The 60,948-nt window shown below is 40.7% G+C and overlaps 1 protein-coding gene across 6 annotated transcripts; it reads left to right on the top strand.

The window, feature by feature from the left end:
- The first annotated feature begins 5,267 nt into the window (after positions 1–5,267).
- ehbp1l1a (EH domain binding protein 1-like 1a) lies at positions 5,268–52,056 on the top strand. Of its 6 annotated transcripts, XM_039609242.1 has the most exons (30): positions 5,268–5,647; positions 13,189–13,246; positions 13,545–13,640; positions 13,742–13,795; positions 15,196–15,374; positions 15,698–15,843; positions 19,988–20,056; positions 22,191–22,436; positions 24,518–24,580; positions 26,671–26,880; positions 26,997–27,140; positions 27,267–27,440; positions 27,565–27,624; positions 27,706–27,811; positions 30,337–33,428; positions 33,515–33,569; positions 33,774–33,980; positions 36,121–36,447; positions 36,748–38,319; positions 38,560–38,707; positions 43,212–43,378; positions 44,398–44,446; positions 44,551–45,057; positions 45,156–45,183; positions 45,277–45,320; positions 45,440–45,551; positions 45,653–45,752; positions 48,849–48,922; positions 49,945–50,059; positions 50,609–52,056. In XM_039609242.1, the coding sequence occupies exons 1-30, from the start codon at positions 5,544–5,546 to the stop codon at positions 50,700–50,702; spliced, it is 8,400 nt and encodes a 2,799-aa protein (XP_039465176.1). In that variant the 5' UTR covers positions 5,268–5,543; the 3' UTR covers positions 50,703–52,056. The 6 variants fall into 6 exon arrangements, with proteins under 6 accessions (XP_039465176.1, XP_039465177.1, XP_039465178.1 ...); XM_039609243.1 differs by lacking the exon at positions 19,988–20,056; XM_039609244.1 differs by lacking the exon at positions 36,121–36,447 and having other exon boundaries at positions 5,269–5,647.
- The last annotated feature ends 8,892 nt before the right edge of the window (positions 52,057–60,948 follow it).

Raw genomic sequence — 60,948 nt, 5'->3', positions numbered from 1 at the left:
GGATACTCCCACTGGGTTTAAATCTGGGACTCTCGGCCATTTGACCTTAGAACTGAAGAAGCTTCTCGGATGAGAGGTGAAACGTCTTCAAGCAACTCAAAGAAGTCCAGACGCTTTTCTTTGCAAACTCCTTTGACTATACAGACAGAAATATAATCACTAGAGAAAATCCCTTCTACGTGTTATTACATGTTAGTTTCCCCACTTTCTTCCCTGTGTTAGCACCTTATAATCTCTTTCACAGGCAGTAGTAAAAGGAGCTATAGCCTCTTTGTTTCCCAGCGGTGGAACTAAGGATATAATTATCAAATGATCAGTCACACTATGATACCCTGCAGTCAGGGGTGCTGCCATGGGTGTGGGACCTATGAAACCTTCGATACCCAACAGCTAGACTCAAAACAACTAGTAGCTCAGTGTTTCAAAATTTAAAAGAGACAACGGCTATCACAACTGGAGATCGATGACGTTCAACACAAATGCTACGACAAGGGAGAGCCAGGACATCAGGTCAGGAGGAAGATATCTTCACCCCCACCTGAGATTGGGTACCAAGTACGAGAACAGCCGACCTGAAAAACAGGATCACGGAGAAGCAGGAAACCTGGACCATCCGTGGCCGATTACCAAGACTACGTGAAGAACCCTCTGAAGGTCTGCTAGAAGAAGTGAAGGCAGCATTACGGACAATTCCTACTGTGACCATCACTGAAACCAACCAGTTGATCTACACTATGGAGACGCTTGGCTATAAGATGAACTACCAACTATGAACTATGCTACCAAGATCAAGGTAGCATAGAGGGACATTAGCCAACTATTAGAGCTGCAGAAAGATGTGATGAAGATTTGGTGTCTAAGAAGTACAGCAAGCTGTACTGAGCTGAGGCTTTGGAAACTGCCAAGCAAAGACTCACAGCATTGGCCAACTGCTTGAAGAGGGACACCAGAGAGATAGAAGGCAGGAGAATAAACCAGCTGTACTCCACTGAACCATCCAGGATGGTTACTTTTATTGGCAGGGTAGCAATACGAGAACATCTGTGCGGAGTACGGCCGTAGCAATAGCTGTAGCTGTATCGAATGAAAGCAGCATCAGGAAAAAGGAACACGAAAAGCTAGAGAAGTGCCACGGGCTGAGAGAGGATTTCGAGAAGATTTGGATGGTGAAGGCAACAGTGGTACTAGTGGCAATCGGAACAGTTGGTGCAGTGACGCCCAAGCTGGGCGAGTGGCTCCAGGAGATCCCAGGAACAACACCTCCGTCCAGAAGAGCGCAGTCGTAGGAACAGCTAAGATGGACCCTCAAGCTCCCCGTCTGTGGTAGAGGACCCGAGCCTGAAGGATAGACCGCCCGCAGTGCCCACTACGGTACTTTAATTTTACAAATCTTGCCAACCCTAAAAACACAACATTCTTAAAAAAATGAATCAATAAATTTCTTATAGAATTTAGGAATTTTTTTTTAATTATTATTATTATTTTTAACATTGATTGGTACCTTACACCAAATACAAATTCAACCCTCTTTACATGTTTACATGCTGTAGTGCCATATTTTGGGAGCATTTCAAGTTGCTATGCAATAAAATACAACCATTATATCCCACATTTTAATAATATGTATGTATTAAGTCCATAGTAACTACATAAAGTGCTAAAATGTGCAAAAAAATACAAAGAAATTGAAAATCGTTTTTGTTTTTTGTTTTTGTTTTTTACTCATTATTCCAGTTAAAGAAATGTCAAAGATCCCTCAAAACTGTAAATGCAAATGTAAATTCACAGTAAACAGCAATAACAGCTGTGGGACTTTACAGGTTATTATTCTCTTGCTTATAGCAGCAAGCCTCTGTAACACAACACATGCAGACGGATTATATTGACTCGCTGTTCATTTCCTATTCATTACTGTAACACAGCGGTCCCCAACCCCCGGGCCTCGGACCGGTACCGGTCCGTGAGTCGTTTGGTACCGGGCCGCGAGAGTTGAGGCTCAGGTGTGAAATGTATGGTTTTCAGGGTTTTTATCGGTTTTCAACGTTATTTTGTTATCGTTTTTATCGTTAACTCGGTTTTCCTGGGTCTTTTCACGTGTGTTATGAATAAATCTTCTTTTTTTCGGTACCGGCACTAGTTTTATTTTGTTGTATTCATCCGCGACACCTCATTGCCGGTCCGTGAAAATATTGTCGGGCATAAACCGGTCCGTGGCGCAAAAAAGGTTGGGGACCGCTGCTGTAACACACTTTAGGCAGAAGAGCATTTTTAAATATTATCCGCATATATTTGGATAGTGTTTCTATAATTTACCTCTACAAAGCTTTATGGTGTATTTAGTTTGTGTTTAGCTCATCAGATTAAGAAAACATACTCCTCTGTTTGACCTGGGACCTGCAGGGTGACGTGCTCTAAAACTCCTGTGGTACAGCTGTGTACTGTGGGTGTGGAAAAGAATGATCATTGTACTGTCTGATAATATCTACATGTAGTGAGAAAAGCAGGGGTTCCAGCCAGTTTCCTCATGCAACTCTGAAACAAAGGTCAAACTAAGACTATTCACATGTAACACATTCCTCTCTGTAATGTGTTACATGTTTGGATCTAGATAAGAGCACATTTAGAAACCAACCTATTATCAAGATGGGTTAAATGGATACCATGGTCAGCTGTGTCAACTCAAACTGTGCAGTCAGCTTTTGCCTGATCTTAAAGCTTTGGTGTTATTATTGTTCTGTTTACAGTAAAAAGCGGTAAAAAGCCACTGCACAGACCCAGAAACCAGTGGAGCATTTGTACAGTAATCTATTTTCTGGCGCTTACCCTTGTCCAGATTGTGGGAACAGTGGTCTAAGCAGAGATTCTCAGACATCACTCTCTGCAGCCATGTTTTCCAGCTCTTCTGGTGGGACCCTGAGACATTTTTAAGGTGGGCAACATAATCTGTCCACCGTGTCCTGGGTCTAGTGTCTCCTCCCAGTTGCACATGCCCAAAACACCTAACCTAGACGGCATCCAAGAGGCATCCTGATCAGATATTTTTTTGTTGTGGAACATAAGGATAAGTGGAAAAGAAAGGATGGATGGATGGATGGATGGATGGATGGATGGATGGATGGATGGAAGTGCAGTGGCTCTAGTCTGAGACTCTCCTAAATGGCCAAGCTCTTCACCCTATCTGAGGTTACTGGAGGCCTTACTGGTCCGATCCATGATTGCCACTAAAGTGGGGCCTTACTCTCCCAGTGTAGTGATTTGGGTCTCGTGGATTTGGAAAACAGGAAGTCATGATACATTTGACATGAAAATATAAAAATATAAAAATATAATAAGGTGAAAATCCCCTAGTCGAAGTTTTTCTTCAAATGTTTTAACAAATGAGAAAGTATGTTACTTTCAGCTCTCAAATGTATTTTCTTTTTAATAATTTACAAATATTATCATTCTTTAGACTCTGCATGTAAAAATATAAAAGGCTAATGCCTCTGTGTGTGTCTCAGAAGCTGCATTACATCCTTCATGTGCTAGCAACAGATTATAAATAGACTGACACCTAAAGTGGAAAAGTCCCCCCAGCTGAGGGGGGCTCATGACAGAGGGAAAGGTTTCCTGCCAGACTCACAGTTAGTTTCTGTTTTACATTTACTCCTTGATAAAGTCTCTCAACACAGATCATGCAGACTTACTAATCATCGTTTGGCTCCACTAATTGCTGCTTGAGTATAGGCCTGCATCGGTATTTTCACAGGTCTTATTATATTAGATAAGAAACCTACAGCAGTCTGTCATCTAAGTAACCTCCAGTGACATCGTTCTGTTTACTTCTACAGCAGAAATACTGTCATCTCTTTCATGCTTTGTCAATTAAAGCTAAAACATCTGAACAACAGCAACAATGTTATTATCATCAGATTATCCTCCAGGATATGAAGCTACTGCATGTGTGACATGTTAAATTAATCCGAGCTATGTCAAGGCACCCATAGTTATAACTGTAGTGAAACAGGAAGTTTAATAGGGTTAGAAACAGCTTTCATTAAATAACACATCTCCAAATTATATAAGTTACACTACCAGCCAAAGGTTTGGACACACCTTCTCATTTAATGGTTTTTCTTTATTTAAGATACTTACGATAGATAGTAGATACAAACTGAAGAACTCAAATATATGAAGCAAGATATTATGTAGCAAAACAGATTAATAAATATCTCTAAATATGTTTTATATTTTAGATTCCACCCTTTGCTTTGTTGACAGTGCTGCAAACCCTCGGCCTTCTCTCAGTGAGCTTCATGATGTACTCACCTGACATGTTTCACCTCACAGGTGGGCCTGTCAGGGTTCATCTGTGGAGTTTCTTTCCTTCTTAATGGTGTTGGGACCATCAGCTGTGTTGTGCTTTGAATGTGTCCCCATGTGCAGACACAAAAACCATCAAGCCCTACGATGAAACTGTCTCACATGAGGACGCCCCAGGAAAGACCAAGAGTCCCCTCTGCTGCTGAGGACACAATCATCAGAACCATCATGGCTACCACAGCATCCTGCAGCATCATCCCATCCAGTTTGTGTTTAGTTGGACCATCATTTATTTTCCAACAGCACAATGACCCCAAACGCACCTCCAGGCTGTGTGAGGGCTGTTTGACCAAGAAGGAGAGTGATGGAGTGCTGACCTGATGGCCTGGCCTCCACAGTCACCTGACCTAAACCCAGTGGAGATGGTTTGGGATGAGATGGAGCGCAGAGTGAAGGCAAAGGACCAACAAGTGCTCAGCATCTCTGGGAACTCCTTCAAGACTGTTGGAAACCATTTCAGGTGACGACCTCATGAAGCTCATGGAGAGAAGGCCAAGAGTGAGCAAAGCAGGAATCAAAGCAAAGGATCTGAAATATAAAACATGTTTTGAGTTATTTCACACTTTTTTGTTTACTACAGAATTTCATGTGTCCATTCATAGTTTTGATGCCTTCAGTGAGAATCTACAATGCAAACATTCATGAAAATAAAGAAAAAACATTAAATAAAAAGGTGTGTCCAAACTTTTTACTGGCAGTGTGATTAGGAGTGAAACCACAGTGTAAATACTGGGTGGGGCTTTTCTGTGTGGTTTGGCTGCTCTCCCTGTGACGGTCTCCTTTGACTTCCTCTTACTTATTTATTAATTTGTGCCAAAATATCGGCATTCTAATGGAAAATGCATGATTATTTTTGTTAAAACTTTTGTTTTAAATACTCACGATGAGATTTAAACTGTAAACTTCCTCCTTTTTGGAGGATGGGTGGAAGTTGGAAGAGACATTTGATTTTATTTTGAAAGTCCCAATCACGAGCGTTCCGGTTTGTCCGCGTTAACTTTACGATATGTGACGGGAGTATTTGTTTTGTACCGTGTCTACGGAGCGAGCACTGGTGAGGATCAGTCATCGAGGCAGGTGGAGTCTCCCATCCACTCCCCGGTGAAGGAACACGGAAGAGGGGACACACCTTCCCTCCGTGTAATTTAGCTTTAGCGTGCGTGACTGGATCGAGCCCGACCATGACTTCGGTTTGGAAACGGCTCCAGCGGGTAGGAAAGAAAGCGTCTAAATTCCAGTTTGCGGCTTCGTTTCAAGAGCTGATTATAGAATGTACAAATAAATGGTGAGTGATTTAATACTTATATTTGTCAATATTTGATAAGTGTATATTTGTTGTGCACCCCGGCACTCCTCCGTGGCGTGTTGTCTGAACGTTAAAGAGACTGACAGAGAAAGTGATGCCAAACTCCGGTCAGACGTGAACTTCTCTTTTCAGCGAGTAAAACTTGTGAAACTAAGTGTATCATTCACACTCAGGTCACACGAGCTGCTGTATTTATCAGTGCGCGTTAACGTCTTATTGACAGACTTAATACAATTACTCCATGTAATTACAGGTCGTCGGTACAATTCTTCAAGTTTTAATGTTCAGAAAAAATAAATGCTGAAAGCTTTGTTTTGCTGCAGAGAGAGCCCGCCCCATTACTTCCGTGTTTGTTTTCTTGTTATACTGTAAGAGAACTGTAATTGTTACCATGTGGCATCCTAATAACCATGGCAACGGGTCAAGCTGACTCCAAAAAACTGTCGTGGCTGTGGGAGTGAGTGGTGGTGCAGTTGAGTGTCACCGCTGGTGTCACGTGTGCAGGTGGCAGGATGAAGCATCTACGCCATCATCATTGGCTGAAAGTAGATTTTAGGACACTGAGGTCATGGATAAAAACTTCTTATAAGAAGTTTGAGGCCAGGCCCAGGTCTGCAATAACTGTTGGGAGGAGTTAAAAATATGAGGAAACCTTTTTATGAAGTCAAACAGTCATTTGTGCCTATTTCTGCATTTTAGCTAGTTCCAGTATAGCAGCGCTCCAGATTCAAACTTTCCCTGTGTTTTTGTGGCACGCTCATAATGTGATCCTGAGTGAGTGCTGGGCCACCACCAGCTGACTTTACACTAACTGGTCACTTTTTGTGAGGCTGGGTTCTAAAATAAATCAGCCACTTTAATCACACTGGATCTCTGACATGTGGCATACAAAGTGCACATTTAAGAGTATTTTGTCTGTTTATTTCTTGATAAAATTTAAATTTACAATAAAGATTAGACAGCCTGGGGAATACATTTCATTACAGTATCTTTTGGAAGCTGCTGTAACATAATTCCTCATTGCTACTCTCTCCAATACGCCCCTCCCTGAGCCTGGTTCTGCTGGAGGTTTCTTCCTGTTAAAAGGGAGTTTTTCCTTCCCACTGTCGCCAAAGTGCTTGCTCATAGGGGGTCATATGATTGTTGTGTACTGTGGTCCCTCTGTGAAAGAAAGCCTCCAATCAGAAGCAGTTTACTCCATGCTATAACTCTCAAACGTGCACCTTGAGATGAAGTGGCATCTCACTAATTTAGAAGACCTTCATTTACCCAGGAAAAATAGTTTGTTGCTCTATTAAAAAGTCCTCTGTAAAACTGTGACATCTCACTATCATCATTGATTGAAGAAAATAAGAACAACCCCAGGGTTACTCTTCAGCACTGGTTGACAAAAGAGTCAGTGCTTTGTTGAACAGAGTATTCCTTTTACCTTAACTAGTATTGAATTCACTAATTTCTTTACTAATAACATTTTAACAATTAGAGAAAAAAATAACTTAGCACCAGATATATAATATCTACAGCTACTTTCAATACTATTTATATTAATTTAGTCTTTGTCTCTGATTGATCCTACTGCATCAACCTCAGTAATCACTTCCTCCAAATCATCATGTGTCTATTAAAACCAACCAGTAAGTAGTGCAGAGCTTAGATGGAGCTACTGGGTGTGGGGATTAGCCCAGTACTAACTGCCTGAAAAGCCCCCGAATGTCTACCCTTGTTCCTCTGACAGAGCCGGTACAGGCCCAGCTGTCATCAGCCCCGTTTGCTAACAGATTGGTGCACTTGGTAACTAACTGGGTTAAATGTAGTGTCCTGGAAGACTGAGCCCCAAGGGCTGGATTAACCTGTAAGAGTTATTCATGCTAATGTAGATTAATACTCAGGTTTTTACAGTTCCCTTTATAAAGGCCATGCCCACAATTTAAACCATTTAATGAAGGATATTTTATTAAAGCAATATATTAGGAGCAAAACAAAAGCAGAACCAAATAATACTAATCAGAAAATAACAATCAAATCACCTCAGTTATATGTGTCTGATTAACCCACTGTAAGCTAATGCTGAGCTTGTTCTGATCCTTGTGAAGAAGGAGGTTAGAGAGAATGGCCACACCCAGTTTCATACCTGCTCATCCTTTCTTCCCCCTTTTTACGTCACATCTTCTAAGATAACGTCTGGTCTCACCTCTGGAATCACCCACCGCCCACCCATACCTCATCATCCTCTCTGTCTGTCCGACTTTTCACAATACAGGATTTAAAACAAACTTTAAACGTTAAAATTGCTTCATTACAGTTTCCTCTTTTCTATGTTATTCTTATGGAATGCCAGGGCGGACATAATGAATTAATTAAATACACCATTAAATAATTAATTAAATGTGTCATAAATATTTATTTAATTATTATTTCCAATTTTAATCAATTATTTAATGGTGTATTTAATTCATTCATTATGTCAGTCCTGGTATTCCATATATTCTTACCATAGAAAGTTTCATTACATGAACATTCAGTCGCATATTTGTCCTTATGTTCCATTAGTTTATACAATCTCTCTATCATGATCTTATTCTTACATGAACATCCATTTTAGCTTAATCCATTTTAATCCAGTTACAGGAATACTTTCTTTTACTGGTTTTCTTTAAAACTGATCACAATATACTCAATACAATTTCTTTTATTCAGTCATACATTTATAAAGTCAGACATTCACTTAGATTAGTGGCTCCTTGGTCACACACACACACACACACACACACACACACACACACACACACACACACACACACACACACACACACACACACACACACACACACACACTCACTGATTATCTCTCTCTCTCTCTCTCTCTCTCTCTCTCTATATATATATATATATATATACAGGCAATTAAGAATTAAGCAAAAACAAATATGAATTATGGTTGTGTATCCTTAAAAAAACATTTTAAAGGCTTTTTAAAAAGTTCTTAAAAAGCCTTCACTTGATCCAAAAATGAGAGTCCTGACAGGGACTAGACAGAGAGAGCAGATTTCTCCTGTTTTGGCTTCACTTCATTGGCTTCCTGTTAAATCCAGGATTCAAAATCCTGCTCCTCACATACAAGGTCTTAAATAATCAGGCCCCATCATATCTTAATGACCTTGTAGTACCATATCACCCTATTAGAGCACTTCGCTCTCGCACTGCAGGCCTACTTGTTGTTCCTAGAGTATTTAAAAGTAGAATGGGAGGCAGAGCCTTCAGTTTTCAGGCCCCTCTTCTGTGGAACCAGCTTCCAGTTTGGATTCAGGAGACAGACACTATCTCTACTTTCAAGATTAGGCTTAAAACTTTCCTTTTTGCTAAAGCATATAGTTAGGGCTGGACCAGGTGACCCTGAATCCTCCCTTAGTTACACTGGAATAGGCCTAGGCTGCAAGGGCTGGCTTGCTTTTGTCCTGTCTCCTTCCTTTCACCTCCAACTAGTCCTGGCAGAGAGCTGTCCCTCCCTGAGCCTGGTTCTGCTGAAGGGTTCTTCCTGTTAAAAGGGAGTTTGTTTCCTTCCCACTGTTGCTATTTAGTGTCATCTAACTTAATTATAGGATGTTGTAGGGTCTTTACCTTACAATATAAAGTTCCTGGCCACTGTTGTTGTGCTTTGGCGCTTAAAAATAATGATTGAATTGTAACATCAGCATGTAGTGGTGCACAAATCCAAATAATAGAATCTTTGAGTGAGTCTACCAGTGAGAGATGGGGCCTTAAATGAACCCAAAAAGCCAACTGGCTCAGTCACTAAAAGTTTTCTTTTCTTTTGTTACATAGCTGGATAAGGACGCTTCTCTCATTATTCCATGACAAATTAATCCGATCAGATATTTGGATCTGATCCCAGATGTTGAACTTGAGTTTGGTATCTTTGAACCAGAATTCTCAGTATGAGAATAAAGGAATATAAAGGAATACGTTATTAGGATGATGATTGCCAAATTCTTTAAGAAAAACTACAATATTTTGCCAAGTGAAGAAAATTCTTTAGGAGGTCGATTTATAATTGACTCTACGAGCCAGAGACATCTTCATGAATGAACCATCAGTCCCAATTAGCCTCTTCCAGAAAACATCTAAAAGCTTGGTATTTGCTCTGTATTTCTCTCCTCTTCAACAGATTGAATGATTAGTCTGGTTTTCAGTGTTCAGGACAAACTTGTTCCTCTTGACCATTTCCAGTTTATGTATACAGAGGAAATTGTCCTTAGCTTTAGAGCTGCTGTCTTAGTTTTGGCATGTAGGAGTTCCTTTAATTCCACTGGCATTAGTCATTGTTCAGTTAGCGTCAACATGTGTTTTCACTCCTCTGGCCCCAGCTTGTATTTTGGCCTGCCTTCCTTTCACACTATTTATGCTTTGTGGTATTTTAGAGAGATTTGTCACATGTTGCATGCTCTGTACTGGGGTCAGTGGTGTCTGTTAAGGCAGTGTTACTGGATATCCTATGACAGTACACTGTAAAAGGTAATTATCATGTAATCTCGTCCTTTGTTTTTGGGCTCTGAAGGAATCTCTGAGGTGTGAGTGCCTGAGGTGCTTTTAAGCATCTTTATTTTGACCCATGGGATTTTCTTTTCTGGATTTCATGCCAAGAGAATTAGCTCAAAGCCCATATTCATGGTGAACAATAAAAACACACACAAATCAAGTTTATTACTGAAGTAAATTAAATGCCAAAACTAACACGGTGACACACCAACTCAAATTAGGATTCCTAACTACTATCACAGTTACAGTATAAACCAGTGTGACTAGTTGTGTTGTGAGTTTTAAAGTAATGAACCATAACTTTGATTTGAAATGTTACAATGTTTATTTTCATCACATAATTTCAGCGTTCTGTAAACACACATAAGTGACAGAAATGAGCTTCTGCATGATTTCAGCCACAGTCGGGCCAAAGGTTTTGACACCACGACTAAAACGAAACTTTTATTTCTTTGCCAGCAAAAAGTTTTTGAAACTTTTGAATTATAATAAATTATAATAATTCTATAATAATACATTTCTTCTTCTTCTTCTTCTTCTTCTTCTTCTTCTTCTTCTTCTTCTTCTTCTTTTCATTATTATTATTATTGTTATTATTGTTATTATCATTGTTATTATTTACATTAAAAACTGAAGCAGCAAAGTGTAAAAAAACAACTTTGTGTCACTGCTAAAATGTTTGCTCATGTCTGTAGGATATAGGACAAAGATGCAGCCAGTTCACACTGTCACACTGCCTAATTTGCAACAAGAGGCTGTTAACAACATACTTCACTTTGACCTCCAACTAAAATGATCTCAATAAATGGAATAAACTGCTGTTTTTTATAGCCAGATTCATCATATAAACGCCCACATTTCTGCACTGATTCGGCTTTGACGAAAACTATTTTGATCATAACTAATAGAAAAGATTCCCAGAACTACAAATTGAAGTAGAAAGTTGTCATAAAGCATAACCAAATTGCTCTAAATCAAATAAAAAATACAATGAATAAATGGAGCATAAAACTGTTGAACAGTTGCCCAAATTATCAACTAACAGCTGCTTTTGGTACGAGACTGTGAGCAATGAGTGAGAATGAAAGCAACGGACAGAGAACAGAAATGGACAACACGCTTTACAGAGCTTAGAGCAGCACCTGCTGCACTATTTATAACAGACATGTTTCTGTGCTGACCTATAAATGTACAGGCCTGTGGTGGTTAGTAACTCAGTGTAGAGACACAAACATGCCTGAAACAAAACATTTACAGGTACCAGCAATGATGTATAAAATGCGGTGTTACAATGTAACCATATTAGAGGATGCTTTACAGTTTGAGGAGCATTTTATCACACAGTCTAGCTGATCCATATTTAAAACATTCTTCTGATAGACTTGTACAATGATTGTGATGCCACAGAAATGACAAGCTTAAATGCTTCCCCCACACCTACGCATGTGTCTTACCCCAGGCTGTAGAAACGATGGGCCAGCATGAAAACTGAAAGGAACATGGAAGTGCCTTAAACCTAAAAACATCCTTTTAAAGTATACCAAACCCACCTAACCGTAACCCATAGATGTGAACCTGAACCTTGACCTTGTGAACTCTTTTCTGATGAGTTTACAGGCTTAGTCACTCACTGAGGGGTGAGGGGGGTAGCTCAGGTGGTAGAGCAGGTCACTTACTAACTGGAAGGTTGATGGTTCAATGCTGCTCCAGTCTGCATGCCAAATCCTTGGGCAAGATATTAACCCCATGTTACTCTGTGATGCATGAATGTTAGGTAGGAAACAGCGTAGAAAAAAGTCCTTGTGTGAATGAGTGAGTCTGCAGGTTGTTTAAAGTGCTCTGTAAGAACCAGTCCACTCAAAGGAGACACTCTCCCACACCATGCCTGTTCAACTTTGGGAACGGGTGGTATTCATTGGGTGTGAAGTCCAGACTGTAGGCTGGGTGATGAAGTTTCAACCAAAGTTTTGTGACAGTTTGACGGGCGACGTGTGGATGGACGATGTGTGGACGCGCGGTGTCGTGGACAGTGCTTATGCACAGTGTGGAGCTGTGATTTGGGACCGAAAGGGGGTTTTGTTGGTTGACTTTCTGCCTGTTGGGACCACAATAAATGCTGACAGGTGCTGTGACACACTGGAAAAACTCAGAAGGGCATTTCAGAACTGGAGAAGAGGAATGCTGAGCAAGGGCGTAAGCATGCTTCACGACACCGCGCGTCCACACGTCGCTCTGTTCCAAGACTTTGGTTGAAACTTCATCACCCACCCAGCCTGCAGTCCGGACTTCACCTGTTCCCAAAGTTGAAAGAACATTTGTCCAGAAGGTGATTCTGCGGTGGCGGCGGTGAGAAGCTATGACATGGGCACAGCATCTACAACAATGCATCGATCGAAATGGCGATTATGTAGAAAAATAAACAAGTCTTCAAGCTCTAAAATGATGTAAATATTATGGAAAATAAACTGTTGTTTGTATTTCTAATAGGAGTCCTTACTTTTGGGATTGCCCTCGTATGTTTCCGTTTCTTGTCCATTTAGGTTCCCCTTTTGTCTTTGTCCTCTGTGTTGCTCTGTGTGTTTGGCATGTATGTGTGTGTGTCTTTGTGTGTTTTACACAAGGTCTGACCAAATCGTAGATGCCATCATCATCGTTGCCACACAGATTGCAATGAAACGGGCAAAACATGTCAGTGTTTCTGCTCACAACAGAGTCAGTGTCTACTGTAAAAACATAGATTTCACATACAGCCTGGGACTTGTTACCCACATGAAACTGAAGAGACATTTACACTAAAAATCTGCAGTCTGGCTGAAGTGAAAGTAAAACTTCATAAACTGGTGAACTTGTTTATCTGTGTGTATGATATTGATGCACAGTCTGTGTTGAAAAAGGATGTTAATTGTTACTGTAATGTACTCACTGTATGCTGCTAGAAACAGTAAAATACAGTATATTACAATATACGCTCTGCTGTTATTCAGGCAACCGGACAAACTGAGAGTGGTGTGGATCAGAAGGAGCAGACGTCACAGCACAAAGGTAATAAAAGGAGAAACAAACGAGCGTCTTTACAAAGCAGTCAAAGGAGCTGGTTGTGCCAGCGGTACATGAGAGCAAAATCTGACCTGTCATAATATACAACCAGTGTTTCTAAGGGAGCATCTGACAAATAGTGTAGTTTTTACATTGGGATTAGTCATTACTAAATATTTCAACCTATCACATTAAAGCTAGCAATGAAAACATACCACATTTTCCACTTTGGACTGATATAATCCACTTTAGTAATTTGCAGCCTTTTCTTGATGCTTCTTGTTTCTGTTCTGCGTTCTGTCAGCTGCACAGCTGGCAGCCAGGAATTCAGAACCCCTACAGAGGCTTGGTGATCTGGCAGGTTCCAGAGAGTCTAGATATCACGGTCACACTCTTCAAGGTATGGAGACTGTGCAGCTGCAGCTGATTAATTATATGGATTATAGATGGGGAATATAATATGTCATTTAGTCATTCAGCTAATTATTTATGTATTGACAGGAACCAACTGCAGAGGAGTTTGAAGACAAAGAATGGACTTTTGTCATTGAGAATGTAAGTCTGATCTATTTGTGCCAGCCTTCATATTGTGGTATGATCATAAACACTTGAAACTTGACTACCTGGCTAATAGGACATAGAGGCGTTCTGTGGCAATGACACGGGACGGCACGGCACATCTTTAAAACCTCGAATTTGCACATGTAGCTGTGGTCAGACTGTGTCCAGCACAGCCCTGTACTTTCTGACACAATGGAGCAACAACAAACTACGCCAAATTAGAAGATGCTCTCACCATTATGAGTACCATACACCATACCACCATACACCGTTATGAGTAGCAATGGCAAGATGATTATGTGACTATCTAGTACCGAAATGATGGGACGAGAAAAGTAGGAAGTAGAAACAGAACAGTTTAGGATCCAAAGCACACCGAATCACCTATGAACGATGGCGGGGGCAGAGGGAGTTGGGCGTATCTATGTCAGATGACGTCTGGGATTCAGTCCTTACTTTGGCAAACTCCACGTCGCTCTGCGCCCGCTACTCGTTATTGCAATTCAAAGTAGTGCACAGGGCCCACTTCTCTAAATCCAAATTAGCTACAGTCTATCCTAGCTTAGACCCTCGCTGTAACAGGTGCAGGTCTGATGATGCCAGCCTTACCCACATGTTTTGGACCTGCCCTGGCAAATTTTTGCGAGGAGGTTTTCTTCACTCTGAACAAGACTACGGGCCTGAAACTGGCTCTCAACCCCCTACTTGCTCTCTTTGGTACAGTGGGTGAGGATGATAAGTATATTACCGGGGCGATATACTTATTAACATACTGATGAGGTGGAAGGCCGCTGCCCCACCCACCCATGTTCAGTGGCTGATCTCATGTCGTGTCTCAGTCTCAGGTCCACGGCTCCATCCAGAACCAAAAGGGCACATCTGGTCAAATCTGGAGTCTTTTTTCAGACAAACTTCTCTAACCTTCAGTTTCAGGATGTTCCTGCTGACTAACTGGTTTGCTTATTCCATAGAGGTCTGATGTGTGTCTGTGTTAATGGGAATGTGAAGCTCAGTGGTGTTGCAGCTAACTTCTGTGGGGTTTGTAAGGAAAGGGTTTGTTAGTGTTAATCGGCCCTCCTGGGTTGTGGTTTTTTGTTAATTTTTTGTTTGTTTTCTTTTTTTTCTTCCCCTTATTTTCTAACATGAGAAGCTCTGTTTTATATTCAATGTAACCAGTTTTTGTGTTTCCCTTTTTTCTTTTCTTTTTTTCGTAAACTGTATCCATAATCACTCAAAAAAATATTTAGAGTAAAAAGATGGCGGGGGCACTGTTACGGCATGTCATACTGTATGTGGTTAGCCCTCGAGATCTGTTGTTGTTGAGTGGGGACTAATTATCTTTGTGATTAATGAATGTGTGTGTATTCAAACTTGAACTCTATTTTTTTTATCAGGAGACAAAAGGATGTAAAAAAGTGCTGGCGTCAGCTGATGTCAATATGAAGAAGTATGCAAGTGCCACACCAGCCCAGTACGATTTAACACTGACGCTCAAACCACTCTCTGTGAAAGTGGTGGAAGCCACACTGAAACTCAACCTGTCTTGCATCTTTCTCAGGGAAGGCAAGGCCACGTAAGTCAACTCAAGAAGCATTTTTATTTATTATTTTTTATGACGTTCCAGGAGCAGTGAAAAGTACTTTTCTCTGTAGATTTCCAACCAAATCTCCAAGTTTTACTGGGTGGATTATGGCCATATGTGGTCTGTAAAAATCTCTTTGGTTAAATTTGTATCAGGACATTTGAGCACAGCACGCTCAGATCAGCAATTTGTGTAACATCTAGTGTGACATCAGCACCTTTGCATTGAATCTAAAACTTTCTGTTAGGTATGTGACAATATTAGTGGAGCTGGATAAAGGTAGTGATGTCTGCTGATTTGTTCTTTTATCACAGGGACGAGGACATGCAGAGTTTGGCCAGTCTTATGAGCATAAAACAGAACGATATCGGTAATCTGGATGACTTTAATGACAGCGATGATGAAGTCAGCGAAGAGAGAAGGTCAAACTTTGGAACAGGACAAATGACTTATGTTACAGGTAAGACTTGTGGGGATACCTGTGCACTGATTCAACCAGGCTAAAAATGACAGAAGACAAAATACTCAACTTTTAGGTAAAAGCAAAGCCTGGAAGACACACAATGTCTTTTTGTTTATCTGTATCACACTTTTAGTAGGTGATTACAAGTAGTAAATGTAATGATGAGGCCCAGATATGACGGCTAGATAACAGGGTTATATCATCTCCAAAAGTTCAGGTTCTGTGTTTGCTGCATATGGGACTGCATGGATATGTACTGGTCAGAGTGCTGGTACATGTTCACCACCAGAAGTACCTTCGAAAGGCTTGACAGCATCAGAACTAGATGATGAGACAATGAAATAGGGTGGTCTGGTCTGATGAATTAGGATAAATACCTGAGGCAATCTTAGATAGGTCTACAAGTGCTTTTAGTTTTTGTAATTATTTCAGCTGCAAGAGTCAATGCATGCCTGCACTTTTTAGGTTTTAAAATTTGCAGCAAGAAATATTGGATTTAAAGTGCAAATATCTATCTAAAAAGACAAAGATAACCTGAATAAATATAAAATTCAGTTTTTAAATGATGAATCATTTATTAACAGAAGAAAACTATGGAGATCTACCTGCCCTGTGTGAACAAGTAGTTACTCCAATTTAGGTCTGGGCGATATGGCCTAAAATCCATATCGCGGTATAATTTGAAACATGTGCGGTAACGATATATATGGCGATATTTTCTTTTCTTCTGTATACCATATTTTCCGCACTTCAAAATGCTTTAATTTTCTCAAAAATCAACAGTGCGCCTTATAGTCCGGTGCGCCTTATGTATGAATCCTTGTTGTGCTTACTGACCTCAAACTGATTTTATGTGGTACACAGCGCTCAAAAATCTGTCAAAAATGTACGACTTTGGTAAGCTACGAAGCCGCACCGCTTGATGGATTGTCGGAGCATTACGGCTACTGTAGTCAGGAGCCTCGCGGAGTAATCTGGGTCCTAAACTTCGTCTTCTTCACGTCCCAAAGTCAAATGATCACTGCGGGATCACTGAGAGTTAAAAACTGTCTGAATTCTTTCATCTGTAATAAAATGATCAGCGTTGCTGCTTTACCAGGTGTAACAATTAAGTTTAACATCCAGGCATCCATGAAAACAGAATTTATTACATTTAATGGAGTTAGAAGTTAGCAGGAAGTTAGCTCGCTAGTTTCCACCTAAATATGATATAGCATGTTCAGACTGAGAGATTTCTGAAACATTCAAACGTACAGCTCTGCTATCACTTCCAACATAAATGAAGACAGAAAACTAAACAGCAGTGACGTTTGTAGGTTACTGAAGTTGGGCTAGCTCAGAGGTTCCCAAAGTGTGGGGCCCGCCCCCTAGGGGGGGCGCAGAGCCATTGCAGGGGGGGCGCGGTATGAAAAGAAAAAAAAAGAAGAGCGCTTGGACACTGTGGACAGGTTTTTGACGAGGCTCCCACATAAACGCAAAGCAGGAGATGAAGCATCGCCAAATATGTTTCCAAACCAACTTCCTTCCAAGCCAAAGACAGGAAAATATGGTGAAGCATATCTTCCCTTTGGCTTCACCTGCACAAGTGCCAAGGTAGGTCTCCCCTGCAAAATTAGTTTCCCTTTGTCGGGAGCAGCGCTGGGCTCTCCAAATCACGGACAGAGAGGCACTTTTTGAAAAATGTATTGATAGCAATGTTGAAAATTATTACACAGGAAAAAAAAAAACTACACGTAAAATAATTACACCGTGACGCCTCTGGCTTTCTAAATGGAGGGACAGTAACTGCGTGTGTATATGTAAGCGTGTAAAACCTGAAGATACTCAGATTAACAGTAACAGGATTTTGTCTCTATCTGCCATTCTGCAATTCACCTCATGTAAACAATAACGTGGCGCACAGCGTGACATGAAAAGAGGCACATACCTTTGACGTTGCGTGACGAACTCTGTATTCCTCGTACACACGTAAACGCAAAAAAGGAGTTTTAAATAATCTCCGTTTTCGGTGAATCGCAACGCCGTTTACGTGTTGACGAAAAGCCCAAACGCATAGAAACAGCTGAGTTTTCAAAAATACCCGTGTAGGTGCGGACGTAGCGTATAAGAGTTAGTAGTATATTTTATTACTACCTGTAATTTGTTGCAGATTACTTGTATTTGCGTAATTGTTTACTAAATGTTTGAGGTGTGAAATAAACCGCAATGGAGTTTGTAAACAAAATATGGGTGTGTGTGTGGGGGGCCTGGCAAAAAAAGTTTGGGAACCACTGGGCTAGCTGGTATGTAATGATGTGCTATGTGATCACTAGCTACACAGCTATGTTAGCATAGCATAAACACAGTGAAGCTGGAGGATGAACGCTAACTTATTTCCACTCGATAAAAGTTAACGTGAGGGTTCCCGATGGTTAGGGACAAATGCAATCGCCTGGCAGGATGCTGTAAATGGACCAAACTTCAGTCAGGAGAACAACTGAGATAATCCATCCACAATACGAGGTTAGTCATTAATATACTGCAACAACATGGGAATAGAGCAGCTGCCAGAGGATTCCGCATTAATGAATCAATGGTAGGGAAGTCGAGGAAGCGCAGATTTTGGCTTTCTTCATATTCCAAAACGTGCTTTGTCTCTTCGCTGTTACTGCCACCCGGCATAATTTGCAGATGATATTGCATGTAGCCGCTGTGATGCTTTCGGCCAAAACAGGCGCAGCTTGATGACACCATCAACATGCGCTATCGCAGTAGAGCAGTACTCCCTACTCACATTATTAAATGTTGAATTCAATGTGATTGACAAGATATCGTGGCACTCGGGCCTAATTACTGTCAGACCTACGAATCAAGAAATCACTTGACTAGAACCTGCGTGACAAAGTGATGCTGACTAAATAAAAGCAGGATTTCATGCCACGATTGAAAGAAACTGGAAAACAGCTGAGCAACGTAGTCATTGACTTCTATCAGTCTGGAAAGTGTTTGGGACTCCAGCCAACCAACAGAGGTGATCCTTCTCTGGAGTGGCCGGCCTATAACAACAATATTACTCTAAGTGCACAATCACGGCTCATTCAGGTGGCCTTAAAAGATCCAGAACAGCATCTAAAGAACTGCAGGCCTCACCTGCATCAGGAGAACTCAAGAACTCAAAGGCTCGTCTCGCATTAGCCAACAAACTACTTGATGACCTCCAAGACTTTTAAGAAAATATTCTCTGACCTGATGACACAAAAGATTAACTTTTTGGAAGGTTTGACTACAAAAACTAACACTATATTTAATAAAAAGAACATGATACCAACAACAGACATGGAGGTGGTGCTGGGATGGTCTGGAGCTGCTTTCCTGCTTCAGGACCAGCAGAGATTACTATGATTGATGGAACCATGAATCCAGAAAATCAGAGAATCTCCAGCCAGCAGTTCAGGGCAGGAAACTCCAGCACACTGGGATTATGCAGCAGGACTATGATCTGAAAAACACACCAGCAAGTCCACCTCTGAATGACTAAAACAATCTGCTAAAAGTCTGAACTCTGCAAGGAAGTGAGCCAAAATTCCTCCACAGCGATGTGAAAGACTCATTTCCAGTTATTGCAAACACTTGATTGTAGTTCTTGCTGCCAAGGGTGGCACAACCAGTTATTAGGTTTGGAGGCAGTTAGTCACAGTTAATTCAAGATTTAATTAGGCAGCAATTACTTTTTAACAGAAGGCCAGGTAGATTTGGATGGCTTTGTTCCAATAATGAAATCGTAACTTTGTTGTATTGCACTGTATTTTGTATTTATTCTCCTTATCTTTGGCTGATATTAAAATTTGCTTGATTTGTAACAACAAATCTGAAAAAACTAAGAGATCTGGAAAAGGGCACATATTTTTTCATGGCACTTCCAAACAGATTTGTTCTGTTTCTGGTAGATATGGAATCAAGGCCACATGAATGAAGCGTTTTAGAAACTGTTTGTAGCTTAGACTCGTGTTGCAGGGAGGAAATTATGCCCCTTCTCTCTATTCTGTTTCTATTTGAACTTATTTTCCTTAAATGTTGCTGCTTCCTTTTTGGTTTCCTATATAAAATGTGCTTTCCATTCTTTTAATCTCTCTGCCTGCTGTTTTCTTTCTTCATAAAAAAGCCTCTGCTTCCTCCACTGAAAGAGTTCATGATCTGGCCTGGAGGCCTGTAGTTGAATCAGGCCCCACAGGTAATTCTAACTTCTGTGAATTTATTACAATTTCTCTTCCTCCTTTCAGTTCCTCTCTTCCATTTTCCACACTCACATATGTTTTCTTAAAAATAACACAAAAACCCACTTTCATATCTGCATCTGTGACTTTCCTTTAACCCTCTAAACCAGGGTGTCAAACTCCAGTCCTCGAGGGCGGGTGTCCTGAAACTTTTTCATGTGTCCCTGCTGCAACACACCTGAGTACGGTTAGTAGGTCATTAGCAAGACTCTCTATTCAATTCAGTTTTATTTATACAGCGCCAAATCACAACAACAGCCACCTCAGACGCTTTATACTGACTGTAAGGTAGACCCTACAATAATACATACAGAGAAAAACCCAACAATCATATGACCCCTTATGAGCAAGCACTTTGGCGACAGTGGGAAGGACAAACTCCCTTTTAACAGGAAGAAACCTCCGGCAGAACCAGGCTCAGGGAGGGGCGGGGCCATCTGCTGCCACCGGTTGGGGTGAGAGAAGGAAGACAGGATAAAGACATGCTGTGGAAGAGAGACAGAGATTAATAACAGGTGTGATTCAATGCAGAGAGGTCTATTAACACATAGTGAATGAAGAAGAAACACCCAGTGCATCATGGGAATCCCCCAGCAGCCTACACCTATTGCAGCATAACTAAGGGAGGATTCAGGGTCACCTGGTCCAGCCCTAACTATATGCTTTAGCAAAAAGGAAAGTTTGAAGCCTAATCTTGAAAGTAGAGATAGTGTCTGTCTCCCGAATCCAAACTGGAAGCTGGTTCCACAGAAGAGGGGCCTGAAAACTGAAGGCTCTGCCTCCCATTCTACTTTTAAATACTCTAGGAACAACAAGTAGGCCTGCAGTGTGAGAGCGAAGTGCTCTAATAGGGTGATATGGTACTACAAGGTCATTAAGATAAGATGGGGCCTGATTATTTAAGACCTTGTATGTGAGGAGCAGGATTTTGAATTCTGGATTTAACAGGAAGCCAATGAAGGGAAGCCAATACAGGAGAAATATGCTCTCTCTTTCTAGTCCCTGTCAGGACTCTTGCTGCAGCAATTTGGAGTAACTGAAGGCTTTTCAGGGAGTTTTTGGGACATCCTGATAATAATGAATTACAGTAGTCCAGCCTGGAAGTAATAAATGCATGAACTAGTTTTTCACTCTGAGACAGGATATTTCTAATTTTAGAGATGTTACTCGAGAACTTGACTGCATGCTGAGGTGGCGACCCCTAACCCTACTCAATTAAATTTAAATAAATGTAAGTTTTTGAAAAAATGTACAACTAAAAGTACTTTTATTGCACCATGTTCATTCACTCATGAGCTGCTGTAAAATGAATCAAATGGCTGAACTGTCACCTCAGCATGCAGCCAAGTTCTGCAGAGTCTTGCAAATGACCTAATAATTTTATTCCGATGTGTTGCAGCAGGGACACATGGAAAAGTTTCAGGACAGCGGCCCTCGAGGACTGGAGTTTGACACCCCTGATCTAAAGCCTAACCTGTCGCCGTGCATTTTCCAATGTTTTTTTCTAAACATATGTAACTCCTGAAGCATTTGCTGAAATGAAAAAATTCATTTGCTTCCTAAAAGCAGTGACTTTGTGCTTTTCAGTTTTATTAGGTACATTACGGTAATCCCAGGCACGGTGTTGCATTAAAGTTTGGTTGAGAGAAGAGAGAGAGAGTGAGTGTGATGGAGCTCTGCAGAAAACAGACATTTTATTGGCATTTGGTTCTTTTTTTGTGTTTTTTTAAAACATTGTTTTGTTTTTGTTGTTTTCTGTGTTATTTGACAAGATCTGGATGTGGCGCCTTGCCTGGGAGGACCATAGTGACCCTAATATCACTGAAAAGCACAGAGTTGCTGCTTTTAGAAACCATTACAATTTTTTGATTGGGCCACTGGAACAAGAGTTATATTAGTTTGACCTAAAGGTTTGGCCTAAAACTGATTTGATGGGTTAAAATCAGTGTCCAACATGACCTTTTTATTTGTTAGAGCCAGTCATTATTTTTTTTTTATTTCTGCTTGTTCTCTGTTTCCTTCTGACCTTTATTTCATTTCTTTATTTTCCGTCTTCTCCCTTATCCCTGTGCATTCGTATCTTTCACTCAGTGACCCCAGAGACTGATTGGAAAAGGTCTTCTGGCATTTCTTCCACCTTTTCAGCACCATCGTATCCTCTCCTGTCACTGCCAGTCCCTGATCCATCTGCTCCATCGTTCTTATTGCAAACCCACGCACAACCGCCAAGCACTACCCAGCCAGCTCGGCCCTCTCCCGATGCCTACTCATTGCCAGCCTTTACACACTCTCACCTTCCTGTACTCCCCAAAATCTTCCAGCACACTGTTGGATCAGGTACTCGTCAACAGATGTTACTAATTTTGTGTGCTTGCCTTTCTTCTCTTTGACCCTGAGAGCCCATTTTTAAAGAGATTATCTGCATTTGATTTAATGCATCAATGCATCTGTTGCATCAGTTGCAGAGCTGAAGCACTTTCTGTTAAAGGAGTGTATTTTCATGGATTTACACCTATTCTTAGTAAAGTTAGGATGAAACTACAACTCGCCATATCAAGTTGATATTTCTTTCTCATTATATCCTGTTGTGATGCTGGAAGTCATTGTTATAGCTACAGGGAGTGCAGAATTATTAGGCAAATGAATATTTTGTCCACATCATCCTCTTCATGCATGTTGTCTTACTCCAAGCTGTATAGGCTCGAAAGCCTACTACCAATTAAGCATATTAGGTGATGTGCATCTCTGTAATGAGAAGGGGTGTGGTCTAATGACATCAACACCCTATATCAGGTGTGCATAATTATTAGGCAACTTCCTTTCCTTTGGCAAAATGGGTCAAAAGAAGGACTTGACAGGCTCAGAAAAGTCAAAAATAGTGAGATATCTTGCAGAGGGATGCAGCAGTCTTAAAATTGCAAAGCTTCTGAAGCGTGATCATCGAACAATCAAGCGTTTCATTCAAAATAGTCAACAGGGTGGCAAGAAGCGTGTGGAAAACCAAGGCGCAAAATAACTGCCCATGAACTGAGAAAAGTCAAGCGTGCAGCTGCCAAGATGCCACTTGCCACCAGTTTGGCCATATTTCAGAGCTGCAACATCACTGGTGTGCAATACTCAGAGACATGGCCAAGGTAAGAAAGGCTGAAAGACGACCACCACTGAACAAGACACAAGCTGAAACGTCAAGACTGGGCCAAGAAATATCTCAAGACTGATTTTTCTAAGGTTTTATGGACTGATGAAATGAGAGTGAGTCTTGATGGGCCAGATGGATGGGCCCGTGGCTGGATTGGTAAAGGGCAGAGAGCTCCAGTCCGACTCAGACGCCAGCAAGGTGGAGGTGGAGTACTGGTTTGGGCTGGTATCATCAAAGATGAGCTTGTGGGGCCTTTTCGGGTTGAGGATGGAGTCAAGCTCAACTCCCAGTCCTACTGCCAGTTTCTGGAAGACACCTTCTTCAAGCAGTGGTACAGGAAGAAGTCTGCATCCTTCAAGAAAAACATGATTTTCATGCAGGACAATGCTCCATCACACGCGTCCAAGTACTCCACAGCGTGGCTGGCAAGAAAGGGTATAAAAGAAGAAAAACTAATGACATGGCCTCCTTGTTCACCTGATCTGAACCCCATTGAGAACCTGTGGTCCATCATCAAATGTGAGATTTACAAGGAGGGAAAACAGTACACCTCTCTGAACAGTGTCTGGGAGGCTGTGGTTGCTGCTGCACGCAATGTTGATGGTGAACAGATCAAAACACTGACAGAATCCATGGATGGCAGGCTTTTGAGTGTCCTTGCAAAGAAAGGTGGCTATATTGGTCGCTGATTTGTTTTTGTTTTGTTTTTGAATGTCAGAAATGTATATTTGTGAATGTGGAGATGTTATATTGGTTTCACTGGTAAAATAAATAATTGAAATGGGTATATATTTGTTTTTGTTGTTGCCTAATAATTATGCACAGTAATAGTCACCTGCACACACAGATATCCCCCTAAAATAGCTAAAACTAAAAACTACTTCCAAAAACATTCAGCTGTGATATTAATGAGTTTTTTGGGTTTATTGAGAACATGGTTGTTGTTCAGTAATAAAATTATTCCTCAAAAATACAACTTGCCTAATAATTCTGCACTCCCTGTAATGTTGCAATAACTGAAGCTGAAAACTCCCAACTTTAGGCTACTCCTGCCATCAAACTCATCTCCACTGCACGCTCTCCTTCACCTCTCATGTGCATTTTCATAAACGCAGATTCAGTCAGTATTTAATCCTGTCTTCTGGTTGTAGTGCAGTTAACAGTCTGCATATTCTCACTTGCTCTCATTATTTGTCTTTTGTCTTCACACTGCTTTCTTTGCTCTTCTGATTCTGGCGCTTCCTGGACATGTTCTGCTGGCGTCTCGTGGACATTTCAGCTCCTCAAAGGCCCCAAAGCTTCCATTTTGGCTCCTCTTCAACTGAAGGCTTGAAGGCCCAAGGTTTCCTCTCTTTAATTTCTTCACAATTCCCCTTTAACCTCTGATCCATCTTTCTATCTCCCTCAATCCTCGAATTCCTTGGAAACACGTTTGTTTTTTACAAAACAAACCTCTTTGCAAGGAATCCCATTCTACTCTGTTCTTATTGACATTAGAGCAGATGCATCATGTATAATGGTATTTATATATTTAGGCTAATGCTGCACTTCAGGGAAAAACATCCATTTAAGCAAACATACCATAAAATGTATAAAGGAAATAAAATCTGATAAAACCAGGTAAACTAAAGGTGGGCCCACACAGGAAGTGATACTTTGCTCTGTCGCTTTAGTTGGTGGCTAGCAGCTGATGTTCCTGTCTTAGGTTGCCTGGGTAACCATTTCATGGATGTGCTGTCCTATCCAACCAATGCTATCCTGGAAATCTTGGTAGTTGCTTCTTGTCTTGGAATTGAGAAAGGTTTAACTCAGGACCTCCTGCTCCTCCCCACGCCCACTATTAGACACTTACATGGAGAAACCTTCTGAATACAAGCTCTCTCACACACACACACACACACACACACACACACACTATTGTGGTTGACTGATGCCTCTAAACATATGCATTATTAGCTCTGTATGCTGCTCGGTAACATTCGATATTTATTGCTCACTGTAACTGATGCTCATGTTGGTTGATGCTGTGGTTTCCCTGCTGTGTTGATTCTTTTTTCAGCAGGTGATCGAGCAGATTTTCAGTTTCTTTCTATCTTTTCTCCCTTGTCTTTCTCTTTCCTGTCGCCCGGTCCTGTACGTTCTGATTGTAATAAAAAATATAAATAATAAAAATTGAACAAACTATGACAGTCAAGTGGACCAGTATAGCAAAAGCCGTAGTGGTCCACTTGGGAAAATAAATTTGTTGGGCATTTTTCTTGGCTGGACGGGACAGGCAGGAGTGTTTTAAATATCTCCGTCCAGAATTTACCGAGACGAGGACGAGATCTATAGCCTACACATGGGATTTAAATCAGGATAGATCTCAGCAGTTTCTCTTTGCACACAGGGATGATGAACGAACTCTTCTCAGAACTGATTCCCATGTGTCATCCTTCAGTCGCCATCCAAGGTCCTCTGTTATATTGTTGAGCAGAGTCTTTGGTGTTTGATGTGAGAAATCGATCAGGTTAGATCGAGCAAAATGTCTAATCTGAAGATACTTAAAATCTGGTTACCTGTGAGACCGTACCGTTGTTCCAGCCGGGTAAATGAAGCAAAGACTGAAGGGAACAAAATAGGGGGATTTATCTTTGTTAGTTTGCCAAAGGAGATGAGTATAATGGTTTTATAGATGATAGAAAGCATTCACTAAACCTACATCTAGAAAGGCTGTAATGTAAATAATCCCATTCTCCCTGGTGGAAAGCTTTCTATGCATTGAGAGACAGGATAATCTGTCTGAGAGAGGGAGGCCTGCACAATATTCCAAATAAAGAGTCCATGTCTTCCTATGATAAAACCAGTTTGGTCCTGAGATGTGATAGAGGGAAGCCGAGCATGTTGGTAGGTGGTTAAAGTGCTTTATAAATAAAGTTGACCCATCGCTTCACACGCTGTTCCTGTCTCAGTGGCCTCTGACCCCACGGCACTGCTGGTCACTTCCTGTGTGGACCCATCATTACAAGCATAGTTTACATATTGAGAATGAGCTAAATTATTATTTTGACTCTCATTCAGCATTTGGGTACAAGACTTACTGATCTGAATGTATTTTGATAACAGATCAATAAATTAAGCATTGACAGAGCTCTGATGTCATAGCTTTGAAAACAACAGTAGAATAAATACTTTCATATGTTAAATACAAAAACTAAATCTAACCTGGAAAAGTTGTAAAACTGCTGCCAAATGTAGTGTTTTACACAAAGTAGTGTGTCATGCAGCAGATGTTATATGTAGTATTCTGCATGCACAGGTAAGCTTACCTGGTTTCCTTAGTATATTTTCACATGTGAAAAGTTTGCTGTCTTGATTATCACAATGATGCAGCGATAACTGTCTTTTCTTTTCTTTTCTTTTCTTTTCTTTTCTTTTCTTTTCTTTCCTCAGCCTGTCCTAGTGCACGTACAGAGCAGAGTGGTCCTTCTTTTTCCTCTGTTTCCTCCTCATCATCCTCAGCTCTACTCAGCTCTTTCCCTATACCTCCACCACGTCTCAAAGCCTGCTCCACCTCTGAAAAGCTTGCCCCACCTCTGCTAGAGTCTGATATGGGGTCTGCCCATATCAGACCTACAAGTCTCCCGTTTTCCCCAGAGTCAGGTAAAGGCACAGAGATGAAAGTGTAGACCAAGCAGATATTTTCCACGCCCTTTACTTTGCCTTTACCTGTGGTTTTTCCTTACTCTGTCCTCCCATGTTTTCCCCTTTGTTTCCAGCTTCCTGGCAGACTGAATGGAGGCCTCCTAAATCTCAGGTCCCTCTAGCACAGCTTGCCCACTCTCCCACGTCTCTGCATCCCTTTGTCAGTGATCCTGGACAAGCTGCACTTCTGCAGAAAAAGCAGAGACTAGAGATGCCATGTAATTCTGCTCTACTTTAAACCCAGCTCCAGTACTCTGCCATGTTGATCAGAGGCTGCTTGCTGTACTTCTGTCTCTTTCATTCATTTGTCTCGGTTTTTCCCTTCTTGTTTTCTTTCCTATCAGCTTCATCTTCTCCGCCCACTGCTCAGCCTTTAGATGAGAAACCCAGCGGAGGGTCTGGATATGTTTCTTTTTGGAAACCTCAGGTCACATCTGCATTAGAGACCCCCTCACCTTCTCTGCATCTTTCCTCTGCTCATGTGTTTCCTTCTCTTTCAGTCTGTGAACATGATGCAGGTACATGCACATGGTTAGGTTCAGCACAGACAAGAGTGTAGCCACTATGCTAGCGTGATGGCACATGAACCTCGTTTTTTAGCTTGATTTGTAAAATCGTATCTTTGCTTTTCCTTCTTATTAGAGTTCAAAAGACAGCTGAGCACTCTGAATGAAGAGGATAACCAGTGCACGGCACCCACAGGTAAGCATCAAGTCAGCATTCAGTGGGGTAAGGCCTACAGCACTGACTGCATGGCTAACTTTCTGAACTGTATGTTATTAGCCTCTAACCCTGGAGGCCGAGCCAGCCAAAGGTCAGAGCAGGTCAGAGCTTCAGAGAGGAAAAGAGATACAGCGTTTGGACTGGACACTGCCAAAGCATTAGCGGGGTAAGTTGGCCCTGCAGGCTGCTTGAGTTTGGCACTTCTAAACATTTGCTGTGTTTTCATGATTGTTTAGCAATAATCCACTTTCCCATATCGCAACATTTTTGCTTATGGTTCTATCAAACTGTAGTTTCGAGAGTACTTCATTCGTGTAGTTATCTTTTTTTAATTGGCCTATAAAAATGAAAAGCCTTTACACTTTATTCCCTCTTTAAGGTTATATTCTCTTGCAATTCTGAGCCACTTTATTTGAAGCTGCTGTGTTTAGAACATTGTCTGGAAGTTATGTTCTCTCTGTTTGTGCTTTGTCAGAACTTTTAATTGGATTTGCATTTTTTAACAAAGTCAAAGTGAAACAAATCTGAGTAGTGAGGTGGGCAAAGATTGTGTTTGTGTGACCAACAAATCCCCAAGTTTTCACTGTAACAAAATGACATGCTAGCATGCTACGCAACAGTTTCACTGCTGTCCATGTGAGACAAATTTAGGAAACACAAAAAGTGAATTTTGAAAAAACAACGATCATGCTCGTGGTCTCACCGCACAACTGAGATTTGGCTTTTTGGCTTGGAGACGATGTATTCGTCAAATAAACCTGCTGAAAGCTACTCAGAGACTCAGCTCACATGAGCAGCGATCTTCAACAGGAAATCTTGCTCAGCTAAAAACACACATTTAGTTTATTTTCTGCAAGTATTCAACTTTACAAGTGCAGGAAGTCAAAACAGGACTTTAAGTGATTTAAAAATAGCACCTGAACTGTAAATAGTTACACAAGAAGATGATTTTGGTGGGGAATATAAAAAAAGTATTTATTTATTTTTTTATTACATAATGTTTAATGTGACTCAGGAAGTGTTGCTTTTAATAAATGATAATAGTGTCATAATTGTAAGAAGAAGATGTATTTACTGAGCAACAAAACAGCCTCGAGATCAAGAGAATAAATAAATGAAATAAATACAAAAATACTTCAAAGCTGTCCAAATGGTGAGCTCAAGCAGACAGGAATTTGTGCAGCTTGATGCAATTTTTTATTACAATATATAAAAACCACCCCATGCCATTTCAATCCCCAAAAAAATCACAGAATGTGTGGCATGCTTTGAAAAGATGGACGCATCGGAGAGCAACATGGAGTTTGGATCTTGCCCAAAGATATTTGGCGTACAGACTGGAGCAGCCTGGGATCAAACCTCTAACCTTCCTTAACCTTAGTAGATGACCTGCTCTACCTCAGAGCAGCTACATCCACCTCAAGGAAACGGTCAACAGCATCCACATTTCTTTAGTAAGGTTTCTGTCAAGTCGAGTTATGGCTGATATATTGTCTCTAACCAAGCTGCAAAGAAGTCACACCCTTTCCCATCAAGGCTGCTGAGATCATATTCTGAAATTCAAGTCCATCAACCATCATCTCAACAGAACAGGGTTGGAAAGTTATGGGAAGGTCAGACCAATCAGATTTTAGATCTGATCTGATTTTGCTGTTGCTTTGAAAACAGTGTTTGAGTTCCCTTTGTGATGTTTCTGGGTGAATTTTTGAAACTTCTGCTTTTTGATTCTGTTTTTAGAAATGTGAATTGTGAAATGTGGCACTCAGTTCCTGACAGGCCACTATTTGTGATTGCTAGTCCCTTGCTTTGCATTGTGATGCAGTGATGTGATACATTGTTACAGCTAAACACCAGCTGGCAAAATTGTTATTTGTAGTTTGTAGTTTGTATCAGTTGTGTAGTTTTGAACTTTTTGTGGTTGCTAAAGTTATAAAGTAAGTTAAAGTTAGAAAGGAGAGAGAGTGTTGCTAAAGGAGCTGAGATCACTGAAGTCACTTTCAGAGTCACTGGTTGCCATTACGTCAGATTATGGTATTAGTGGTATGGTGGAAACAGTGAGAGCAGCTAAGTGTAAGTGAGTATGATACCTGACCTCTGCTCTGGATGCCATTAATTATGCTCTTTTTCTGAGATGAGCTTCAGTTGTTGTTATTGTCACATGTCCAGCAATAGTGATGTTACTGAGCAACACTGGTTGCAGCTAAAAGCACTGAATATAAAGCAAAAATGAAAATAAATAAAAAAGTAATCAAAGACTACGCATTGCAACAAAGTCAGAACAAATGACCAAAACTGTTGCACAGTCGCTGTGGAATCATCTAGGCAAAGTGTTGTGACTTGGTGCTTTGTTTGTGGGGTGCAGTTCTTGAGTGTGGTGTCTTAGTACTGAAAGGACTGTTTGTTGTGACAAATGACCATGCATGACATTATGAAGTTATTAAAGGACCAAAGAATAGTAGTAATGCTTTATTAAAGCATGCTATTTTTAAAAAAGGATTTTTAACATGATTGTATATCTACTTCACAGTGACCCTAACCCTGTACACGACTTCCACTGTATTAGTATGAAGATAACCTGAATTGCATTGATCTTTGATAAAATGATCTAATACATTTATTATATTATTGTGGCATCCTCCTCCTTGACTTTGTAGAGTATTGACTGTGACTTTGTATTTACCTTCTCTTTAGTGATGAAAACATGGTTTTACTTCAGTCCACATGTTCGATTGGCGCTACAAAACCACTATTCCAAACCCAAGTTAAAAACACTGAACAGCAACCACAAAAACATCCAAATAATAACACCATTCAATGGGAAGAGCTACCAAAAATGACTACAGAAAATTATCCTGCAGACAGGATCATTCTGTGGGAAGAGCTACCAAAGGTGACTACAGAGGAAATTAGAAAAGCACCACAGAAAGACAGTGAGACGATGAAAGAAATGGCTGACACGCACCCATCATTCACCTGTGCATCCATGTTGAGCACTGCTGGGGATAAAATGGAGACAAATAGAAAAGCTGGGATACTGTTGCCTGGCCCAACCATCAGCAGCACATTTGGATTTCCTGCTACTTCTAAACAAACAACTGAATCCCTTTTGCACAATGAATCTACTTGGAAAAAGTCATCAAAAGAATTTGAAATTGCAACCACAGAACTTGGTCTTCACCCAGAAGGACACGTATATCTAGAAATAGATAAAAACGTTTCCCAGCCTAGTGCACGATTTGTGCAAAGTTGTGTGACGCCTGAAACTGGCTATAAACAGGTTAATTTTGTGGAAACCTGTTCCAGATTGACAAACATTGCTGGCATGCCATCCAAAATGCCACTAGATGATGAAAAACAGTGGCGTGTTGATCGAAAGCTAATCTGGAAGAAACAATCTCAAATACAGGGAATATTACCACCATCTTCATTAGATGAGAATGAAAGTGAGAAGAAGGAAATGGTTTCACTGACACGCTCTTGCCCCAGGAAGGCTAGAAATCCAGGATTCCCATCTGTATCTCAATACAGTTATGCTTTTCTTCGAAAAAGTCCAGTGGATATAAATCACATTGGTCCAGATGTATCTGGCTCAGAATCTGTTGTTGACAACAGATCAAAGATATCACAAGAAGAATTTAGTGCCTTGACTGAAAAAGAAGTGTTACTAGGAGAGAAGGATGGAATTGAAAAACTGGGAGTTTTGACGCCAACATGTCCAGAGAATTCCTCAGTAACAGACATGACCGTGATTCCACAATCTACTATGGTAAATTGTGGATTGGCTAAAAACAGCATTTTAGGTTCTTGTCCAAAAATCTCTCTAATTGAAGGCATTCCCTCATTATTGGAGAATCCTTTCAGCAAAAATTGGATAACAGATTATAAACCTTTAGCTGTAAAACAAGCAAAACCCAACATAGTAATGACTGAATATAGCCTTGACCATGGTGAAATGAAGGTAATGTCAACTTTTGCCTCGATTTGTTCAAAAGAAGCTTCTGTCCCAGGATTTCCATCTGTTTTTGCACCGACAGTAATCTGTAATGAGTCTAGAATGCTCAGTCTCCTTCCATCTTCCCCCACTGTCTCCAGTATAGCTGGTTTTCCATCATTGCAGAAAGCTGACAGCAAAAACTGGAACACCATTCATCAGCCATTGTGGGAGAAGCCGACTGAAAAGGAGCTCGTGTTAGTAATGGAGCTCGATAAAATACCTAAAAACATGAATGGAATTGTTTCTCTTGCACAAAGTTGCTCAAGGAATTCGTGCATCTTTGGGTTTCCCTCTGTGCCAAATCCCAGATTGTATAATGTTGCAGATATGACAGATATGCTCAGTCTTTCATACTCATGCCCCAAACTGTCACAAATAGCCGGATTTCCATCATCTTATGATTTAAAAGACTGGATAATAAACAAGGAACCACTGTTTGAACCAAGAATAAAAGAAAAGCAGATGGACAGAGAGAGCAAAATGAAAAGTAATGAGAGAGTAATGAAATTGATGGTTTTCCTTGTACCAACTTGTCCCAAAGTTTCAAGTATTCCTGGTTTCCCATCTGTTCCATGTCCCAGAATTCATGGCCTGAATATGGTCAACCTCCTTCCTTTGTGTCCAGTAATTTCTACTGTACCTGGATTTTCATCAATTGAATCACATCTGAACGTGGGATGGCCATCTGAAACGGATTTATTGATGCACAGACCACAAAGGAATACTCATCTTAGCATAATCGACTCACCAGTGATCATAGACAAACCAAGCCACATGCTTCCTTTAGTTCCATCTTGTACAAGATCATCATTGATTCCAGGCTTTCCTACTGTCACTAAATACAATATCCTAAGTCTCCTACCTGCTTGCCCGCAAGTATCAAGTTTGCCAGGGTTTGCCTCACTCAAAGTGGGCTTAAAATCCCAGTGGCTTTTAGATCCATATACTTTGCGTAAAAATCCAAAGGAGACAGTTTTTCTTAAAGATGTTCCAAATCAAAATGCAGAGATTATGCATTTAATGGCCCCAGCTTGCCCAGAAAACTCCAGAATCCCTGGATTCCAGTCTGCACCCCATTACAATTCCAACATTAAATCCAGAATAAGTTTTGTACCTTATTGCCCCAGTGCTTCAAGTATCAAGGGATTTGCATCCATGACTCCAGTACCAAGCACAGGTTGGCTAAGTGAAACAAACACAATTTTGTCAAGACCTCAGAAGAAAATGGCAGAAATGTTTGTGGTACTTACACAACAGGACAAGTCGGATTCCTTCAACATAAATATGATAGCACAAGTGGGATCTTGCCCCAAAAAAGCCAGAGCATCCGGTTTTCCGTCTGCTCAAATTACAAACAAATCACCAAATATGGTCAGCCTCAACTCTTCTGCTCCATGTGTTTCATGCATCCCAGGTTTTCCATCAGCCAGAAGGCATAGTGCTGAATCTATGAACATACAAACCGTGGCCACATTCAACAAGATCTTGTTGAAAAACTTACGCAATAAAAGAAATAGCATTGCAGAGTTTCCTGCAAAACAAGACCATAAACAAGATGAAATTAAGAACATGGCAGCAATGGCTCCATCGTGTCCAAAACTCACTCAAATTCCTGGGTTCCCCAGTATTTTGCAATTGAATCCAATTGCAAAAACAATGCCTGTGCCACCTGCAACTGAGAAGCAGAACTTGCAAGAATTACCTCATGCAGAGTCATATCTCAAAGACACAGGAAATCCTGGTGTTTCCTTTGCATCTGGTAGCCGTCCAAGCACAGAACTTTCATATGGTGAGACATTTGTAATGTTAATATAAAGCTCGGATTTATCTTTCTTAGCCTTATATTTTAATCTATTTGATTTTTCTTTTAAACAGAGGAGAAACTTAAAATTGGTGGCAAGCAAAACATAGATGTTAATGTAGATAATAGGTAAGTGGACGTGCCCAGTGCTCTTTTTGGGTTTTTTGCATTTAGTGTTTGCCTAACATGTACTGCTTGGGCCAGCAAATGGTATATTTAGATTGCATGGTAAACTGACCACAAATATGACGTTGAATTTCATGATATTATAATTTTAGTGCTAATTAAGTTTTAACGACCAAGCTTTAAAATCATTTATATTCGGGTCCTCAGAGAATCTCAAATAGAGAGGACAGCAGGAGAGGAAGACCTAACGGTGAAGAAACCATTGGAAAGATCTGAGCTGGTGGGAATCTTAGGTTGGGAACTATTGGAAGCTGAAGGAACAATAACAGAAAAAAAAGGAGAATCCTCTCTATCAGAAAAGGAAAAAGATATCTCTGGATTAGTGGGTGCTATTGTGGGTGTTTTCCACAAAGGGTAAGTGTAAGTTCAGAACAATTGCATTAAGCATGGGTTGCTTATTAATAATCCTAGACAGAGTCTCATATTTCAGCGTCCAGTTTATTCTATACTTGTAACATGCTTTGTGTAGTTGTAGTTCTGACACGACGCACATGACACAAACTGTTTGTGCTCACGGTGCAGTTTTCACTTTATCTTTATGTGCCACAGGCTGGCTCTTTTAGTCAGCCTCATCCACGTTGGTCAACCCCTTGGTTAAATCCAGCATTGTGAAAAAGCAAGCAGTGCTGAACTGGTCTAGGAGTTTGTCGACCTGGGACATGGGGTAAGCTGGGGAATGGTTGAATTTGGTACGTTGGGCTCCAACTCATCTCGATCCTTAACCGAGCTCACCAAAGAAGCAGTTTCAGCCTCTCTCCATTCTTTTAGGAGGTTGAGGTGGTGTATTTGTGTGGCTTCACCCCTGTCTGACCGCACCACTTCATAGTCAATATCAACCACTCCCTGTTTGACCACCGAGGGTCTTTGCCACTTGGTGAGTAATTGTGAGCTTGATGAAGGGAGCAATACAAAATCTCCTGGTGAAAAATGTCTTAGCCTAGTCCCTCTCTTGTACAGCCACTGCTGATGTTACTGGGCAGGGGGAAGATTCTCCTGTGAAAACTGGACTAAAGCCTTGCTCTCAGGTCCAGGATGTATCTAATTTTATTTTTCCCTGGGTGAGACCTTCATCCCATTTTTCTTTAATTAGGTCCAACACTCCCTGTGGGTTCCTGCCAAACACCAACTGAAAGGGAGAAAAATTCAGTGGAGGCCTGGGCCACCTGCTGCACTGCAAAAAAAGGAGGGTCTAGCCAGTGATACCCATTACTTTCATTCTTATCTTGACTTCGTTGACTTGTCTTGTTCATCCAATCCACCAGCTTGTCAGTGTCAGGGTGGTAGACGCTGGTCTTAAAAGATTTATCAGGCCAGAAGACATTCTGGGCAGGATGCACTAGGCAGACCACTTTTTTGGCTTTATTCAATAGATAAAGTTAAGAGTGACAGGAAAGCAGAGAGAGGGGAAGATATGTGGCAAAACGCCACGGGTTGGATTTAAACCAAGGCCAGCAGCTTTCAGCTGTACGGCATATGGCCGCATGCTTATCCCAGTGAGCTAAAGTGGCACTGAGAGAAAACCATTCATCACTTGATCAAAGCTGAGTGTAGTATCTTCACGAGATTGCTCTAGTGGAAAATCTTCCATGGAGGGAATCACTGGAAGACCCCGTTGTTTCCATCTCACTAGAGTCTGCATGATCTTGCATTATCGCTGTGCTGTGCCTTGAGGCAACTGTTGTTCTGATATGGCACTATATAAATAAAATTTAATTGAATTAAACTGACATGTCACCCCTACAGACACCCATTAGTTTTCTAAATTCATTCAAACCTGCTACCAGCATTAAGGGGTGTGAAAGTCGGGAGCTAACCACAGCCTTAAGTCTGTGCATTTAATTCACCAGCACTATGGGATATTAATGGATATCCACATTCTTGATTTCCACCCACTCTGCTTCCAACAACGCCCCCGGTCAGCACAAGGTTTGGTGGACCAGGGTCTGCGTGCAGCTCGAATCCACCATAGCCCAGTGTGTACTCCCATAACACCTTACTGCAGCCCTTTATGTCACTCTTGGACTGGGGGAGGGTGTCGGAGGGCCGATGATGTAGAAGGCCTGTCCTGCTCGCTCAGCTACCGGCGCCACTGTAACATACTCTGTCTAGTCGTAGTCCCGACATGCCATTTGTGCTTCTGATGCAGTTTTCACTTTATTTGACACTGTACCAGTATGCACAGGCGACATTGTCACTCTGACTCCACCTCCACGCCAGGTCCAGGTTAACCAGCCTCACATGGCGCTGACCCCTGAACCCACTCCACCACCCCTCCCCTGAACTCAAGCCACAGAAAACACCCCACCACAATATTAAACTCCCTTAGTTTTCAAATGCGTAGTTTTAAGTGAAGTGAAAACTTTACTAGACTGCATTTGCATGGGAATGCATCGCCAATATTTACTGGTTTCTGTAATGAGCTACATGCTGATAGATAAGACAAATTATACATAGTTCCAGTTTTCATTCACTCATATATGAATTCATTTCTCAGTTACGAAACTGTAGCATCAATCTTGGGGCCATCAAACTCTGCATTAGCTGAAGTTGATCACCAACCCAAGCCTCTCTCTTCTTTGGATGCAACAATGACCCCTTCGGATGAGTTTTTTCAAGTCTTTACAAATTGCACCACTCCCATCGAGGGCAGGTTTGAGGCTTCTCTCGGCCATACCACGGAGCATACAGAGGAAAGATTACTCACAGGGAAGGTTGCTGTTCATACACCAGTGTGCACTGAAGGTTTACTTCCAAGGCAGCAGACTGAGGTAGAACAGGATGAGGTTAGAGTGGTGTTGTCTTCTTGTCAGCTGGAAAAAGGGTGAGTGCTGGTTGCATGGTGTGTACATTTTTGATTTATTTATTTCGCTTATGAGTGCTTACTGCTCAGGATGCTTGTGATGGTAAAGTCAGCCAGTACTGACACTGGAATATGGAACTGCGATATTGGTCGCTTTGTATATTAAGGTTAACCTTTGTTTCCTGTTCGTGCAGCTTTGTTCTAATGACTTGTTGTGTATCAGGATTTGGTTTGTCCTAATAGGTGGTTGCATGCACAGTAGAAATATGTGACAAAATTAAGAACAGATGATTCTGAAGTTTGTCCTTTGTTTTTCTTAAGCCCTGAACAAATAAGCATGGAAGAAAATAATGCTACCTCCCAGAAGCCCACATCAAATGAGACACTAACAGATGCCACTAAAGATAGAGAAGTCAACTTGGATGTTGTCTTGGAAGAAGCCTCACGTGATCAAAACGTTAGTTCAGATGGACCACAAGGTGACAGTTCAGTACCGCAGCGAGGGAGGAAGCCAAAAAGAAGAAAAGTTCAAGACCCGCCACAGAAAGAGTGTGACAGTGAAAACGCAGTTCCTAAACGTCCTCTTAGAAAGAAAGATAGTTTAACCCGAGACCACAAACCAAAATTTAATGGTGCATCTGTCAAGTGCCTTCCTGAAGTTGTCCCAGTGGAGTCATTAAACAAGGATGCTAATGCAGAAGTAATATCTACACAACCTGCCACCTACCCAGGCCCACTCAAAACAACTGACAATATCATCCCAAAGCCAGAGCCTTGTGAGAAAACTGGCACTATTTCAATCATTAAGAAGATACATCTTCCTTCAACTGAGACTGACAAGAGAATTACGCCACAGAATGTAAATGTTACAGTTACGAATTCTGATAAACCAGTCCACTTTGATAAAGCAGCAGTTGGTGATAGGCAAGAACTAAGTCAACCAGCAATAACTTGTGATGCATCTGTTGATGCACTTAATATTAAAACTCCTCAGAAGTCAGAGGATGCACCAGTGACTGCAGAAACTGAAAGCTTAACACAAACAACTTATTCTGTCCCAAAGCCTTGTATGAATATACATTCCAGTGGCACTTTTTCAGATACAGACAGAGCCTCTAAAGCTTATAATGGAGAACAGGCACATTCAGCAAAGCATGGTAACCCTTCACACATGTCTTCAACAGCTAAAGAACTGTCAGTGGTGGAACATAATAAAGACCTTCCTCTTCTTTCCCCAGTTTACCAAGCAGAAGTAGTGGCTGGTGTACACTTAAGGAAAAGCAGATTAACCAATGAGGAAAATGTTCAAGCAGAGGATAATAATTCTTCAGAATCGCCAGTGAAACTCTCATGTTTGCCAGTGCCGAAACCAAGAGTAAAGAAACGTCTTAGTGATTTTTTCCCAGACGACACTGAAATCTCAGATAGTTCAGCTGTCACCAACAAGGAATCAAAGGAAGGCCCACCATCACTGGATTCAAGTACGATATCTGAATTAGGTTTTGTGACAGTTCATCAAGAATATGACAATACATTACAATTGGAAAAGGAAGTTCTAGCAGCAATGCAAGAAGAGTTTAGTCAGTCAGGTGGAGATGATACAGAGCAGGCTCTCGGTGAGACCACTGAAGGCTGGACTTTTACAGAGGAACACGTTTTTACAGATCCCTGTGAGAAGGCTGTAGAGGCGGTAACTGAACAGTATGTAGAGAAAGTCCAGGAAGCAAAGACCGATAGGCACCTTGCAAGTACTGTTGCTTCTCAGGATGACTGGCTGCATCTAGACGATAATAAAGAGAGTGAACAAATGGAAATTGACCTAAAAAAGGAAAAGAGAGATGAAGAGTTGGACTTTGGCTTTGTGTCTGTCACTGCAGGTTGTTCAGAGTTCAGGTAAGATTAGTCAGTACGGATTACGATGTGTGAGGGGGTAAATTATAACTTGGATATGTATATATTTTTCTTTCTCTTTATACATTAAAGTTTGCATCCCTTAAAAAAATGAAACTAAACTCAAAAATGATGTATGTTAAATTAGCAACATGGTCTGGAAACTTAACTAATAAATCATTTCTTTTACAATAAACATACGTACATTTTTATAATTTGCTTTGTATTTGTGTGTATTTCCAGGCAAAAGGAAACAAGAGAAGAATCATCAGGTCAGCCTGTACTGATGCCTCGTAATAAGAAGCGTTTGAGTTGTTCTACCTTAGATGAAGGCAAGTCACAAGTTGTTGCCCTTGAGCAGGACAGGAAACCAACATCTGCATCTCAGGAGGTATATTTAAGCTTACTTACCTGTATATTTATATATGAACAATTGATCAAATAACTGTGTGTAACAAATTTCTTGGAGTGAAAAAAATATTATCTGAATTCTTTTGAAATTTACACAATCCATCTTGCTGGGTTTGAAGGTGTGCACCTTTGACTAAACTACAACCAGTAGTTGAGCCAGTCGTGAGGTAGTGGAAATAATTTTTTGGTCCCGTGCTGAATTTAAAATTTTGCTCATTTGAAATAATCAGTCTCAAAATTTTATGGTTTGTTTCTAATGGAGAGAGAAAGAATACCAACCAAAAATATTAGAAGTTGATCTGTATGCCATTGAAATAAATATTTGATCCCCTACAACCCAGCTCTTCCACTTCAACCTCACCACCACGAGAGACAAGTCCCAAGAGCTGCCAAAAGATGTCAAGGACAAGATTGTAGACCTGCAGCTTAGTGATGAGGTGATAACGGTTTGTGTGGTTTATTCAGAAATGGAAGAAATATAAAATGACCCTCAATTTGTTTTGGTCTGGAGCTCCATGGGATCAACTAGACCGGCTGTGTTTGGCAGAATAGAGATGCTGTATATAACCCCAAGAACACAATCCCACAGTTAAGCATGGAGGTGAAAATATTATGACTCTGTATTTGGGCAAGCTCTAAAGGATGGACGACTAGATTTACCAGAGGACTAAGCAGGTTGTTGTGGATAAAATAAAGGGGTCTACCACAGGCTGCCAAGGGCAAGGTTGATAACTGAGGACACCTTTGGTACTCTGGCTCTGCAGTGGTCAATGCACATTGTGTCATTGGCTCAGGTAATACAGATGCCTATTCTCTTCTGCTTATCCAATATATTGTCCCGGGGTCCCGATGCGACAGGTTGCACAGGGGTAACACATAGAGACAAAGAACCACTCACACCTATGGTTAATCATCAATTAACCTAACCTCACTAACTGGGTGGCTTTGGACTGTGGGAGGAAGCTGGAGAGAACCTGCACAAACACAGTGAGAACATGGAGACTCCCCACAGAAAGTCCCTGGACTGATCATGAAATTGAACTCGGGACCTTCTTGCTGTGAGGCAGTAGTGCTAACCACTGCACCACTGTGCTGACCTGTGCAGGAAACAGATTGACAAAAATATTCAGTACTCAGTTCACTAAGTCGAAGGAACTTAGTGACTCTAAGAAGGAGGAACTGCAGATTTAAAGTGGGAGACCTGTCACCATTAGATGGGAGGAAACTTGTTAAGATGCTCAGTAATAACCAAGGAACCACTAAACTTCAGGCCCTTTTTAACAGTCAGACGAGATTAAGAATGAGCTTCTTGGCCAAAATGATAAGACTTATATTTGGAGGCGTAAAGGTGAGGCTTTTTAACTGAAGAGCACTGTTTTTCTGCCAGTGGGACTGCTACACTACACAAAATGGATGTAAACATTAAGGAGGAGAATTACCTTCAAATGCTTCAACTTTACCGCAATTCAGCCCGTACATAGGTATCACTTGGACACAATTGGGTGTTCCAATAGTGATCTCAAACATGTGTCAAAACTGGTTTTGAGATAGACAAAGCAAACTAACTTTAAGATGATGTCCCGTAGGAAAATGCTTGGTCATCTGCATTTAACCCATTCACTCAGTGAAGCAGTGGACAGGATGAATCTACCAATCAGGAGCAGTGTGTAGAGATGCTACCTTGTTCAAGAGTACCTCAGGGTAGCCGTTCGGTGGATTTGAACCCCTGACCGTCTGATCACTGGGTGAACACCGGTCCTACTGAGTTATCCCTGCCCCCTGACTTCAACCCTACTGAAAAGTTGTTGACTACACTTAAAAGCTCTGTCTGTGCCAGGAAGCTGACCAAATTAACTCTACAAATTCTGACAAGAAGAGTGGCCAAATATTCAGTTAGAATTATGCCAGAAGCTTGTTGATGATTATAAACCATCAACCAAGCTAAAAGACCTTTAGCCAACTATTAGTGGGAGTGTATGTACACCCAACCTATTCAAATGGTGGCCTAGTAGCGACCTCCAAGTGCCGCTGTCCATGGTGCTGCCAGAAACCAAGTAAAAAAGAGAAAAACATGTTTTCAAAGCCTTCAGTAATTCCAACAGAAATTCCTGCAGCTTAGTGTAATATTCTACCCACAATGCAGTGTGTTGATCAATTTGATCAATCAATCAATTAAACCTTTATTTGTCACCTGCAAAGTTTGCACCTGCAGTGAAATTAGACCCACCTGACCATACATACATAGCACAGACATCACATGGGAAGACAGGTCGGAGACAGGTAGTAATTTGGGAAAACAGCGAAATGTACAATACACTGGGCAAATGGAGGAGGGAAAAAAAGAGACCTCTACTCATTCTGGGCTCCTTGTGGGAGGTCAGCATGAGAACAGAAAACAAAAAACACTCCTCTGCACAGAGAGCACATACATCTCCACATCACAACACCATGAAGCACATGACAAGCAACGGCGGTGGGTAAGGGGGCGAGAGGTGAGCCGATGTAGACACAGCCATCTTGCCCTGCAGCTTTTCTTCCAGCACTGGGCCCAGACCTGCCGTCTGACTTCGGCCTTGGAGATAAGCGTTCAAAGGCGTTTGAAGTGAAGGATGGGGGTGCGTAGGATGGGAACGAAGAGTCTAAACACAGTCTGTTATCAAGGAGGACGTTTTTGTTGTTCAGCTCCAGCCTTGAGACCGCAACTGGCGCCGGTATTGTAGCCGTATGAAATGAAGGTGGTTTCCTTTAGTGCGAACAACTGCATGTCAATTTTACAGTCGATCTAAATGTCCGTCACTGGTCTCTCAATCTCCCGTTGGAGAGCCGTGAGCTTCTCCGAGATCTTATCCGTGCTGCGTTCAATGAGCACATTTTGAGAAGTCACGACTCGTCCCATCGTTTCCATCACAGCGAGCAGCCTTGTGGGGTTTTGAACAGCCGATTCCGCTTTCTTTAATCTTTAAAGCCAGCTCTCACCCTAAACCGTTATCATGGTTCCAAAAAGGTAGATGTCTTCCATGTCCTCGATTGACAGTCCGGCCAGGCACACGACCCTCCACGCTCTCCCGAACCCAGGCTTCTTGTTGAGAAGAGGGTGTCAAATGCATTCAGGGACCAAATCCCTAATTCCTGTTTTAGGTTTTAGAGAAGCTGGTTTTAGTGCTGACACACACCAGTTCCCTGACGTTAAGAAAGTAGAAGCTTTGAATCAAGCTTTTCACACATGAACTCTGTTAAAATCAGCTCTTGTTGCTCACTGACTGACAGTACTCTTCATCGTTGCCTTTGGCTTGCACTGACTCATCTTATAAGTCAAAATTCACTTTCCTGGTTCAGAAAAAAAACGGTAACGTCTCCCTTTAGGAACGTCAGGGTAACTGTATCCTACATATAAACATAATGTGGCATGTCTAACAAGCCACGCCCAATCACAGGTGTAGATTTAGAAAAAAACCTCTTCCCTCAGTGTGTAGCTGCAGATGTTGTATTTATGTGTTATGTGCACTGATAGCTTTGATAGAGTTGATAGCACTATTTTAATTCTGTTAAGTACTCTTTAAGATGTGCTGGGTCTGATGTCATCAAAATATTTATTTTATTTTGAAAGGAAAATATCACTAATAGTGTGTATTACTTTTATTCACTTGAGCCAGGTATGATCAAAATGCTTATTTTCGTGTGAGTTATGACCAGATTTAAAAGAGAAACATTGAAAGAACATTACTTGTTTATCATTACTACTAAACATTCCACAGTCGAGTGTTAGTGGTATTATAACATAGCAAAAGTGATTGAGAATGACGTGCATACTGCACAGAGGTCGCCAACTTTCTGCAGAGTCAATCACAACAGACGTCCAAACTTCATGCAGCCTTCAGATTAGCTTAAGAACAGTGTGTAGAGAGCGTGATGAAATAGGTTTCAGTTGGTGAGCGCTGCATCCTTGCCTTGCATCACCAAGTGCAATGCAAAGCATTTGATGCGGTGGTGTAAAGCATGGCACCACTGGACTCTAGAGTGGAGTGGAGATGTGTTCTTTTAAGTCACATTTCTCCGTCTGACAATCTGATGGACGACTCTGGGTTTGTTGTTTGCCAGGTTGCCCAGAGGAAATGAAGCTGTCATAACTGCAAGGGGCTGACATCCTATTAAAACCTATGAATTAAGAATGGGATGTTATGGTGAAATGCATGTGGAGGCAGATGAGCAAATACTTTTGGCAATTTGTATACTGGAGAAAATCCCAAATAAATTAATTCTTTAATTAATCAATGACACAGTAGCCTCGATGTATCTATAAAACAGGTTCTGACTCTATAGTAAATAAATCTGACCCTTAAAAATGGGGGCTGTGTCTGAAAAAGCTTTAAACTCCTTAACGTTTAATGCACATTAAACCTGTTCAATTAAAAATGTGAAATTCTGCACTTTATGTCAAAGTTTGTATCACTATAATTTCAAAATATTCTTGTTGTGTTTTCTAGAATCCACCGGGAAGTCCTACCTTAGTTACGTCAAGTCAGTCGCTACTGGAGTGGTGTCAGGAGATCACAAAGAATCACAAGGGAGTGAAGATTACCAATTTCAGCACTTCCTGGAGGAACGGCCTCGCGTTTTGTGCCATCTTACACCACTTCCACCCAGAAAAGATGTAAGAAACAGTTGCCACATCGCCCTTACTGGATAGACTGTGGACTGCTAGTTTAATTTTTAGCTTGACTATAAGCAGTGACAGCTATTGTGTGCAGCTTTCCAGGTGTTCACTGGCCAAATGTTTAGCTTCTTCTCTGTGTCTCTTAATGCTAATTGTATATTTAAAATGTAGTGCTTTGATTGTTATGTAGTCAGCCAATACTATACTTGGTTGGTTAACCATCACCAGTTTGTTCCCATTTACCTGTGGGATTCCCAGGTACTTGTAACCGTGCTCAGTGTCTGGAATGTTGCTTTCAATTAGTACAATAGAGTTCCAGTTCTTTCTAGTTTGGCTTCTTTATCATTTTAGTTCAGCAGTAAAGCTGCTTTTGCGTTTAGTTTTGCCTTGGTAAGTCTGCACTTTGGGTCCTCCATTCTGCCCTCTTCATACAGTCCACAACAGTCACAGTCAGCTTCTTTGGACCCAGTGCTGTTCAACTTTTCACGCTTGATACTCTTTCTTGAATGTCTGCCTCTGTGATAGTTACTGGACTTTGTTCAGGGAGGTTGCTGTGGTCTGCTCTTAGCTCCTCTAGTCACTGAGCATTGTTGTTATGGGTTGCATCCTTCTCCCATATCCTCTTAGCATTCCACATCCCTTGTCCACTCACGCCTTCTATTTCCACAACACTGTGGAAAAAAATTAATTCTACTAGTTTATATGAAACTGATGTAACTAAATCTAAGGATGGCATGTGCCAACACACTACAGAGTATCTACCTAAACTTTGCTCCAGTAGAGACTCATTATCTAGTTGTACTTGAGCGTTACTGCAGCACAGTCTCAACTTAGACGCAACGTGTAGTTTTATGCTTGATTTTACATTTGTTTTACACATTGGTTTTTTGGTTTGCTTTCTTGGCGAGGTTTTCCTTGAAAAATAATCTTTGTCATTGCACTTACTGGTTAATTAAAGGTTCAATGAAAACTTAAGATATAAATATAGTACGTTGCCCTGTTTTGTCTTTTTCTAGTAATTTTGAAATGTTGGATCCATATGACATCAAGCAAAACAACAAGAAGGTGATTAACAATTTCCTATATTCTTCTGAAATTACAAGTACTGATTACTTAATATTTGGGAAGTCCTTATAATGTCCTTGTATCTCTGTCTGAACATGTTGCAGGCTTTTAATGGCTTTGCTGAACTGGGAATTTCAAGGTTGATGGAGCCTTCAGACATGGTCATGCTTGCAGTGCCTGACCGCCTCATTGTCATGACCTACCTTAACCAGATCCGCACGTATTTCACTGGCCAGGAGCTCAGTGTGCTTCACATAGACAAAGACACCAGTGAGTCCAGTTATGCTGTAGCAGGGGACCGGGAGGCCCAAGACGACCCCGAGGCAACTGTTCGCTACTGCGCCCAGAGACTCCAGGAGGAGGGTATAAGTCTTGAGACTAATGGGAGTGTAAGCACCGCAGAGAAGGACAGTAAAGCCAGCAGGGACGTGGTCCCGCCTCCCAGAACCAAACGCTTGCAGGTTGCTGGGGCAGCTCAGTCTCCAGTGGCACCGCCACGGACTCATTTTATGTTCAAGTCCGGCTTCTCTCATGTCAGAGATGCTGACCTGGTTAAGAAGCGTCGGTCACAGCGCAGGAGCGGGTCAGTAGAAGAAGGAGACATGTCAGTGGTATGTTACCTTGTGTTGCCTCCCCTGATTTGTTTATTCCTTTGAAATGTCATTTTTCTCTTATCTACATTGTGTGTGGATGTTGTTTGTCTCTGCAGGCTGAAGCCCAAAGGAAGTCAGACACTGGTTAGTTCTCTTTGACTTAAACAAAAAGCAACAACAGAACTTGGATATAATGATTAACGATTGGTTGCTTATTTTTACATTGTTTCCATGCAGAGAGAATGGATGCTGCGTTAAAGGACAGAAAACCAGAGGGCCAGGTGAGCCAACAGCTGCTTTATTGTAATTTGTAAAGTGTGTCAGGAAGTCTGTGGAGAATCTTTTCTTTTCCTCTCATCGTCTGCAGAGTGAGTAATTATGTGTTCATTGTTGTATCTAGGACCCGAGCGAGTACGTGTTGAATCAAATGGAAGCCTTGGAAGCAGAACAAAATCACATTGATAACAGAGCAGGTGTGGTGGAGAGGAAACTCAGACAGTTGCTGGAAACAGGTAAAATACCCGTTCTACCTACCCACCATGTTCTAATCTAAGAAGGAGAATAAATAAGACGATAACCAAGACGGGAAGTTAATGATGATTTTACCCGACAGGCAGTGACAAGGAGGAGGAGGAGAGGTTGATTCAGGAATGGTTCACATTGGTTAACAAGAAAAATGCTTTAATCCGGAGGCAGGACCATCTACAGCTGCTGTAAGGCACACACACACACACACACACACACACACACACACACACACACACACACACACACACACACACACACACACGCTGAAGGTTACAAATATGCATATATTTTACTCATATTCATATTTGATGTGTCACTCTGATGGATGCATCAGAGGATATTTGACGTGCCTGACTGAAGCAGCCAGGTTCAAACCACCAACCTCTCTGATTAGTAGGTGACCTGCTCTAAGTCCTGAGCTGTAACTTCCCCTAAAATAACGGGACAGTACAGACAGCCAGGAGGCAATAGATCTCATTTGTGAGAACTTTAAAGTTCATTCATAATCAGTAGGCCATGTTATTGTGAAAACTCCAGAATAGCTACGAAACAGACCATGTGATGTTAGTGTTTTCCAATTGCTTCTTCTACAAATAGATCCCCCAAATACTGTGCAGAGTTTATATTTAAATACACGTTCCATTCCTACTTGCAACACTATAAAAAACATCAGTTTAATTTGTGGTTGTCTCTGTGGAGCATGTGCTGCCAGATTTATGCTCTTGCTTTGGTAGTTGCTTGCTTATGCCAAAGATTTGAGCTTTTCTCTGTCAGTAGTTAAAATCTTTGGTTGCGGGGTGCTGTGAGATGCGACTGACACATTTGTCAACACTCTGACATTTTGTCTGACAAATTTGTCCTTTTTTGCATCGATTAATTACTAATTTATCAACAAGGTTTGTGCTCATGTTCAAACACTAACAACATAACCAAACGTCTATTTTAGGATGAGTTTCATACACTGTACAGAGTCTTGAGCCACCCCTCATTCTTTCATATTTTGCTGGGAAAATAGGAACTTAGTGCAGTGATTTGTTGAAATGTGAAAGAATACATAGAATTACAGCGTATAAGGCAAAAAAACTGAGTTTGTACAAATTTAACAAGCTTGAAAGTCAATATTTTGTATAACCACCTTCATTCTACAACACAGCTTGAACTCTCTTACACAACGTTTCATGTAGTTTCTTTCAATAGTCTTCAGGATTAGTACGTAGGACATGCAAACCTCATGTTTGGTTGTATCTGTTCTGTTCTCGGTCAAGATTATAACACACTGCTTCTATAATAATAAGGTCCAAGCGCTGCGTAGGCCAAACCATGACTGATAGTGTGGTTTTTCTATCAGGTATGCTTTTACTGCACTCACAGTGTGTTTAATGAAGCTGTTGTCAGCCAGATGCTTTCCACATTGCTGCTGCAGATAGGCTGGCTACAGCTCAGGAGGTAGGTGGTGGTTCAATCCCTGGGTCCCCCTAGTCTGCAGGCCAAATGTCATTGGGGGAGATATTAACCCTAAGTTGCTCTCGCCTTGAGGCGACTGTTGTTGTGATTTGACGCTATATAAATAAGATAAGATAAGATAACCTTTATTAGTCCCACACGTGGGAAATTTGTTTTGTCACAGCAGGAAGTGGACAGTGCAAAAGTTATGAAGCAAAAATTAGAATAAAATAAAATAAGAATAAATACAGTACACAACTGTACAGAATAGAATAAAATAAAATACTATATACAGCAGAATAAAATAGAATAAAATATACAATAAGATAAAAATAGAATACAAATGCTATATACAACTGAGTAAAAATACAACGATGCCAGAAAAGATTATTGCACATTAGTATTATTGCACATGTGTGGATGTGTGTGTTTGATCAGTTAAAGTCTTTGTTGTGGAGTCTGACAGCAGTGGGGAGGAAAGACCTGCGAAATCTCTCCGTCCCACACCGTGGGTGCCGCAGTCTCCCACTGAAGGAGCTGCTCAGTGCTGTCACAGTCTCATGCATGGGGTGGGAGATGTTGTCCAACAGGGATGACAGCTTAGCCACCATTCTCCTGTCACTCACCACCTCCACTGGGTCCAGAGGGCAATTCAAATAAAATTGAATTGAATGAATGTGTGTGACTGTTAGTTAGTGAGCACTTAAAATCATAGAAAGTGAATGTGGCGTGTATTAAGTGCTTTGAGTACTCCAGCAGAGTAGAAGAGTGCTATATAAGAATCAGTCCATTTACCAGATTAATTGTGACTAGCTCTAAAGCAGCACTTAGTGAACGTGGCCCTAAACTATGTCAGAGAGTTCTTGTGTAATTTTGGCACATGTCAGCCTTTTCTTCCTGTTTTCCTTCCTTAAGAATGGTTTCTGAATGGCCATCCTGCCACTGACACCATTTATGATGAGGCTTTGGTAACCAGTAGATGGGTCAGCACAAGGGGATCTTTCCTTTTTCTCAAAAACATGACTTTAAGATATATTGTATATTAGGTATATAGGTCTGTTTTTACCTTACAACGAAGAATCCTGTGAAAATGGTCAGGTCCAAGCACAGAACTGAAAATAAGTGAAAAAGCAGCCAGTGTCCAAAGAAAAACCCAGAGACCACTTTAAAATGACAGGACAGTCTTAAAGGAATAAGGTGTGCTTCAAGACTTTTGCACAGTACTGTATATCTCAGCAGTTTTATTACAGCTGGACTGCTTTGAGAGGTCCTGAATCACTGCAGCTGTTTGGTCATTTCCTGTAGCAACCCCCTCATGTTAAAAAAGTAGATAAAAAAAATTGAAATGATGTGGTTATTATATTTTTCATTTTACTTTTTTCTCACTACTTTAAGTGATTCTTTACATCCTCTACTTGTAAAAATGTTGCTGACTTGCTTTGTGTACACCAATCAGGCATAACATTATGACCACTGATAGGTGAGATGAACAACACTGATTATCTCTTCATCATGACTCCTGTTAGTGTGTAAAATATTAGAAAGTCAATAAGTCTGATCCACGGAGGCCCAGCAGGACTTAAAGGATCTGTTGCTAACATCTTGGTGGCAGACACCACAGTACATCTGCAGGGCTCCAGTGGAGTCCATGTCTCGATGGGAACGTCAATATTTATTTTGCCTCTATTAGCAGATGGTGGAGTGGTCAACACTGTCATAACACTTCATAGCAAAGATCTTGGTTCAAATCTTGGCTGGGGGTTCCCACCTAAGAGAAAGTTAAATGAAATACAAATATTGGCGTGTCATAAATCATTTCCATCTGTTCTGATTAACAGGCTTGAAGAACAAGACTTGGAACGAAGATTTGAGCTGTTAAACAAGGAGCTGAGGGACATGATGACAATTGAAGGTATGACTTTCTAACAGTCGGTATTAAACGGTTTCATATTCCCATAATGTAGTTTAATGGTCAAAGTGTAGTTTTGCAGACAGGTCAATTGTTAAAACCTCGATTAGGTTTAATTTAGCTTCTGAGATGTGTCAGTAGAGCTAAGAAATGGGAACACAAAACCCTACTGATCAGCTGCTGTTTGGTGTGCCGCGTACATGTAGTGGCAGCCGAAATACAAAATACATACAGTACAACTAATCAGCTGCTGCTGAGATTTTGTCTTAACCACCGACTCAGCCTGTCAGTAAACGTTTTCTTTCACTTGGCAGGAGGAAATGTTTTCACAGCCCACCTCAACAAAACCGGGACAAAAAAGCAAAAAGTTTCATTTTAAATCACATCAAACTCATTAACCTGAATTTCATCAGTAACTTTGGCTGTACAAATAAAAAACAAAACATGTTTCATTTCAAACAGCTTCTTGTGACCTTTGACATTAGCTCCCTCACTTTTTCAACAAATAGTGACAAATTAAATTCAGTCGGTATAAAAAAGAAGAAGCATTCAGTGAGTTCAGTACTCGTCACGTGTTTTCCACGGCACATCTGTTCAAAACAGAGTTGCAGGTTCATTGAGTCGACAACAGCAGAATGGCCACAACCCTCTAATGACTCATCCTCTCACTCCACACAGAGCCAGAAGTCGCTCAGTGTCTGTGTCACCTGAAATATTACCCGTGTAGCGATGTCCCTGCACAGACATCAACTACATTCACCGTGAAACTAGATATTCCTTTGTCAGACTTCCTTTTTGGCTTGACTTTTTATGAGTATTGCCACTTGATATCCTGATATGTGGAACTTGCTTTGTAGTACAGGGTCCTGATTTTACATGTTTACTGATACCTGGAGTCCAGGTCTCTGTTGCTGACTTTGTCTATACAGAAAAAATGTAAAAAGCAGCTCGTTACTGTTGATGAAAATGTCCTTGTTTCCTCCCTAAACTGTTCTCTGCCCCACCTCTGTGTCTCTGTGCTGCAGAGTGGCAGAAGACTCAGGCCCATAAACACAGAGAGCAGCTGCTGCTCCAGGAGCTGGTGTCACTGGTGAATCAGAGGGATGAACTGGTCCACAGTATAGATGCCAAGGAAAGAGGGTGAGACACGTGAGACGCACATGATAAACTATTCCTAGGCTACACTCAGATTCAGCTAAAAAGTGAATTTCTGTATGAAACATCACAACGAGCCTGGAAGCAAATCATGGTTTCATATTCAACTTTCAAACACTATTTCCATCTTTTTTGCATTTTTAATTGAACCTCTTGGCTCAGTAATAAGACGGTGATAACGTCAGTAGTTCCGGAACAAATTTACTAGTTTTTAATGAGGAATTTACTCTTGTTTAACTAACCTCATCTATCTGTTTGTAAATGGTAAATGGCCTGGGGTCAGAGTGCCTTATAAGGTCTCAGCCAATCATGCACATTCATACAAGCACAACCTTCCAATTAGAAGATGACCTGCTCTTCTAAGCTACTATCACCTCACTCATGCCCCTCTCTGTCGGTCTGTCCAACCTTCACAGTCGCTACCCTAAATAACTGAACGACACTTTAAAAGAAACCTTGACATCTGCACTTTTCCCAGCACAAAAATGCGTGCAGGCGGCTTGTAACCGTCTTCTTCTCTCTTCTGGTCCTCAGAGCTGTGGAGGAGGATGAGCGTCTGGAGCGTGGCCTGGAGCAGCGCAGGAGGAAGTATGCTAAACAACAGAAAGAGAAGTGTGTGATGCAGTGACCACCGCAAACTTCCAAATGTTGGGTCAAGGCAGTTTTCTCTCCTCTGTCACCTGCTATCAGAATGAATGGTGTGGTTTTAGGTCAGCAGTAAGTGCACATTCACACTGAATCTGAGAAGGTTCAGGCAATACAGAATTTACATTAAAGTTTGGCTTGAGTGGAAGTTTTGGTCTGCTTTCCATTTTTAATGTCTCAAAGTGTCCCATTAGGAACCCTTTTGTTACCTGATATATGCACTAGTTAAACCTCATAAACTGGTTGTAATGATGCAAAGTGGGTTTGAGTGTGGAAATGGTTGTAAAGCCTGGAATAGCTAGCTTACACTATGGCTGATCGATAGATCCTAGAACGCTACAGCAGCACAAAGCCAACAGCCTTACAACATAACAAAAAGCATCCGTGTCTGTTTTCCTGTGTGGGTCCGTTTTATTTAAAGTTAATGGTTTCTAGCTGAATTCGGTGTAATGGGTGATTTTGAACAGCTTTGAACAAAAAAACACAAGAAAAGTCAAGGTGAGAATTTGACAAATTTAGGCGCTACTGATTGGACCTGAGTAGCATTTACGGAAATGTAACTGAAACCGTGTGTCTCCCTGTTGAAATGTGAATAATGTGAATAATGTCACTGTCTCCCTCTGCTCAGCGTGTCAAAGTTTGTATTTAAGTGTCTCAGAGGTTTTATCTTGTGTGTGAACGTTTGCAGTTCTCTGTCCATCGTTTGTGTGTACTGCAGCTTACATGTTGCCAAAAGCAGTGCTTTTTATAAAGTTTTATTAACACCTGTTACATTTGAAATATTTGTAAAGACTGGAAAATACAAAAAGCTTAAATACATCTACACATTTTATGCAATTTTGAATGTGTTTTAAACTGTGGGGTTATATTTGCCATTCTTCCATAGAAATTCAAAGTCAATAAACCTTCCTGACACAAAACTGCTTTTGTTACTTTGTTCTCACTTTATTCTTCTTCTTGTTGTATTAGCAACAAAAAGTAGAACACTGCTGAGGATTTTACAAAGACTTGTTTGTTCAAAACAAAAAGGGTATTAACGAGATGGTTTTCAGAATATCAAACAGTTGTACGCGGATGCATGTATAGTTGTATGATTACAGTGTAAAACCTCATTGAAAGGGTCCTGAACAATAACATGCAGTATGTGTCATCTTCATCACGTGATTGAACACCATAGAGTGACCTGCTACTTCCATTCTGTCAAAATGACCCTTTCACATACAAACATTAAGACTGTTGTGTGGCCATTTTACAGATAATGTGAGGAACCCAAAGCTGTAAATACACATATTAATATGATAATATGTAATAATGAGATATATCAAACCTAAAGGACATGCTTTTGTGTACGTGTCATTATTAAAGTGTTTATGATAGTTATTTGTACGTTCATCAGACACTTTCCTGTCACAGTTTGGCTGAGATGCTGACTGTGTGGCGTGAGGAGGTGGACCCAAGTGCAGAGAGACAAAACCTGACGTAACAAAAAACGAGCCGTTTATTAAGGCTGGCAAAACTAAACCTAATCTGGGTGAACTAAGGCTAAACATAAAAAATCATGGGACAGGAACAAGAACATAGAAACCTGACATGAAGACCTGGCATGAATTCAAAACCCTGGACACAGATGATTGGGCGAGGAATGAATGGAAACACACAGGAAGTGATCAGGGGAAGTGGAAACACATGGGGAAACAGCTGATTAGAACGCACATAATAACGGCACGGGGGAAGTGAAACTAAACAGACTGAACATGGGATACCAGACCTCTTCAAAATAAAACAGGAAACATAAAGCATGCAGACATGAAACACATGAAGGGTGAGGGAGACTTAAACACGGGGGCGAAGACACAAGGAGAATCTAAGAAACAATGAACTATAACGGAAACCTAAGCATAATAGAAATGAACTTAAATAACCCGAAGAACTTAAACATAAACCATAAACAATCAAATATATTAAATTTCAAAATGCTGGGTCAAATGCTCCGGGGTCATGACACTTTTAAAACACGTCTTAAAACCCATTTTTATTCTTTGGCTTTTGACCTCAGTGAGACTTAGTTTCTCTTGTAATTAAATTAGTTATTAAATAACTATTTAATTACTTTACTTTTTTCTTTTATTTGGCTTTTATTTATATCTTATGTAATGTTGTTATTTAGTTCCAATGTACAGCACTTTGCATCAGCTGTGGTTTTAAAGTGCTTTATAAATAAAGATGATGATGATGATGGTGACTTTCCCTTTTTACCCCTCAGCTGTAAAAGGCTGAAGGGTCACCCCACCGGGCAGGCGGTGTGGTTTGGGAATCTGACAACTTGATAACGAGACAATGTCTCAAAATCTTGTGAACATAAGAAATCAAGAAAGATGTCACCCGTTCATTTCCTATGGTGGTCACTTTTGACTGGGAACACCACAGATGTAACAAGGTTGACTAAAACACTCAAAGTTCAATGAAAGGTGGTGCTCATCACTTTTATATGTTCAAGTGCATAGTGTGGAGGATGTTATAAGGCCTTCAGGCAATCAGATGTAAAATACATTATTTTTGAGTGTTTTAAGTTGTAAATCAGTTTGATTTCACAGGAAGAATTTCTGGCACAACTTCACCTCCTTCCGAGGTGCAGGGAGAGGATGAAAACATTCACAATGCAGGAACTCCAGCAACACTTAAGGGAAGATGAACAACTTTACGGACTGACCAATGTGTTTTGGCTTGTGGCCTTCATCAGGGACATAGTAAAACATTGTAGAAGTTTGCTTAAATACAGGACAGGAAACAGAAAAAAATTCAAATTAACCAATCACATCTTCATAGATAGATCAGCTGACATATAACAGGTAGGTATTGGTTAATTGGTTAAGTCACGCCCAAGTAACTACTATGGTGATATTTATGTCTCTAAAATGATCTACTGGAGTAGATCATTAATGATGAGGACAGGAGGGAGGAGACATAATCCCCACCTGTCTCAAAACATGTGTGAAATACACAAGAAGAATACTATGAATATACCAAAAACAAAAACAAAAGTGAAATGATTACAAAGGACAGCATTTAATAAAAAAGGAGGACAAAACAAGAGGACGTCATCACGTGGAAACACATTTGTTAAAAGGTCCTTATTTATGTCTCTAAAACGTAGACTTAAGATGAGATGTGTAGAATGCTACTCCTTCTTTTGCTGATAAAATAAATAACAATAAAAAAATAAACAGTCCCCATGCGAGAAGAATTTAACTGGTAAAAAAGAATAAAAACATAAAAAATTAAAAACGTTGAGTTCACAAAAACTCATTGATAGAAAAATCCTCATTCATACTTCAAGGGTGCAGACTCTTAAAACAGAATATCCAAAATGCTTAAGTGTTGCTGGAGTTCCTGCATTGTAAATCGGTCAGATTTGACAGAAACGCCACAGGAAGGTAAATCCAACAGCACTGGAACCACTTCCTGAACCAGCATGACTTCAAATGACTTTCTGGATTTCTCGACACACACTCTGAAAGCTTAGCACATCACTAGTGGCATCCCATTCTTAACCCGTAGGGTTTAATATAATGTCAGCTCACCCTTTACATCTATAACATCCTCCAATCTTCTAAGAAGGCTTTCCATGAGTGTATTTATGGGAATCTTTTGACATTTGTCCTGAAGTGACCCTCACCAACTACAAATGCCAGAGCCCCCCTTTGTTTCTGTAATTTGAGATCATCACATTTTTTATTTTACAATTTTTATATGTTATTAGCACAAAAGAGCACCTTTTTATTTAAATGGTTTTATTTTGCGTTGTGAATTATTGCTTAATGTCCATTTTTGTTTGGTAAAGGTCCAGTGTTGACTACAGAAAGAGGGTGACAGTATAGTCATTTGCAAAAAACCTTTGTCTGCAACTGATGGTTAAAAATGGTTCAAATAAAACATTTCAATTCTGATATTTTGTATTCAAAGTAGAAAATAAACATTGAGTGGTTGATTTGAATGAGTGTAGCAGTTAAGCACTATATGGCTGAAAATAACATTAGTTTTAGGAGGTTATTTAAACATATCATGATATTTATCGTGTATTGTGATATAGTCAAAAAATATTGTGATATTAGATTTTCCTCATATCCTCTAACCCTACCTCGAGGTGACTCTTGTTGTGATTTGGCACTAAATAAAATTGTAATGAATGAGGAGAAATAAATGCAACACAGGGGAAACGCAGTGGTTACCGCACAGCAACAATGTCCTGGCTCCCGTCTGTGTGGAATTTACATGTTCGCTCTGTCTGTGTCGTTGTGTTAGCCCTGTGATAGATTGGTGACCTGTCCAGTGTGTACTCCATCTACTGCCCAATGGCAACTGGGATATGCTCCAGCCCTCATTACTATGTAGGTTGTTACACTTATTACATTCATTGAGTTTCACATGTGGGTCATATCACATCATATCACACATAAGCATGCAAGAGACAAGTAATGGCGAAATAAACTTGTTACTTGATCATTGGCCATATCACCTGCAGGTGGCTCGTAAATCACATTACGCTCTGCTTCGGCGAAAAGTCCAGTTCACCATTAACGTTTTATAATTATTTGATATCAAAGCCTGAATGGTATTTTATATTTTTTAAATTTCAATGAAAGTAAGACTGAAGTCATTGTGTTCAGTGGTGTGTGTGCTGCTCCTCTCTTGGACCTGGATCCCCTGCAGCCATATGCTAAACCAACACTGACTAACCATGGTGTCAAACTGTGATTTATTCCTGATACGTAGATAAAATCCATTATTAAAGCTAGTTTTTATCATTTGAGACTTTATCCAAGCTCCAATCCACCTTCACTGTGAAACGTTTCATTTATGCTTCTGTCACAGTGCCTCTGGACTACTGTACTGTGCTCTATTCTGACCTTTGAGAAGATTCCCTTACTGTTTGTCCAAAATGCTGCAAATTATCTTTTAACTTGCAAACACGAGTACATTTGTCCCGTCCTCGGCTCCCTTCACTGGCTTCCTGTTTGTTTAAGGATCCATTTAAAGATTTATTTATTATTTGTTTCTAAAACCTTAAATGTATCAGTATCACCATATATATATCTGAGCTGCTAAGTCCATACCTTCCCTCAAGATTGCTGCAGTTTTCTATTGCAGTTTTTGCACACTTGCACTTTATGTGTTGATGATCTGTTATATGGTCTTGGAGGAACGTTGTCCTGCTTCACTGTGCGCTGTACCACTGCATGTGGTTGAAATGACAATAAAGCCACTTGACTTGACTTGATTGCTAGATCCATTACCAGCTGCTCCTGCCGTCCCTGAAACTTAACTGAAAAGGCTCAATTGCCTGGTTTTCAGCTATCGCTCCCAAATTGTGAAGTGATCTCTCTGCCTATGCAACCCTATAGCACGTCAGAGGGTACACTGTGTCCATTCCACACTTTGCCACTCCAAAGTGTGAAATGGGCATGCAGGCAGAAGTTGCGTTACCAGCAGGGGGAGATAATATATTTAAAGCCAAGAAGTTGTTAGTGAGCAAAAAAGGTATGAAGTACATTCTAGAGTACTTAATCCCCAGAAATAATATGTATTTACATGTAAATTTGTTAATAATGTGTGTTTAAACTCTTGATTATTTTCATGTTGACTTAAACAACATCACCCTCTGCTGTTACTGCAGCTTCTGCATGCGTATGCATTTCACGCTTTGAAGAGGCAAAAGCTTCGTGTTAGGATGGCCCCCTGAAACTAATAAAAACTCAACTAAAATGAAACAATTTCAAACAATAAAAACTCAAAACAAAGAATCCGAAACTCACTGATTATAAAACACGAAACGATAAAAACGATGCTCCCGGGCCTCTTTTAATACTAATGTTACTTGTAATAAATGTAGCCTTTTTGTAGCTTTGGAGGCCAGGCTCAGTGAACTGGAGTTAGACTGTGCACTCTTGAAAATAAACCAGTATGGCCAGTAGCCAGGACCCTGTAACTGCTGCAGGGAAAGCAGCTTAACCCAGTAAGCTGTCCCTCAGCAGGTTGGGAACCCTGGCTAACTAGATGACTGTGAAGAGGAAGTGCAGCCTGAAACTGAAGCCATCAGTATGTGAACCAACCTGTTTCAAACAGAATCGTCACAGACTTTGAATCTGTCCCACTTCCAAAACTGAGGCTATTATTTCTAAAAATATGCTCAGATGTATTTATTTAATAATCTTTCTGTGACACAATATAAACTTTTGAGATATTTTCAAGTGAGAATGTTGTGTAAACTTCAAATATCTTACTAAGAGCTTTATGTTATTACTCAGATTTTCATCAGATTTAATGTTCAGTTCAATTCCACTATGTGACTTTTACATTCACTTATATAACTTACAAATTTGAATAATTTCCTCTGGAATTAATAAAGCATTATGTTCAGTGTAGATGATGAAACAGTGCATTATTTCACTATTGGGCTACTTTAAAATGTCAAAATGTAAATAAGCTGCCTCATTGTTTTAATCCCACTGTTGATCTTGTCTTAGTTTATGGAGTAGAAACTCTATATTTAAAGTATGCCCCGAACACCTTCTTTGTTTGACGATTTACATTTACATCAATGGATTACACAGCACTGTAGCACAATGTATATGACTGCAATTAAATGCACCAAACATAGGGAAAAATAATACATTATAAAGATCTGGATAATTATAATGTAGCATTAAATAAGCATACGTAATATTTAAGTTCATCTCAGTCGTCTTTGGCTTCTGCTCCAGTTTTTTTATTCTGTCGCATGCTTGTTTCTCTCTCTCCCCTCCTTATTGTGTGTGTTCATGGGGAGTACTCATCGCGGGTCAGTGGAGGTCACTACTTAAGGTAGTGGCTGACGATCAGTGTTTGCTGATCGTCAGCCACTATGCTGCATGCACTTTGCTGTATAGTTGTAATCCTGGCTCCTGTTACGCTGTGTGTTTGCTCTGCTGCTGCAGCTTGTGGATTTTTGGCCCTCTGTGCCCTGTGAACAGGTTCCTCTACTTCTGTCCCTGTTGTGGTGAGCCGGACCCTGACTGCGAGAGAGTGAGGACTGTACATGTTGGATGTTTGGAACCCGTCCTGTGTCATTTTTCTTGTTGTCTCTCCCCAGCAGAACACAAGTATGATTTCAGACATTAGGAGCTGCTGCCAATCAAGCTTGCCCTCGAAGAATGGATTGTTGTGGACTAACTTGACCTGGGAAACATGGAACATGGGGTGAATGTGCATGGATGCTGGAAGATTGAGTCTGACTACTGAAGGGTTCATGATGGAATTGGTCTTGTATGGGCCAATAAAATGAGGGGTGAACTTACAGGAGAGGGCCTTCAGAGGAAGCTCGACCTCATTTTCTGAAAACAATGAGAGTTGATACCGTAAGGAGGCTTCAGGCCTGTAGCAGAGGAGATGAGTGAGTTATGAGCATACTCAAAAGATAGGTGGACCAAGTTGCCGGGTTGTGTGTGGTGATGCAACGGAGGGTGGCCTCCAGTTCCTGATTAAGGTGTTCTGTCTGACTGTTGGTTTGTGGATGATAACCTGAGCTGAGGCAGGGTTTAGCTCCAAGAGCGGTGCAGACACTATTTCCACTCGGACACCATGCAATCTGAAAAATTGTTCCACTAGAATTCTGGATTGGTTGAGATGAATGGTTTTGAGCTTAGGTCTTTACAAAATCTACTTAAGCGACGGGACAGAATCGCACTTCATTGCTCCTTTGCACGTTCCACAAGGAGAGACTTTATTGCTGGACTCACACTTACAGGTGTGGGATGACACCAGAGAGTCAAAGGCCCACCCGGGTGTTTTGTTTATTATTTTCCATGATTTGGGCCCATTTTTCCTTTCATGTAATCCTATTGTTTTTTATTGTGTATGTAAGTGATTATTCATGTTGAGACTGACAGGTTGTGTTGACCGTGAAAAAAATGCAAGTCAGGTTCATCAAACTAAATTCTCTGAGTGTTTATTGGTCATCCACTTTGCTTTAAACTGAATACACTAACACAGGACTATCAAAATAAAACAGGAAACGAGACATGATAGATGAATGGACACGTGAGTTTGATACAGTGACTCGGGGAATGAGAACACAGAGACAAGACTAGACAATGAAGGAGGGAGAATATAATCACAGAGAACTGAAGGCAACAGAAACACTCTCTAAACATGTTGAAAGACAAACTAAGAACCGAAACTAAATGATCAGAAGAAAACACTAAAGTACAAAAAAACCAAAGATACATCAATCAAAGAGTATTACGCAGCTTAACTTACTGTTACACCCAAACACAGAACAGTCCAAAACATAACATGACAGTCAAAGGACGTTAACAACAAGACTGTAGTAAGTTTTAAAGGTACATTTACATTTTTGGACATAGTTTGCAACTACTTGCATGTATGTGTATGTATGTTGGAATGAATGTCTGATTATGTGTCTGTTTATGTGTCATCTTTGGAAACTTCTTTGTTCCAGTATTTTGAGTTTCGTTTTGCTCTTGTGATTCTTTCTTTTGGAATTAAGGAATGTAAGGCCTCCCTAAACTCATACTAACTGTATTAGTTTTCTGCATTAGTTATTACTTCTTAATATCTTTGAGTTTTCATTGTCATGAAACGCTGTGTGGCAGGCAGGAGTAGGACCCAAAATGCAGGCGCTCAGACTCAAGGTGTAAACTCAAAGTCACAGCTTTATTGGCTGGCAGGGAAAAAGGCATACAAACTAAACTAAACTGGGAAATATAAACTTACACTTGACGGAGAGGCACACGAGGAAACACACAGCTTGAGGGACGCCGCGACACTGACTCAGAGAAACACAGGGTTTAAATACACTGGGAAGTAACGAGGGGAATGAGACACAGAAGGAGAGCACAGCTGGGAGAAATCAGGACTGACGAGACAAGGGAGCAAAGCAGGACACATTTACATAAGACACGGACCTTCAAAGTAAAACAGGAAGTATGACACAGAGACATGAACTTGGCACAGTGGAGACAGCAACTAAGAAACACAGAGACATAAACCATAAGACAGAGGACTCTAAGAACCGAAAGACACAGAGGGAAACTCAACATGCAGACAGACTACACAGAACAGAGGAGACACAGAAACACGAAGGGCAACGGATCGAAACTAGAAACGATACAACTCACAAGCACAATACTACAAAAATCATAAAGAATTAAACATGCTGGGTCAGGGGACCCAGGACCCTGACATTCATTATTTATACTCCAGTTATTTCCAGTTCTTGGTTCTTGATTACATAATTCCCTTTCATGTCCGGTATGTTGCTAGTCCCACCTCTGTGTCTTGTCATCAGTGTCTCCATGGTTGTTTACCTCCGGTCTTCCCAGTCTGTGTGCTTTCTCTGTCTTGTCGAGTTAATCCGTTTGTAGTCCTGTCTCTCTGTTTTCTCTCTACCTGTTCCCATGTTCATCTCTTTGTGTTTCCTCCTTTTCATCTCCACAGTCAGTCATGTCTCCATGCACGTTTATTCCCAGTCACAGTTTCAAGTCACACCTTACATTTAATCAGCACTTTGTAAATACAGATACTATTTTATTTTATGTTTTTATTTTTAACAATTTTTATGCCACAACCCTGTTTGTGCTGGTGCAACATGTAAAAAAATCTGAGCATATGAATCCCATGGACAGTCTTCTAACATGGGCGCACGTGTCCACACCCTTGTGTGAATCCACTTAGCTGAACACATCTATAGTGTATACTGTGTGGAGTCTCTGGGGGTCGCTGTTGTCTTGTTATAGACTAAAGGCCTCCCAACAGATGTTTAAACAGTAAAAACCTCTGGACTATACTTTGACCTCCAGAATGATGATTTCAGTTTTACTGCTTAGCACGATGCAGATCAACCATGGCTAAATAAGACGTTACACCATATTTTGCTATAGCTGTATCGTACCTTTCATGTAAATATGCAGTGCTTTACCCAGCAAAGTCAGTTAAAGGACTTATTATTTAACTTAAAAATAGCAGTGAATATAGAAAAAATATCTTGTGATTAAAAAGCAGAAATACCAGTTTAGATCATACATACATATATATCCTAGTGCCTGCCAAGGTTTATTTTCAGATGTAATAAACTGTGACAGGCACAGATAAAAAGATTTTGTAGAAAAATAAAGAGAACAGAACAGAGAATAAAGGAAATAACAAATGTGATGTACACATAGGTTATGTTG

Source organism: Oreochromis aureus, linkage group 3, assembly GCF_013358895.1.
Source record: "Oreochromis aureus strain Israel breed Guangdong linkage group 3, ZZ_aureus, whole genome shotgun sequence".
In the NCBI taxonomy this organism is placed as follows: Eukaryota; Metazoa; Chordata; class Actinopteri; order Cichliformes; family Cichlidae; genus Oreochromis; species Oreochromis aureus.
This window is presented reverse-complemented; position numbering and strand designations above follow the sequence as displayed.

What these genes read in the sequence shown, in the direction of transcription:
- ehbp1l1a (XM_039609242.1), top strand. Translation starts at nt 5,544, where the DNA reads ATGACTTCGGTTTGGAAACGGCTCCAGCGGGTAGGAAAGAAAGCGTCT. An exon ending in GGACTTTTGTCATTGAGAAT is followed by an intron (nt 13,796 to 15,195) that starts GTAAGTCTGATC and finishes TTTTTTTATCAG; the next exon opens with GAGACAAAAGGATGTAAAAA. An exon ending in TCAAGCAAAACAACAAGAAG is followed by an intron (nt 44,447 to 44,550) that starts GTGATTAACAAT and finishes AACATGTTGCAG; the next exon opens with GCTTTTAATGGCTTTGCTGA.